The sequence below is a fragment of the Ruditapes philippinarum genome, unplaced genomic scaffold (assembly GCF_026571515.1).
Source record: "Ruditapes philippinarum isolate M1 unplaced genomic scaffold, ASM2657151v2 ctg2170_1_1_1_1, whole genome shotgun sequence".
In the NCBI taxonomy this organism is placed as follows: domain Eukaryota; kingdom Metazoa; phylum Mollusca; class Bivalvia; order Venerida; family Veneridae; genus Ruditapes; species Ruditapes philippinarum.
The window spans coordinates 112,181-184,269 of record NW_026855272.1 but is presented as its reverse complement, the minus strand read 5'-3'; the positions used below and the strand labels follow the sequence as shown (position 1 = coordinate 184,269).

The following is a 72,089-nucleotide window of genomic DNA, read 5'->3' as shown; positions in this document are numbered from 1 at the left end:
TTGTTTTTTGTTTTGATGTTGTTTTTTTGCGGGGGTGGAGATTGTTTTATTATTTTTATTTTTATTTTTATACCAAGGCTTTTAGCTAGGCAGCAGTTGTTGATTGGCATTACTAGTATTCGCTGACGAAATGTATTAGAAATGAAAAACCGTGATCACTTAATTTGTTCGCATTATTTCTTAATTCTAAAATCGGTCGTATTAAGAGAAAGAAAAACAACAAAAGAATGTCTAAATCAGATAAACTGAAAATGTTGCAGACTCGGTTTGATTGAAATTGTTCACGGACGGAACTGGAATGTGCGAGCTACTGTTCACAGACACTAGCACCGAATTAAACATCATTCAATAGTTAATCATGAAAATAGATAATATAATTTGAAATTTAGAAACATCCACAGTCTACAAACAAAACGTGTGTGTTGTGAATAGCACGAAGATCTTAATAATCGAACAAAGCGGTAATACTGTTACATATATTTTCGACCTCTGTCAGTCAAAGATAATTTCAAACGTTAAGTGTTCGAACGAATTTACTTACCGTCATCGAGATAACACGGTGTGTAAAAATCTATGAAGGTAAGTTCAATGCTTTGATGTTCCCCGGCTTTGATTGTAAACATTTCTTCTAAATTTTGATTAAGATTTAAATACGAAAGGGATGTAAGGAACATAACTGGTTCTTTGCAAAGTTCCTTTCTTCTTTTGAAATGTCTTTTCGATTGTTCAAGTAAATCGAGTTCAAAGCAGGCTGGAGTTTCTGGAAGGAAAGGAAAAAGCCTATGACAACCATGTTATTGACGACAGTCTGAAACAATATTAGTTTCAGGCCGTTTTGAAATAAAATATGGAATAAAACTGATGTAAGATGATTGCTAAATTCTAGAAAGAAATTGTTTTTTTGAAACAAAAATATTTTGAAAGGTTATTTTGGTTAAATACATTGTAGTATGTAATTACATGTAACCAAAACATATGATTAACAAGATCAACAAGGAAAGGCGGCGTTCAATGAACGCAACCAACACACGACCTAGCAACAACAACCAGTGGTAAGGAGCCCAGGCGGACCCCAAACAAAAACAGGACAGGGCACAAGACCGAGCACGGACAGGCTTATCACTGAAATGATAATTAATATGTAACTGACAGAGTACGGACAGGCTAATCACTAAAATGATAATTAATTTGTAACTGATAAGGAATTCAAAGAAAACAAACAAATGATTAAATAATAGGAAATAATTTGTAGCTGATAAGGAACTCAAAGAAAACAAATAAATAATTGAATAAAAGGCCCGCAAAGTCAAAGGGCACAGCGGAAGAGGACAGGAGACCCGGGGAAGGGAGGGGGGGGGGTAAATTAAAGAAATAAGACTAGGGGCGAAGGAGAAGTTACTAACCGTAGACGAGAATACAACGAGGGACACAAGCGAAAGTGTCACCAAAGCAGTTTGAAATAACATAGACATACATCTAAGGAACACAGAGGGGCGCCGCCTTGGAACGGTCAGCAGCACAAGTGCTGCTGGGGAGTTTAAACCGGTTAATGGTGCACAAAACCTCACTTTTAGCCCCACCATGTTCCTATAAACGGGACAGTGTAAATAAAATGAATCCCCGCCAAGTGAAATTCTAACATTTGTTATGGTTACTAAAGGTTAAATAAGTATAACACCAAAATGATTATGTAAAAACATATAAAAGTTAACCCAATGACCATAACAAAATGACACAAGTTCATTGAGTTTTTTAATCATTTTAAAGCAACGTGACTCTCCTTTTATTATATCCATTATATTTACAAAATATGGGACCAACAAAAAGCTTGAATTCAGACAATAATGTAAAGATCAAAGTATACTTGTGGGCCGCTTTCATGGTAATTCTGTTTTATCCGTCACAATAATATATTATATTATATCGATCAAATATCTTGCTTGTTGAAAAGAAGACTAGGTGTCTTTAACCACACTCGATTTATCTTTATAAAAATGCTTAAATACGATCTTTATATATAGAGGTTCAGTCAAGTGAAATAAAAATTAAATAAGGTTATATTCATAAAATGACATAAGTCTTTGTGAAAACCAAAGTTGCACCAAGTAATTGCGAAATGTGAAAGTCTTTTGACTGCACTGTTGAGAATAATTCTTACACTAAACGGACATATTCCTTCCTTTTGATCCGTTAAAAAACAAGAGACATAATTACAAAGATTCGATGAAAAGGCACTTCTATATAATATACCACGCAGTTACTTGATTTCAGTCAGAAAATGTTAAAATAATTTTTTAAAAGCCAGTCATATTTACAGCATAAATTAAAACAATTATAGAGTAAAAATAACAAAGCTTATATTTCAAATAATGACTGATGTATTTTAACTTGAATAAAATATATAATTATATTAAATGTACCTTCAGCGGTAACAATTGCCCGGAATTTGATTGTAGGTGACAATATCGTCTTGGAAATAGTTGATAAAAACAACAGATTTTTGTTTGTTTCTATTACAAATACTTCTTCGTTAAAAAGATCATCTATGGCGAATATGCTGTTGCTTTCTTGTGATGTTTTAACAATAAGTGCACACTGCTTGAATAAAAATATCATGTAGCAATCTCAAATATATATAACTACCTGCAAAAACAACATATGTGTAAATGTATCTAATAATTATATGAAGTGTTAGTTAAGTGTTGTAATGAGGAAGTGTCGAATTTAAATTTAATGGAATCGTTATAAGACAAATTAGAAAAGTCGGCCAAAATTAATTTCCGAAGTAGATTTCAAATCAATTAAATTTTTCTTACTCTTGCAGGTATCGTTCATTAAACTAAAATTGTATTCTTAAAAACATATAATTTAAAACTGTAGACACATTATTTAAAATGACCACTCCCTAAATTAATAGCGTAAAAATAGTAAAATATCGAATAAAAATGTTTTTTGCAAATTTAGTACAAAACACTATCACAGACATGGCTGTGTTTTTGTTTGTTTGCTTTTGTTTCTTGGATTTTTCTATTGTTTAAATGTTGTTGTACATACTTATTTAGATTCAATGTTATAAGTATAAGATAAATATAATGTCATGCATACCTCAGATAATGTTAGGTTAGTGAAAACTAGTTTAGCAAATTGACGTGGCTCAAAATTTACAATCCATTGTATATCTCTATCCAATATTGTTTTAAAGGGGTAACTTAATGAGGCTATTATGGAGTCTGTATGAACGTACTGTACGTTTCCAAAAAACGATCCATCCGGGTTGTTCGCTCTCGGAAATACCATCAGATGTACTGTGTTGACAAGAAAACATTACACGATGCTTCTTAATTTTCTGCTAAATTAAATATTATATAAATTGTCTAAACAAAGGCGTCTTATATAGTGGATTTCTCGTGACTTTTCACTTTATTTTAAAACGATTCTTGGAAAGTGTTCAAAATCGAGTTTAAAAATATATGGGACATGTGAATGTTTTTATTACTTGATAAAGAACAATGAATGTAAAAACTGTAACTTCGGAAACAAAATGCAAAGTCTTTGTGTGAAGATCTTTTTCAAATAATGACGTTTCCCATTACTTTGTTGATGTTGACCTAGTCACGACAAAAATGAATAAAAAAAAACAAATAAGAAAATATTTGCGTACCATAGTTGTGTAGTTTTGTAAACCATTGACTACCATTGGCTATCATAGAATGTTTCCATATTCCAAGTTGACTACACTTGTAGTGCTGACAAAGTCTATCTTCATTGATATTGGCAACGCTACAACTTTTGTCCGAACTACAAAGACTTTTACACTCCTCAACACTTATATTTCCAATAAGATATGAATCTCCAGATCGCAATTCTTGTTTTAGAGGCACCAGTTCAGATAAACTGCCACTGTTGATGTCAGTGATACCTGTTCAAATTGATCATTTCTCCGACATGAAATGTTATTACAAATATAGCATAGGGCGTGTGGTTACATGACTCGTTTAACATGGAGTGACCGGTAATGAAAATGCCTAAAATTTTGAAGTATTTGCTATTTTATATATTTCGATATGTCTGCTTATATTGGATACACCAGCGTTAAAGGTATTTCATAACCAAGTGCTGACGCAAAATAAGCGCAAATTTTACTTGATCACCAATGCAAGCAAAATCATGAAGGTGAAAGCAATTTATATCTTCATGATAAAACAAGTGTAATTTTTACAAGTATGTTACTAACCATCCTGTAAATCGTGCGTCATCTTCGCTTCATTACCTTCGAAATAATACAATTACAACTGTTTACAGAAAAACATGCACTTCACTTCATAATATTTTCTACTTACGTGTCAATTTACAGCCGAACAATTTGAAAGTAAGACATCTAGATTTGTTTGCTGGATTTTCAAGTACTTTATTGAATTTAACGTATGTTGTTTTGATTGGTCTCGGAAAAGTGAACATTTTCATAGGATGTCGTAATAAGTACGATGGGGACATTCTAAATTCCTGAAAAGAAATAATTAAGCAGTATTATGTTTGTTTTCTTGTTTTCTTGTAGTATGCTTTTAAACAGTGCATTTAAACTGATAAAAACCAAATGGCTGACTACTCTTATTTTCACCAACAAGCCGTGAAAACTGCGATAATAATATAATATAATAATACTTAATATAAACTTAATACACTGAATGAGATTATACCTTGTTCTATAATCTAAAGTATAAAGATGGTATATAAATTATTGTTCTGTCACTATTGGGTACCTAGGTACACCAAAACTGAATATGTATACATCTAATTCAACGTGTATATACTTTCTCCGGATTATCCTTATTGACAAAAATATCTGTAGCCTAATGTTTGTACATGTATTAAAATCTATAAAGATTTTGAGTTTGGACAAAATACCTTGTGATCTTAACGCTATTCCTGGAAATATATCGGACTAATAAAATTACCAAAGAAACAGACGAAATAAATCAACATAATTGTACGAGCTTGTATTTATAAATGAATTAGATGTGCATTTGAAAGACTTAACTCGATGTATTTGTGTCATAGATTGGCCCAGCTTTGAGCTTGGAACAGTTTTTTAAAGTTGTCCTGGTATTCAAATTAAAACACAAACAGCAAGTACCAAAGGCTTATCACTATTAGGTTCAGTAAGATAGAGGTTAGATCTGTGGATAAGTGTTGCACACAATCAGGGACTGGCGAACAGTATATACAGTTTATGGATTTCTTTATTTTCTGAACACTTGATTAAAGCTTTATTTTATGATTTTATAATTTAAGCATTTTATTGCATTATTTACACAGACGAATTTACCATGTCCTTGTAAAGCTGTAGTTCGTCCTTACTCGTGCCATAATAGAAACTAAATGCCGTCCACGTATCCCAATCTTTTGGAAAATAAATACCGATTCCTTCTATTGTTGTTAAAGTGAATAAATCCACCTAGTTGAATAATAAATGTTGATCAATATTATATGTAACTTTTAACTTTTTTAATAATACGGAACAATACGATTAGCCATGCTTTCACTCTCTATTAATACTAGACACTTCAAGTGTATATAGACTCCATCAAACCGAGCTTGTAACATTTTTTTTTTCAAATTTGCATTTGTAAGGGATTCTGTTTTCTGATTTTAGATTTATATCTTAAAGCTTTAAGAGTGTTAAAAGGATTGTCTTGCATATCAAAACAGGGTTTTCTACTGTTTACACAAGTGCTAGAAAACCTTGTCTTACAAACCCAGTGCAAGACAAGTAGCGTGCTTCAAATGACGTTATGCAAAATTAATAAGAAAACCCTTTTAAAACTAATAATGATGCACAAAATGACAATAATATATGAAATACATCATCCATTCTCATTCAAAAATCATTGGGTCAAAACGATAACGAGTTCAAAGATTATTTTGATATATCTCATTTCAAAGAAAGAATTGAGGCATAAAATAACAAGTCGACAAATATCCATGCAGTCTCCGTTTATGTATATAGTAAAATTTTGTTAGACACGTTCATTTACGAAATAGTTTAGGTCATACTACAAAACGTATAAAACAAACTGTATCAAATATATTTAAAAAGTTTCTTTATTTTTTTGCTTTATGATCAAATTTAAAACTGTGAACACTGTTAGAATTCTCAAAAAAATACATGCATCTCTTAATGTATGATGAAAGGACTTATTATATATATATATAAATTTAACAAACCAAAATCCAAGGTGTCATGTCTGTAAAGTCGTGAATCCAACTTGTTAAACTGTCGTTGAATCTTGACAGTATTTGTTTTGGATGCGCAGAGGAAACAGTAATCTGACTACCTGCGGTATGTTCGTCGTCTACATCAATACTTTCTAAACATGGCTCACCATTTTCTAGAAGAACGAGATAGAAAATATTTATAATATCCAACAGAATCATCACAAGAATGGCTTGTTTAACACAACCGAAAATATTACAAGGAATAAAAACAGTCACTGAAAAGATTAAAAAGATAAAAATGATGGATTTTTAATTGCCTGTATAATCAAAGAAAGCTTTGGAAATAAAGTCAAAGAATGATGATAATGTATTCTGATATTCTACTAGTAAATATAATTATATTTCACGATCGCCATCCAACTTATAACAATTGGCTTAGGAAAACGTATTGTCTAGAAGTTTTATGTTTCGGTAATTGAAAATTGTTATCCGACTTATAAAACAAGTACCTCAATATCATTTTGTTAATTCAAAGGTGACTATATGAAATTTTAAGTTCGGCTAAAAAAGGCAATTCATTATGTATATTTTATCAACTTATTCAATAAAACATATATACACTTTTTATATCAAATGAGTACTCGGTAAAATTATTATATCACCATACAAAGGGTTGTCCTAGTTTGTTAGGTTAATGCCCTTGAAATGTACTTACGTTCTTCTATACTCGCTGTGTAAACCTTAAATGACATATTGCCGATGTATGTACTCAATTCAAATAAGAAAAACCGGCCATGGGTTCTCCTGCAATTTCAAACATAAAAGATTATAAAACTTTCAGTATCATTTGTTAGATTACATTTTTCTACGATGCAACATACGCTTTCTGTTTTGATTTTATTTGTGTGTTTCAGAAATCTTATTATAAGATAAACCACCATCAAATTTATTCGTAGACCTGTATGAAACTTTAATCGTGACTTTTGTCAAAAAAGAGAATCTTCATTTGGAATTAGTAATATCCATACAATCCAGCAAATAAGCTGTAAAGAATAAGAAAAACTTGGGTTATTTAAAATTTTGGCAGCGCGGTTATTATAGCTAAAGTGATTAGATTTATTTATTTAAAGTAAATCTTGATACCTTATGATCGGCTGCCTTAAAGTTTGTTGGGATCTTAGAGCACTTGCTTGTGAGTCTGTGTAAGTATAAACTAATAAATATATTTAAATGATGCATTTGCGAGGGGTATAAGACTGCTGTTGGGATATAAATCAAACATAATTCATATATGTAAATTTTTACATGTTTTTGCAATAAATAAAACAAAATATCAGTAAATAAATGACAAAAACCGTTTTGATATATATGTGCTTTTCAAACAATATATCAAAACAAGCATTACATGTAGAATCAACTAATTTTATAATATACTTTATCAAATGCATCATTGAGTAAAGGTTGGTAAATCCTCTGTACATGTTTACGACTTCTACCGTTGACATACAATAAGATGCCGATTGAATAAATGTAAATGAATACTTGATTTACCTGAAATATATTTTCCCAGGAAGAGTGGTATTATCAGTCTTACATACAAAACCGTAACGCATAGGCACATCAGAGACATAGCACTTCATAGAGGTAGTAAGCTTCAAGAACAAAATATTCAGGTATGAAATTTGCCGAAAAGCAAGTCCAGCTCAATTTAAACTTGCCCCTCTAGTTATAGAATTTCTTGACACTGATTTTTTTCTTCATAATAATAATTCATGAAGTGGCAAGTGTGGTTCTTGTTAACAAGTATTTGAAGGATGTTATTTCAAAAGCAAAACATAGTAAGAAATAGAAAGAACAAATTAGTATTTCAAATTATCTAGAAATGCTATTTTTTATTTCTAGCTCTCGAGGTACCTAAAAAGGACCGGTCACATTAATTTCAACAAACCTGAAAATAAATCATCTAACAAAACTTCAAACAAACTTTGGTGATAATCCATGTATCAGTGCAGTAGAAGAAGATGTTTACAGATTTGTTTCTACGTTCAGCTCTTGCGGCTCCTAAAAGGGGCCAATCAGATTGATTTGAAAAAACCTGATAAAAAAGACTCTATGAATGCTACAGTTTGGTGATCATAATTCATCAATTAAATCATAAGATGTTAAAAGTTTTGTTTTTCTTAGCTTAAGTGGCCCTTAAAAGGGGCCATTGAAATTAATATGAGAAAATTTGATAAAAGACTTTCTCAGAATGCTATAGACAAAGTTTGGTGATCAGCCGTCAATTCGTTTAGTAGAAGAAAATGTTTAAAAGTGTTTTTATTTTTATCTCTAGAGGCCCCTAAAAGGACCGAATCAAATTAATTTGAACAAATTTGATAACAAACGAATTAAGAATGCTACAGACAAGTGATCATTTATCAATTAGTTCAGTAAAAAAATATTTGTATTACGGTTTTCTATTGTAGACCTGTAAAAATAGCCAATTGAAATGATATGAGCAAACTAAAACGTGACTCTTTAAAAGATGCGTCAGACCTAATTTGAAGTTAATTTACCCAGCAGTTTCAGAGAAGAAGATGAATGTTGACGCATGGCGACAAACAACCGAGCATACCCTTGCGATACAAATACCTCACCCTGTACCTACCGTTCTGGTGAGCTAAATAACGGTCACTTTTTAATGGCACGTGTCTCTAATGGTGTGTAAGAGTTAAAGCATAAATATCTACTTTGTGTAAAGTCAAAACATGCTAATTGTTTATATTTAAATTGAAGACTGTGTAGCAATTATTAATATTTCAAATATCAAGTTTGAGCATATTTAATCAAGTAACTTTAAACTCATATAATAAATACTATAAATTGATATACAGTCATGTAGTTTTTTATTGTGTTATTTTTAATGCTTTTATGCTGCTGAATGACTTGATTATTGTTTAATGTAACCCGTATTGGATCTCAAACAGCTCAGAGTATACAAGTATATGGTATTGAGTGGTTGATTACAGAGGCATAGACTGTCATGCTTAATATCTTTACATGATTTGTCCCGATCATGATATCATTGAATTGCAGAAGTTACAAGTTACCGTATGTCTACAGTAATATTTTTATCTGGTAAACATTATAAACATTAATAATTCCTCAAATATCAAATTGTATAAACTAAGAATTGTGTGCGTAAAAAAAGTAAAATGCTACGTAAATTATTGTTTTAAATGAAAAAGGTATAAATTTTCTCCTAAATCACGAGGTCGAATCATTTGAAATAAATGAATATGTTTCGGGTATATTGTAGTACAGTCCGTCATCAATATTAGGAATATTATGAATTCAGAAGTTGCCTAATCAGACAATACAAATGTCCAAAGAATGTGTAAATGCTCTGCAGATTTGGTTATAAGAATTGCTTATAAGGATTTATGAATTATATGATACCGACATACTTACTAAACTTGAAGACTTAATTTCAATCATTACGACCTCAAGTGAGCGCTGACAATCAATGAAATAAAACCAAAACTCTGTCATCTCTAAAATGGAACAAAACAATATCTAAAATGATAAAATTATATTCACTTTCGCATTCATTTTTCATAGCCTAGGCTCGTACAAATTTGAGTACGAAATAATGTCGTCTAAACAAGGAATCCATACTCTAAAAGCTTGTAATTATTTCGTTAAACATTGATTTTAAAACACATATTTGAATAAAAACGCAGGAAAGACATACATTTATATGCTATTACACATGCTGCATGATTATACGAGGGGTGTTCGGGAAGTTTAAGGACTTTTGCTGTATTTTTTTCCTTAATGGTGCCTTTTTATCCATATTTCACAAAATGTAATTTAAATATGTGCTAAATATGTAGTTTAACGCTCACTATCAAGAAAAGACAAATACCGCTCGAAACTTGTTTCTATAGGAACCGCATAACGCATATCCGGAGCACTCCGATTTTATCGTATTTAAGTTAATGGTTCCGATATATTTAATTGATAATGATTTTCTTAAATTACAATGGATAGCGTCACGAAAAAGCACGAGCGTTAAATACAACGTCAACGTCATTTCCTGAAAATTCTACTCGTAAATCGTTACAATTGTTTGAATAACAACAGTTTTAACATCACTGGTGCTTACACAAATCAAGAGAAAAATGACGTCAATAGGCGACGTTGAAGTCAGGGCAATCATCAAGTTTTGTGTAGGAAATTGAAAGGACACCAACGGATACGTATAAAATGATTCAAGCATCTAGTACAACAAAAAATGCTGTAGATCGCTAGTATTTAGATGGCACGAGATGTTCCGAAAAGGAATAGAGTCAATATAGGATGACAAGCGATGCGGTCAACTGATGGATTTTCGATTTTTTTCGGAAATCAAAGCACAGCTGCATGGTCGACGCTTTGATTCCGGTTGGAATTACAAAGTGAAACCCAGAGAATAGTTTCGTCATTCGACAACATCTGGTACAAGGACACGTATGACAAATGGGTCAAGAGGCATAGAAAATGTATCGCTGTGAATGGAGATTACGTCGAGAAGTGAGTCGATATGACGATCGGGGAAATTTGACGTTAACATATTTAGCACTGACGTGACGTTAGCGTGCTCCGGGTATGCTTCGGTGTATGTTTTGTTTTAAATGTTATTTACTTGTTGTTTAATGTATTTCATTGTAATTTTTACAGATGGCTGTTAAAGAATTAAATATTTTTACGGTGTTTTTCTTGCTTTTCAATTCCTATTATTTTTCAAACTACAGCAAAAGTCCTCAAACTTCCCGAACACCCCTCGTATAACGTTTGCAAATTCGTGTCATGTAGGCTTTAAAGACATGATGTTAAATAATCCTACCTTTTTCAAATATGAACGAGAGATATCGCTGATTTAGAGTTAACTCTGAAATTTATAAACAAAACACACTGAAAACTCAAAAGTATAACAGCTTAATAAGATAATTATTTCTTTCAGAATGGATACGATTCTTTATTACTTAAACTAGCATAACGAACATGATTTTTATACCCCCGCACAACAAAGTTGTAAGGGGGGTATACTGGAATCAGCTTGTCCGTCCGTCCGTCCGGCCGTCCGTCGTTTTTTTTGTCCGCCCAATAACTTTAGATTCCTTTGACCCTTAGTCTTCATATTTGGCATGGAGGTTAGTCATGATTAGTAGATGACCCCTATTGATTTTGAGGTCACTATGTCAAAGGTCAAGGTCACAGGGGCCTTGACTTCAAAAAGCTTGTCCGCCCAATAACTTAAGATTCCTTTGACCTACAGTCTTCATATTTGGCATGGAGGTTAGTCATGATTAGTAGATGACCCCTATTGATTTTGAGGTCACCAGGTAAAAGGTCAAGGTCACAGGGGCATTGACTTCAAAAAGCTTGTCCGCCCAATATCTTAAGATTCCTTTGACTTACAGTCGTCATATTTGGCATGGAGGTTAGTCATGATTAGTAGATGACCCCTATTGATTTTGAGGTAACCAGGTCAAAGGTCAAGGTCACAGGGGCCTTAACTTCAAAAAGCTTGTCCGCCCAATCACTTAAGATTCCTTTGACCCATAGTCTTCATATTTGGCATGGAGGTTAGTCATGATTAGTAGATGACCCCTATTGATTTTGAGGTCACCAGGTCAAAGGTCAAGGTCACAGGGACTTTGACTTCAAAAAGTTTGTCTGCCCAATAACTTAAGATTCCTTTGACCCACAGTCTTCATATTTGGTATGGATGTTGATCATGATTAGTAGATGACCCCTTTTGATTTTGAGGTCACTGGATCAAAGGTCAAGGTCATAGGGACTTTGACTTCAAAAAGTTTGTCCACCCATTAACTTAAGATTCCTTTGACCCACAGTCTTCATATTTGGTATGGATGTTGATCATGACTATCAGGTGACCCCTACTGATTTTGAAGTCACTGGGTCAAAGGTCAAGGTCACAGGGACCTTGACAAAAAAAAGCTTTTCTTCTCAATTGCTAAAGAATGTCCTGTCCGCAATGTATTGACATTTTCACATTTGAAGTTTGTTTGTTTGTTTCATTTTACGCCTTTTTCAACAGTATTTCAGTCATATAGGCGGGTAGTTTCCTAACCATCGTTCCTGGAGAGTTACACCAGTACTAGACAACCTTCCTCCGCGCTAAACTACCAAAGCATCTCCCGGGGATCGAACCCACGCCAGAGAGGTACCTGGATTAGAAGTCATCGACTCTAACCACTCGACCACGGAGGCGGTTTCACATTTGAAGCATGTAGAATACATAACTTAGCAATGCACTGGCTTAGTAACCTCAGATTTGGCAGGGAGGTTGTCCTTGAGCTCTAAATGGCCACTGTTGATTCTGACAAAGTGGTATGCGGGGGTATTCACGCCATGATAGTGGCAGTTCTAGTTTGTAATAGTTATAGTATATAAAACGAGTTAGTTACCAGGATATAACACTGACTGGGGCGACATTGTTGGTTTTTTCTGCTTAGGCTGAGCTGACTATTATTTTTACAGAAACATCCCGAAATGTCGCCACCCCAGCCAGTGTTATACCCAGTAACTTACGAGTTTAATGTTGTATAACTGTTTTATCGCAAATTCGTAATAGAAATCTGCAGAAAAACATGTGCACTTCCCTCTATTGTCCTCTTAAATTACGTTTGTTTCAAATGAAAACCCCATATAAAATGAAAAATACCATCTAATGCTGTCGTAAGCTAACTTAAAGCTATTTATGATAAGACAGTTGTTTTAAACTGTTTCCGCTGCCTCCAAAAAAAGAAAGAAAAGAGAATAAAACAAGATATACAACCCTTGAAAATTATAAGACGTCAAATGTTAGAGACTGATAGTTTACTAATACCTTGTGCAGAAAGTAATGTTGGTTCAAGATTAAAGTACTTTTCAAGTGGAATTAATTCATTCAGAGGATGAACCTTTTCATTTTAGCAGTTGTATTAATAAATTTCATTTCATTGATTATCTTCATTTACATTTTTCAGAATGTTGGTACCGATGCCTATTTGTGACAAAATACTGAAATAGACAAGGTGCGAAAAAAAACTCATTTGTTATATATTAGTTGAGTTTTTTTCCTGTATGAGTCAATGAAAAACATGCACATCTATATATCAATACAGTTTTCAAATGTTCATTGAAGTTTACTGAGTATAATGGGTTAGTAAGAACAAAGAAAAAGTTCCAAAACATGCGATAACTTGTAGTTAAAAGTTGTGCACATCATTTATTTTATATTCACGTTTATGCCGTATTTTGTAATGGCTGATACATTTAGATAGTGAAATAACAAGTACATTACAACCATATATAAATGAGATTGATTTTAATTAATAATTAACATGACTGCAGATGTTTAACCCCTCCAAATACATTAAAATAGACTTGTCCGTGTTACAATCTGGGCCAAATGAATTATTACTTTAGAGAAACTGTCAAATATACTGAATATACTGTCAAATAAACTGAAAATAAAGAGAGGCGACATGTTTACAAATTTATTATTAATTATTTTTTGATATCGGGATTAATTGAAAATGGAAAAGTGTACTGTCTGTAGGTACTTAAAAGAAGTTAATAGAATTTTAAGCAAGCCATACCTGTTGCCGATTCATAATCAATGTTCGTAACTGAAAAAAAATCAATTAAACAAAGAAAAACTCCATTAACATTGCACATTCATTGCAGAAACATATTATTTAGATAATGGCACATGAAGAAAATATTTTTCATCCGTTTTAAACATCATGGCAAAGTTTATAATTTTTCCTTATTATGCACAAAGCACACATTTTACACAACGTATATAGACATTCATAAATAGTTGTTTATATTTTGATATTATTATAGTTATATATTAGTTTTAGTTATGGTGGACCTTAACACATCAAAGACATAGAAATATTTTTTTTCGATTAAGGTAAACAAGTTTTATTTACTATCTGAGGGTGTAATTATCTAGAATAATATATGCTTTAAAAGACGTAATAGACGTAGTTGTAAACTGGAAAAAACAAAACATCTCGTCATCTAGTATTTAAGATATAACCAATAAAGCGAATGTAAAACATGAAAGTACTTGAAAAACTTTAAATGCATACATTTCTTTGTTCAAAATACCCCTAAAACATACCTGTTGGGTTATAAAAACAGTATGTAAATTTCTGCGACACTGTTGCCATGTCAAATTGGGGACAATTTGTATCTGGATCCTGTAATGATTAAGAAGCACTATAAACTAATACCGATGTTATTTTGTTATATGTACAATTAACCAATTAATTAAGGATGACAAAAAATACAGAATTCGTTGTTTAAATTCTTGGTCATTCTTCCCATCGAGTACTCGGTTATACAACTTAGCCTTTTCTGCCAACAAACTTTCGAGAAACGAGACGGTATTTCATTTATAAGAATGACACCAACAGCAATTCACTTTTGTGGCTTATCCTAGAAATATGACAAAAGTTCCTTAAAAATGAAATATATATATATATACGTATAAACACGTGCTAATCGCCAGTTGATGTTAAGTGTGAATAAATTACCTTTCGACATGTATTTATAAAACAGTATATTGTTATACCTAAATAACAATAAATATACCCAACATATTTATTTTTAAATACTTCGGATACAATAAATATAAGAAAACTCTTGCCTTTTCAAGAATGAAGTCAGTTTCCAACATTTTGAATGATACATTTGCATAAGAATCTCCGGTTTCCGTAAAATTCGTTTTTTTACACACCGATAACGTCAAAAACTCTTCTGAATGGCCTTCAATGGAACGTAATATTCTTTATTTTTTATGTATGTAATCTTTATATTAGTAATATGTACACACATACAACGAAAGCAAATGAAACGGGAAAAAAGCAAATGCTATGTAAACGATTGAATCGGTTGTACGATATTAATACTTGAAGACATCGACGTCATACCAGCCACATTCCTTATCATGTAAACATGTAATGGAAGTGATGTTATATAACAAGAATGAATAACAACAACAATAATATAGTTAATAAATTCACTCAGCCCACCGAACTCTTAATTGTCTGATTATGTGTGTAGAGAATCCGATAAATAAATAATTACACATTTATATGTTATACTTGTGAGTGGATTACTGATTTATCTTTGAAAATTATATTTGATAATTTAAAAGTGAAAATTATCGACCTATAATTTCAAACTTTCCAATAAAGAGACTACTTTTTAAAGATTTTCACCATATGGTACCTTACCTATAGTGACAAATATAATATCTTTTCCGTTATATAAGTGTATATAAAACCAGATTTAATTTGGAAGGATGAAACGGAATTTCGCCAGAAAATGAGGCATTGAGTGGGGAAAACCGATTTTATTATACAAGTTATTATTGAGTAAATTTCATATAAATTTTAATTAAAGCATAAAATAAAACGAAAATTTGATTCTTTGTTCTATTAGATGTATTTTGATTTCATCTCGTGAACTTTAAAAACATTATTCTCACGTGCGGTCACGCCACTTGTATCAATAGAGTTTTTTTTAAAAGCTTACACGATGAAATAGAATTTCATCTTAAAACACACAAACAAACATCCACTATATATTTATTATTTAATTTTAAATATACATACCTTCTTCAGACACTGTAATATTTGGAACAACACCATATGACATAAATTCAAATGTAGGAAGTTGTATACTAGATTCTTGAAATTCTAAAAATATAGTGATACAAAGATTAGTATGGTCTTTTTAGTATTTTTAAAAACATTTCCAAGTATCTTTCACATTAATGAATATAAAGGAAGTGATGTTTAGATAAATCGGCGAAAAGCAAAGTGACGAAAATTATAAAATGAAACTTGCAGACTCTATTTAAATAAGTTAGTAAGTGATATTGGAAAGTGAGAATCTGATAAGAAATTAGAAATTCGTCAAATATCAAAGAATTGAAATATACCTGAGGGGCATGATACGCCGATTTTATAAATGCTGTAATTTCCTGGAATCCATTGCCCTTTATCAAGCATGACCTCATTTCGGATTTTTACACAAAACTGAAGCGTCATCATTGATGTTTCCGCATGGTATGACGAGCTATAGTAATCACCAAAGAATTTGTCAAAAACCGACTTATCGAACCCAAACTCGATATCATAGAGTGTCATATCGGCAATCAAAGAGCTTTTCAGCCATCCTCGCGATTGTGACTCCGGGCAGCCATATATGGACATAGGTATTGCGTATGGCCCTGGTGGCCACATGCTCAGCTTTTCCTTTCTTTCTGTAAACAGGAATTGTAATGCAGGTTAATATTAATTTTAAAAGCTTTTTAAAGGCATTTCGTCACAAAGAATGTTTCCAAAACTTCAAATGTTTAAATAATATTTCGTTCCAAATTTGTTTGCGCGAACCATTTTCCTTTTCATTTAAGGCCCTTAAACTATTTCGTGTTAACACAAACCTTTTTTATACAAAGATCAATGCCTGAAACTATTTAGTGTTAACCTTTTGCAAATTACATACTAGTATTCCATATTTGGATAAGAAATCGTGATTTAAAAAAAAAATCTTTTCCAAATTCCAATGGGAAAAGTGTCAAAAAATGTCAGACCATGACCTAATTATCTTATTATAACCCCGAAACGAAGTTTTGGGGGGTATGTAGAAGTCATCCGGTGGTCGGTCGGTCAGTCGGTCGGTCGGTCAGTCCAGAGGTCTGTTGCATTTTCCTTGTCCGCAGCATAACTTGTAGATTAATAATTGGAATTCTATACAACTTCATACAATGGTCAAGCACATTGAGAGAAAGTGCAGTGCATAACTCAATCTTCCCTTACAGAGTTATTGCCCTTTGGTACTATTCTTTGTCCAGAGCATAACTTGGAAATTACTGGTTGGAATTCAAAACAACTTCATACAATGGTAAAGCACATTACGGGAAAATGCAGTGCACAAGAACCATAACTCTATCTAAAGTAATTACAGAGTTATTGCCTTTGTTACTTTCCCATTGCTTTTTTTTGTCCGAAGCATAACTTGAAGACTTATGGTTGGAATTCAATATAACTTCAAAAAAAGGTCTAAATCATTAAGAGAAAGTGCAGTGCATAACAACCATAACTCTATCATGACTTATTCCTTGTCTGGAGCATAACTTGAAAACTACTGGTTGGAATTCAAAACAACCTCATACAATGGTCAAGCACAATAAGATGAAGTGCAGTGCTCAAGAATCATATCTCTATCTGAAGTTATAACAGAGTTATTGCCCTTTGTTACGTTTCCATTGCTTTTTTGTACGAAGCATAACTTGAAGACTAATTTCTCGAATTCAAAACAACTTCATACAATGATCAAGCACATTTAGAGCACATTTAGAGGAAGTACAGTGAACCATAACTCCATCTCCACTCATTTAAGAGTTTTTGCCCTTTGTTACTTTTTCTTGTCCGGAGCATAACTTGAAAAGTACTGGTTAAAATTCAAAACGACTTCATACAATGGTCAAGCATCATTAGAAGAAGTGCAGTGCACAAGAACCATAACTCTGTCCAGAGTAATTAGAGTTATTGCCCTTTGTTACTTTTCCATTGCTTTTTTCTTGTCCAGGGCATAACTTGAAAACTACTATTTGGAATTCAATACAATTTCATACAATGGTCATGTATATTGTGAGGAAGCGCAGTGCATAGAAACCATAACTCTTTCTTGACTCATTTAAGAGTTTTTTTCCCTTTGTTACCTTTTATTGTCCAGTGCATAACTTGAAAAAAAATGGTAATAACCATAACTCTATCTTAATTTTACAAGATATTTTGTTACTAGTAACTTTCTCATTTCCGAAGAAGTCTTGCGGGGTTATTAATCACATTTAATGATAGTTCTAGTTGTTTTTAGTTCAAGACATATAATTCTGTCACAAATCATCGGGCAAATACCAAATTCGAACTTGGCTTGTATATTTTGGTTGAATACCTGTACATGCGAATTCAACCTTACACTAATACTTGTACTTAGATTAATTGTTTTGTGGCTAGTTATTATGTAATAAGTTTCATATTTCGTCTGTATAACTAGGGTTGAGTGACTTAAAGTACCATGCCAATGACATTTCGGTGACATTAAAACGTTGTGATAAAAAAGCAACAGTTGGTATTATTTTTATAAATGATTTGTTGGGGTATGACATAAGATAAATTATCTGTAAGAACTCAAATAAAACGTCATAATAATAAATAAATGTTAACCTTTTGACGCATTAATTATTTATTGTTGTAAATCCTCCGCAGTAATTTGGTTATTCATACACTACTTTCTAAGCTCACATTAATATGCATTATGTAGACCCTTGAAATGTTTGTACTTAATACAATTTACTCATCATAATTATGTTACGTGACTGACTCATAATTTATTCAGTCCTTACATTAAAATTTACGTAGTTAATTGTACAGAGTTTTTAAATTAGTTTTATTATACATTACACAAATAATGCATGTTTGTAAGTATGTAAATGAGCTACCCATTAAAGAAAATACATCACAGAAAAAAAACACTATTATTTTTAAATATAATAATTAACTTGGTCGAAAGAAACAGCAAACTATATAAGATAAACAAACAAAAATAAGGTTTATACTAATTCCTGCAGATTTGTTCTCATAACTTAGCATGCTTTGTGTTACATTTCTTTGAATAAGATAAGTTTGTTACAACATTTAACAGCTCTATGTCACATATGCATGCATATCACAAGGAACTTTCAAATAAATTCACAGCTCTATAGTATAAAAACACAAGGAAATTAATTTTACATTCAAGGTCCATAGGATATTAAACACAAGTAATCTTATCTCATATTTGGAGCTCTAACGTATATTAAAGACAATGACGTCATATGGGCAGCTTTAGGCACTCAAAAAGTACTTATTTCGCATTTAGAGCTCTACAGAATAAGACACACATTGACAATACCTTAGATTCACAGCTCTACAACATCATAATCACGAGGATATAGGCATCACATTCTCAGTTTTACAGAACTAGAAACACAAGATACCTTATCTGACATTCACTACTCGACATTTCATTAAAGCAGAAAAGGGGACGGCAAATAGGCCCTCCATACATGTTACTATAAAAGGTGATACACATGACTGTAAATATTATGAATTAATTCATCAGTTTGCATACTGTTTGCATCCGTAGCGCCGCGGAACAGTCAGTCACTTAATGTCATGAGCTGACCGGATTGCTTCAGCTTATAATTAAAGGGAAGAATGTATTGAATCAAAAATGGAAAGTCATACCGCACAGATCGTTAAGTTATGAAAATGACTTTAGCATATCAATTTTTATGTGAGTTTCAGTAATAAAGGACGATGTAGCCGTTGGAATTTTTGGAAGATGATACAAAAATCAGCAAAATGTCTAAAGAAGCCAAAGTCTGCCTCAAGTGCATTGTCATATCAATTGTCTTATAAATATTATAATGTATGTCATATACTTTTTTCTTTTTTTCCACCGGTTCAAAAGAAACGGACAGAACACGAAATTGCTAAAAGATGGACGGACGGGCATACTAATGTTATATTATTAAACCCCAAAGTTCCTTCAGGTTAAATTCAAAAGTTTATTGTATAAAGCATGTAAGTACATTAACAATAGCACAATACAATTAAATAATATTATTCTAATATGGATTACGGCGAGTAGATACATGTATAATGTTTTCAGAAGAGGCAATAATATTTCTAGCACACATTTGTTTGTTAACAATATTTCTATTTGTTAATATCATACACACAACATAAATCAAACACACTAAACGTTTGCTAGAAATGATGGCAAAATGGTTAATTATGCGTTCCTTTTTCTCATTTCAGAGTAAATTAATTTAAATGGATATGGTGGAGTTAGATTTTCAAATTTACAATGATTATTTTTATTCTCAATTTGCTTTAATGCGGACATACTAGTTAAAAATGATATTCACTTTCAACGTGGATCAAATTACAAAAAATACACAATATGTCTGCTTTTATTAAATTTTCTTATCTTACTGTTTCGATACGAAATATATGGGACGAAGTTCTAAATCTGTATAGTGCATTTCACTATTTATCTTCTTGAATAACAACCTTTTCTAATATACAAAAATAAAGTTTAAAAAGTGCATATAACTACAGTCTTCCACAGTTATTTATGTCAGAATACCACATATGTTTATAAGTATCATTTATCTTCGTTGTTGAAAGATTGGGATTCCAATAGCTCATTCATGTGAAAATCCATGATTGATAAAAAAAACTGATTTTTACGGTATGTCCGATTATTATTATTATTTTTTTTATTATAATTGTTATTATTATTTTCAATATTTATTATTATTATCATTTATTATTATTATTATTATTATAATTGTTATTATTATTTTCATTATTCATAATAATTTATTATTATCATTATTTATTATTATTTTTTTATTATTATTATTTTTATTATTTTACGGGAATCAGGTTTCCCCAATAAAATATAGACACATTTGTTTGTAGACTTTTTGTAGCGTACATTGCCTTATTATCTTAAACGAGTTTACAGCTAACATTTTTAGTAATGGTTTTCTGTCAGCGGAAAGCTTTGTACATGTCTATCTTGACAAAACATTGTTGGTAATAAATACAATATCACCTTTCGCCTGAGTTAAGCAGTTTATTATTCGAAATAACCTATACAGAATGAGGATTCTGAATAAAAACTTAGTCAACTATCGATTAACTTTTCTGGAAAAAAATATTAGATCTAGTTGATATTTTTTTCAAAATCAGTTGACCATTTTGAAAGCGTTTTTTTTGTTGTTATTGCTGTAAAATTTGCGTTTACATTTTAGCAAACACATTTATTAGTATTAAATGCTATGATATATTTAAACAAAATTATTAATGAGTTATGATACATTGCTATTTATACAATTTTTGACAAGTGAGCCTCTGAATTTAATGTGATATTCACCGGCAGATGACGTATATCCGATGTCAATATGATTTCCTACTGGTGAATATCATATCATATTCAATGTGGCACTAGTCAATAATTGTTTTATAATGTGTTAAAGCAAATATATATTATTCATAAATTATACACTATAAACACTTATTTCTAACTCCTCCTCCATCTTATAAACTTTCCTCAGAGTTTCAATTTTTTTTAAAAAATCAGAAACACACGATAAAAAGCATTTCCGTGTTTACATGTGTAAAAGCGAAAAAGAGACGTCATTTAAATCGCTGTAGTGCACATTTAAAAGTTTATAGTCATCATTGCAGTATGACTAGTAAAATAATAATATTTCTTAGAAATATGCCATAAAAAACATTTATAATATACGAGTACACGCGTAATAAACAATCTACGAAGTATGGTCATTTGTTATGAGTTTCATACTGGTCTACATTGGAACAATTCGTTTCAACTAGTGAATATGATAATTATGGGACCCATTAATATGACTTTTATGAATTGTTCTGTTCACTGTTGTTTGAAACCATTGAGATTGCAACTATATTAGGATCACAGAATAACACAAATCAATAAGTTATATGATATACATGTATTAAAACAAATTGAATTATGATGCATTAAGACAAAATGAATAATGAGACATTAAAAACAAAATAGTTAATGTTGTTTCTCAATTCCTATGCCTTGTAACTGAATGAGTAAAGATCTCGCGATGCGCGGATTTTTTTTTAATTCATGTTTCAAGTTAAAGACACTTAAATTTCGTATATACTTAATGCCAAATTTATACCACACTTACAACAATATTGTTATTGGTATTATAAAGTTAGCAACGTCTTTCAAGATCACACTCGCAAGTGATACAAGTTTTTGTTAGCTCATATCAGGCATGTGAAAAAATTGGGTTTCATGTACAAATAAATTTTATATCAAAAGAGTAATCTAACATAATGTAAAAAAAATCTGCAAAATTGTGCATAAAAAGTTTAACAATTAACTACGGGAACTATTTCAGGCCCGAGTGTACATTAATATAATTATTGACCTTCCGTGATTAAGCTTCTTGCTACCATATATTATTTCACAATATCTTTTACATACCTTTACTAATGTTAAGGTTTTCACAGGAAATTTGGTTTGTACCATTTTTGAAGCATCTCGAGTATGGAAACTCTGTTGGCTTATAAACAACCTCACGTTGAAGAGATACTGAAATAGAAAACAAAGGTTTTATGCTTTTAACTGTGTATTCAATACATAATTGGAAAGACAACTCAACACAACAGTATTCAAAAATAATCTGTCTCGGCTTTTTCTTATGAAGAATGTTTAAACTGTGAACAATATGAATACAAATGTAAATACTAGGTCGCGGCCATTTTGACGAGTCCTACTTTTGGAGACAGGGATGACAACGTATGCGATACATTGTAATGAAAATTGAGTTAAGAACTTTAACAAACAACAATGATTTAGCTGCAATATATTCGAAACAATCTTTACATTGAAGATGAGGCGATGAATTTATTTGTATTTTACATGTATATATTGTAATATATATCTCATACTGAAATTTTTTTTCAACCCAAATTCTTTTGTTTGGTCTGATTATTTCATATACTTTGATCCAGTCAGAGCCGTTTAATTCGATTAGAATTTGATATTAAACTGTTCTGATTCAAGTTCCTATTTTTATATTTTATTAATACATTTTAGTAACTAAAACTTTAGAGGATGTTTTGGGATGGTTGTGTTATCCCAGATATTTAGGACAAATCGTTTACCATGGCGCAAAACTTTTACGGACAAATACCAGCAGATAATTTGATTATCTTTTTGATTTCCAGAAGATGGAATCTTTTGAGCCTGTTTCTTTATATAGTTATGACGAAACATTTTTTTCTTCCAAAGACTGTCTATGGTAATTAGCAACAAAAGGAATAAAATCAGATAAGTTATCCAGGCTAAAGCTATATGCGGTTTGTGGAAATTTTTATTTGACAACTGATCTTAGACATTGTGTTTAAAATAAGTTTGTCTCTTACAGATGATTCCAAACTTTCTTATGTAAAATTTATTGTCGGTCCCTTGCATAGAAATTGTTATTACTGTTATGCTATTCAGAAAATCCGGCTAGGTTTGCCTGTTCCATTTTTTTCTTTTTGTTTGTTGTTGTTTGTTTTTTTAGAGGCGGAAAGCGGTTATGTAAACACACAAACTAACTAGTTCCACGAGGTGATTTTTTTGTGTTTCGCATGAACTGCTTTCGTTAATGTCGAATCCTTAATAATATATTCCAATACATTGGTTTTTCTCTATAAAAATGCTATAAATACTAAGTTCATGGCACTAGTGCATGTAGTGAGCTTCATTTAATAATTTGATCTTGAAGACAATGCCTTTAAAAGCCACATCACAAATTATTTTACATTTAGTTTTTATCATAAGTTATGTCAAGTCCAAGCATATAGAAACCTGTTAATCAATTTTAGCATAATTCATTTTTTTACTTTGATGGTAAATGTCAAGGTTACATTCAAATGGTGTTGTTTTGACTAAATACGAAAACAAGCCTGTCAGGTATCCGCCATTTAGTGCACATTTCTGCGTTACTTATTGCACGAATCGTGCGTTATTTTCACATTCCGGCGTTACTAGATATTCACGGTGAATATGGTGAATTTATGTTAGCAGCTGCCAAGAATAGCGCGGAATTGATTGATACATACTGCATACGTAATCAGGGACGAAACCTTAGTGTAGTGTAAAATGGTCCGTATGGGATATGACCAGGATATGCCCATAACCTTTCTGTTGAAAACTAGGAGGCAGTTACCGAGAATTAGCGCGGGAACGATTGTTTCTCTGCATGCATACTGCATACGTAATCAGAGACTATACCCTAGTGTTATATGGCCCTAGTGGGACATTCCGAGGATATGCAAATGACCTTTAGGTATTGATTGTTCAAATATAGTTATGTTGAAAGCAAGTAGGCAGTTGCCGAGAAATAGCTCGGAAACGAATGTTACTCGATATACATACTGAATTATTAATGAGGGACCATGGGTCTGTCTGGAACATGCAAATGATTTGCGAATTAAATGCTCCCAAAGTGTTCGTTAAAATCCAGTCAGTAGTTGACTAGAAATAACGCGGAAATAGGCGATTTCAATTTTTCCTCAAAGCTTTTGATATATTTCCATAATTGTCATTTTACAAATTTACTACATGTATTTTATTTTTTTATAGAAATGTTTGTCAATTTTATGTAATATATAATCGTTCGGATAGGCGTTACAGAGGTTTACTATTTGAACGATGTTCTTCTCCCATTTTAAAAGTTACTTTCATTTTTATTTTAATTATTAGATATAGATATACAAATAAATTCTTACAATTAGAATCGAGTTGCTTAGGACATTATTTATATATTTTTTTATTTGGGAAGAAGCGCGTTACACAATTGCAAGCGGCAACAAACTACTCATTCATTGTCTGGAAATGCACATCAAGAAACCCTTTCGTTCCTTCTAGTCCAGGGTTTACAGATGTCAATTCGTACAAAACATTTAGGAATATGCGCAGGAATTGGATAGGGTGAGGCGGGGGTGGGGGCATGGGGGTTGAATTACTTTCACTTTATGACAGAGGCCGTTCTAAAGATATTTAGGAATTCCAGTCCGGACAATTCAAATTGTAGCATCCTTAAACTTAAAACCCTCACTTGCATATGTGAAAAATACGTACCGATATGTCTCATATTTTCTGTGAAATTTTCGTTATACTAAGAGGTGGTTGAAAAATAGGGCTTCAGAATTTCAAAGCACCTTTTTGTGCCAAATTCGTACGAACTTGTCACACAAGTGTGAGGAATTCGAGTGAATTGTTCACATGTGTGACGAATTCGTTTTTGTGAATATTGAGGTTCAACATACGCAATTTATTTAAGCCTATTTGTAACAAAATGCAAATTATTTGACGTGCGCCGGGAACTGAAACCAATGTCGTTAAACAAATTAAGTAACTAGAGTAGATATTTTGTAAATGATTTGTTGTAATGTAAAAAAAAATAAACTTATAAAAGTTATAGGTTGTATGTGTGATTAATTATCTATTGGCGTTAAAAATGAATCGCCTATAAGATTTGTCACGGACTTTTGGTACAACCCTAGTATCAGTATTTTAACAGACAAAATCGGAAATGTAAACGTCTTCGTGATTATTATATTTTAAAGGAAGAACTCTACTGAGGTCTAAAGGCCTAAAAACATAAAATTTGAAAATCTTAAAAATATGTGAAACACTTAAAATGGTAAACCCTGCAAAGGATTATAAAGTAATTTACTAAAAGCTGATCTGATTATCTATTTTCTGATGCGATTCTTCGCTGGATTTGAGTGTAAAGCGTTTGAACGCTTTTCATTTTCTGGTCATTTAGAGCAATAAAAATGATAATCCTGGAAAAACTGGATGAGGGTGTGACCTGAAAATGTGCACACAAGTTATTAGCCCAGAACTTCATCAAATTGTACACCAATCTCGGGAAATTGTTTCCAGTCCCGGCACGTCAAAAAACGTCAGTGGAGTCCCTTTAAATAAATACCATACATTTCTCAACTAGCAGGTATAGCAGTTATATACAATTTAATTAGGTACATATTGATGCACAAATGAGCAGACGAATTATATCCTAAAACAATATATTTTATTTCTCATTATTTATAGCCTTAATTGTAATATAGTCGTAGAGTTTTTATGTATTTATAAGATTTTTGTTTGTTCATTCATGCTTTGATAATATTTTTGTTGGGTTTACCTGCACACAAACACAGCAGGAGTCACATCAGGACAACTGTCCGGCATATTTGTTGGAGGAAGACCTCAGGTGCCCCTCCGAGCATACGACGAGCATCTGAGTAGAACCACCGATGTTACGTAAGCTAGCTTGATAGCTTCCTCACATGAAAGAATTCAAAGTCTCTGGCGGGATTTAAAGTCATAGTCATTAGCCACTTGGCTATGTAACATGTTTAAAGTGACATTATGCCCATCTAAGAGTATATAGGGAGTGAACAGGTGAAGATCAAAATAAGTTTTCATTTTGCCATATTTCCTTAAGGTCGCATAAACAATAAATAACGCACAGATCCAAACAAAATTTCTGTTTTTTGTTTGTTTGGATTTTTACGGCACGTCAACACATAACTGGCCATATCGTGCCGAATGCTATTAAAGGCTTAAAATGTTATGTAAAACTTTGTTAATGACAATAGAAATGAACCAATTAGATCCTAGAATACAAGTTTATCTCTTTCAAATAATCAATTATGTTTTTGATGGAATTGTATTAAAAAGTTCTTTGAGTGAATTTACAGAATAAAATCTATTTCGGGCCTTTGAAAAATCATGACATTCAAGAAGAAAATGCTTGACAGTAAAATTTTCATTACAACCTACACAGAAAGGGGCATTGTCATTTGTAAGGAGATAAGAGTGGGTAATTTTAGTGTGTCCAATTCGGCATCGAAGAAGAACTGTTTGATCACGGCGGTTCGACAGAGATAGAGATGGTGATACATCAAGAGACGGGTTTATATCGTGAAGTTTATTAAAAACGGCTTTGTCCCAGTTTGCTTTCCATTCAGATGATACGAGTGTATTTATAGCCGGTCTTAAATCACAAGCAGGTAACAATAAGTCAGTTTTTTGAAAATTTAATGATTGTTTAGCTAAAGCATCAACTTTTTCATTTCCTCGTATTCCTACATGACTTGGAATCCAATATAATTTAACATATTTTGTTTTTAGTATATCATGAAATCGTAAAAGAAGTTTCTTTACTATGATATTGTCAGATTTTTTATTTGTAATGGATATTAAAACAGAAAGGGTGTCAGAAAATATCACAAATTTATCGTGGGTATGCTGTGCTATGTATGATAATGCTAAATCGATAGCTTTTGCTTCAGCAGTAAAAATTGATGCATTATCTGGTAACCTCATACAAGATGTAAAATTATTTTCAAACACAGCACCTACTTTGCAACCTTCTTTTGAACCATCCGTATAAATATGTATAAAATCTTCATGTTCTTTCTTATTTGCTAGAAACTTCTTTTTGAAGTATTCAGGTGAATTTGATGACTTTTTTTTATATTTGAAAGGTTAATATTTATTTTCGGGGAATTATAAGTCCAAGGTGGAACATCCTCATCGTCATTTTGAAGGATACTGTCTGAATTAATTTTAAGTTTATCTAAATCATCTTTTAAACGAAGGCCTAATGGTTTAATTTCCTTTGGTTTGTTAACAAATTTTTCAGTATAACTTGGTTTGAAAATAATATTTTTAGCTGGATTTTTGCTATTAGATGAAATTCTAGTTGCGTATTGAAGTGATAGCTTTTTTCGACGAAGATGAAGCGATGGTTTCCCAGCTTCCGCATATAAACTTTCTACAGGTGAAGTGCGAAAAGCACCTCAAGCTAAACGTAAACCCTGGTGATGTATGGTATCTAGCATTTGAAGAAATGATTTTCTTGCAGACCCATATACTACAGAACCATAATCTAATTTTGATCGGATAAGACTTCTGTATAATTTCAATAATGTGGAAGAGTTTGATCCCCAATTTGTACTTGATAAAACCTTAAGTAAATTTAAAGCTTTTAGGCATTTAGTTTTCAAATGTTTAATATGTGGTATTAAAGAAAGTTTTTTATCAAATATAATTCCTAAAAACTTAGCTTCATCAACTACTGGAATTTTAGAACCAGATATGTAAAGTTCAGGGTCATTATGTTGTTTCCGCAATCGACAGAAATGAACACATTGAGTTTTTGACTTTGAAAATTTAAAACCATTTTCTATTGCCCACTTTTGAATTTTATATAAATTTTGTTGAAGTTGCCGTTCAATTGTTCTCATACTTTTCGATCGATAGCAGATAAGAAAATCGTCAAAATCTCTGTAAATATCCATTAGAATTTACTTAAAACACTTAGATAATAGAAAGAGTGGGGCAGCCTTTTAAAATTTTAGGCAGATTTATGATTTTATCCTGAACATTTTCAAATATCAACAGTAGGTCAAACACCATTTTGACAGTCAATCTTTTGAAATTTAAAGTCAATTCAACTCAACTTGACTGAAAATATAAGCATAAAGTCACTTTAACTTTGCAAGTAATAAAAGGTAAAATTTACCTGTATTTAAATAGCTGACAATAATAAAGATGATGAGCCCCTTCCAATCCATTTCAGTTGAAGATAAATATGAAATTTCACAACAATCATTGAACGTCTAAAATTTGTGGTTAGCAATAAATCAAACGTTTCGTTACCTACATAACGAATAAATGTTTGGGCTGTTGTTTTATTGCGCTATGTCCCTGCACATATAAACTAGATGAAATTTATTTGAGAGGTAATCGTGAAATGTCAAATTCTGGCATTTGGCGACAATTAACTAATTAACTATTTTATGTCAAATTTGTAATTGCATATGCAATTATGTGGCAAATTGCTTCCAGAATTCTACAGTATTGCAATCGCTTAATTCCATGTTATGTCTCGTCAACTACTGACTGTCTACAGTTACCACAAATTTGTTTTGCTTTTTACATGTCTGGAATGTTAATAGCAAAATTAACGCCACTATTATTCATTTGCAACTGGAACAATATAATAAAATGTTTGTAATAATATAACGAAGTGGCAATCATGTCAAAAACAAGCAATTATCCATAGTGCCAATAAAATGTTTCAATGTTTCATTTGTTCCTCAAAAGTTTTCTCAGTACGAAAAAAACTAAATGTTTACAAGTCAAAGTATTTATTAGCATAAACATATATAAATGTTTTTCGCCACACATAATTGGCGGTTAGATTAAATAATCTAATCTAGAAGATAAGTCTCATTCAGATAACCATTGTTGTAAATATTGATCATGGATTCTTTGAATAATTAATTTAATATTCATTTCAGAGATTCTATCACAATTCCACAGGCAAGAAAAACCAAGGTCATGTAATAACTTTTTTTACATTACATGACCAACTATTTAACAATGTATTATTTCGTCCAATTTATACATAGTTAAGTCAGACATATATTATACCAAAACTTAATTATTCTTATTTTACGTACAATATAGAAAGGAAATACACCAAATTCCCCATAAACTGCAGTACTGCGTGTTTGTTGTTTAACACCAAGTATTTGTTTTAGAAATTTTAAGTATATACACGTTCTATGTCCGGAGATTTATGGAAACCCCATATTTCAGATCCGTAACATAAAATTGGTTATACCATTGTATTAAAGAGTTTTAATTTATCTTCAGTACCTAAATTAACATTATCAACAAGCAATTATCATAGTATTGCAAGCAATCCATAAGTCCCCTACCGGTTAGAACCCCATCAACATTCTGAAGGGCCATTGGCCATTCACTAATGTTTCAATTTTTCTCTATTTTAAGTAAATGTGTAGGAAAAGTTCTTAAGTTCTAAAGTTAATATTTGAAACATCCTTGTTACCAAAATATAACATTTTTAAAAGCAAAATTCTTAAAGAGGAGATAACTCTTGCATTAAAGATGCAATTTTATAAGAAAAAATCAGCTCTTTTTTACTAATCACAAATATTGTTATATTTGCCATGTTTTAAGCCTGTTTGTTGCCAAGGCAACCGATATTTTTTCAAAATAGGAAAAACAGATAAGACATGCATAATCTCAAGACTGCCATCTACCCATATGTCAAGTTTCATAAAAATATTTCGAGTACTTTTTGAGTTATCACTGGATTCAGTTTATGTGTAAAATTTGCCATATTTTCAGTCTATGTGTTGCCATAGCAACCAGAATTTTCAACATAGGAAGAAAAGAAAATGACGTGCATAATCTCCAGACAGACATCTAGCCATATTACAAGTTTCATAAAAATATTTCTATTACTTTTTGCGTTAACACTGGATCCAGTTTATGTGTAAAATTTGCCATATTTTCAGTCTATTTGTTGCCATAGCAACCAGAATTTTCAACATAGGAAAAAAAGAAAAAGACGTGCATATTTTCCAAACTGCCATCTACCCATATTTTAAGTTTCATAAACATATTTCCAGGACTTTTTGTGTTATCACTGGATCCAGTTTATGTGTAAAATTTGCCATATTTTCAGCCTATTTGTTGCCATAGCAACCAGAATTTTCAACATAGGAAGAAAAGAAAAAGACGTGCATATCTTCAGACTGCCATCTACCCATATTACAAGTTTCATAAAAATATTTTCAGTACTTTTAAAGTTATTGCGGGATCCAGTTTTGTGGACGGACGGACTGACAGACAGACAAACAGACGGACGGATGGTAAACCGAAAGTCCCCTCCGGTAAACCGGTAGGAGACTAAAAAGGGAGTTCAAAGAATAAAGAGCCTTTAAACATTGGGCAGACAATGATTTTTGAGCTTGATAAAAACTTCAATTAGATGATAGTGTTTCTCCTAAATAAGTTAATGTTTTAAATTGTTTTAAAATTTTATTGTCATTCTTAACTGATATATTTGAAGGTCTTTTACCTTTTCTAAAAACCATTACAACTGTTTTATCTTAATTAACTTTAATACCCCATTCCCTACAATAATTATACAATTTATTAAGAAGAATTCAGTTAAACTTCTTGAAAAAATAATTGCCATGGACACGTTAAACTTTTATACCTTTCTTCTGTTATAGTAAACCAATAGAATTATTGAAATATTGATTTTGACTAAAAGCTGCTTGGATTCTTGTAGACAAGTGCAGCAATAATCAATCCATTTGCATTAGTTATTAGCATTTTAGAATAAATTTTAGATTAAATATTATTCATTGTGATTCCTCGAAAGTTCCGCCTTTGAAAATAGAAACTATTATGCCTTGTTGCCAAGTTTCAGGGAAGATACCTTCGGTGAATAATTTGTTATATAATTGAAGTAAGAAAGGGGAAATAATATCAAAAGAGTGTTTAAATACTTCGGCTATCAAGTGATCTTCACCCGGACTTTTTGAATTATTTTGACTGTAAACAGCATATTTCAATTCCGAGATAGTGAATAACGCATCTAAACAATCATTTTGGACAATCTGTTCTTGTTGATCATCCAAGTTATAATCTGACACAGGTTGTGTTCCATATAAATTATTGAAATGCATATAAAAATCGTCAATAGATATATTATTTGGACCCCCGTTATTTTGTTTATATTGCGATTTAACGTCCTTCCAAAAAGCATTTTTTTTATTTTCTGTTGTTTTATGTCTTAAATAGTAATTTCTCGCTACATTGAATTCATGGCGGGCATTGTAACACTCTTGATTAAACCATTTCTTTTTTTCTTTTGAAAATTTACATAAACTCGGCTTATTTGTTTTTCTGTTTTTACCAAAAACACTGAAAGCTTGTTCTTGCATATAAACTGTGAATTGTTCGACCGATTGATCAACGCTTGTCAAATGTAAGTTTTGCACGATTTGATCTATATTCGTTTTGGTATCTATTAAAGCATTCCTACATAATTCAACACGCGTGTTATCCCATGCAATATACGACTCGCTATTTGGTACTACGTCATCACGATTCGGACGAAGGCGTGGTTTACATCGCAAATGTATATGTATAGCGTTATGGTCTGAAAACTCGGTCGGTGTCATAATATCAAAGAGGGATATCATATCAAAGTTTACCCGATGTGTTAATAAATAATCAACTGTTGACAATCCATTATTACCGATAAAAGAAAAGTCACCTATATTCTTGTCGCTGTGAAGTCGGCCGTTACATATTAATAAATTTGTTGTCTTACACATTTGTATTAATCGCTTCCATGATTATCTAATATTGTGTCTTTGTTTGCTCGAATTAAGATATTGTACTCATTATCTATAAGATCAGTATTATCATCTATAAATCTATCATATACTATAAAATCAGATTCCTTAGATGTTCTAGAGTTAAAGTCGCCAGTGACAAAGACTTGAATGCAATATTTTTCAATACCTATTTCAATCAATTCAAAAAAATCTTCTTGATTGCGATTAATGACTTTTGAACCAAAAGGAGGAATATATGTACAGCAAATAAATACATCCGTATTAGAGTTAAATATAGATTTACATAGTTTAAACCACATAATACCACACTGATGTTCTTCTATAAAGTTAATCTTGTCACACAATTCAGATTTATAATATATAATTGTAATTCCACCAGAGTAGCGTCCTTTACGCGTGGTTACAGATTTGTTTCCGTACAAATGATGTGCGTTATATCCTTGAATATTCAGGTTGTAATGTGTTTTTTGTGATAACCAAGTTTCAGTTAAGATGTTTATGTCATGTTTTTTTATCAAATCCACAAAATCTGGATCAGCGATTTTCCGTACTAACCCGTTGACATTCCATGATAATAAATCAAGTGGGTTCTCTTCACGACTTCCCTATGATGTGTTGTTGGTATACTGTGATTTAAATTCAATGCCATTGATGAAAAGCTTTTAATTTTTTATTCTCCTATGAATTTAACATTATTTCCCTTCCGTTTCTCAGCGTTAAAGATAGGATATAATTTTTGTCGAGCTTCGCGCCATTCTTTTGGAAGCTGCACCCCAACTCCAACATTATTTGCTTTCATGTCGTCTTTACGTCCTAAAGATGCCTTGCGTATCCGTTCCCGGTCATTATAATAGTGAAATTTCACAATTATGGGTCGAGGTTTCTTGGATTTGCGATCATTGCCTAGCCTGTGTGCTCGGTCGAACACTATATTATCAGCTTTAACTTTCAATACGTCCTTAATGAATTGTTTGACAAGAATCTCGCACGCTTGCGTTTCAAGGTCTGTACTTGCTGCCATATGTGATATTTCTTGTTCGTCAGGTTCCATGCCGATGTTGTCATCACTTGTAGCTCCGTTGAAAGTATCCGTGTTACTTTGTGTAGACAAGACTGGGATTGGTGCAGTTTCTGATATGCCATAAAATATGAGATTATCCCTCATACTACGGAATTCATTCTCGGCCACATTGGCTTGGATTTGAGCGTTGGTGCATTCAAGGCTTTTAATAGTATGTTTCATAGAGTTACATTTTTCTTTAAGAGAGTTAACATCTGTTTTTGTTGTACTCAACTCTAATGTTTGCCTTTCGTATTCTGAATTAATAAACGAGTTGAACTGGTCCGTATCAGTGACCCGATTGTCTATTTCATTGACTTTTATCGATAAATCACTGAGTTGAGCGGTCATCAAATAAACTGATTTTTCTGTTCCATCGATTTTAGAAACACTTGTTTTTATGTTTTTTATGTCATCTGACATGATTTTAATGTCTTCCATCATATCAATTGCCCACTGAGGTGGAGTGGCAGCTGGTGTTATCCCGAACTGAGTTGGTGACGGTTGCATGTATTGTCCTGGAAAAGCTGGTGAATATCCAATATTGGTCATGTTACTCATATTATTCATGTTAGTTAATGGAGAACCATAAACAAAGTACTCTGGTTGTGTATTGATTTTGTTTTTTACACGTTTGTGTGTATTGTCGTCCGCACTATTGTTCAAATCTGATATCTACGCACTAGTTAGACCGGTTTTAGAATGGTCAGTATGTTCATCCGTGCGTTCAACACATATATCAAATAATGGTGAAATTTGTTTTCGCTTTTTCTTATTTTGCTTTTTATTTTGATTTTTCGTTTCCACAGACATGAAGAAAATGTGTTAATATACCTTTTTATCCAAAAGTTATTCCAAAATTTATTTTAATGTACACTTAATTCCATCTATTTGTAAGCTCGTAAAACCAATGCTTTCTCCATTGATCACGTACACGTACAATATGTACACAAATACACACAATGATGAAAAGCTATGAATTTCAACATGGAAAATGAAAAGTCCAATTAGTCAATATCTAAACATAATAAAATATATCCCTTATTCTATTGGTTACAGGGCAATTTGAGTTATGATGATTAAATAAAAAGATAAAATATGCAGTTGATATCAATTTATTTTCATTTTATAAAAGATTTATTTTCTCATTGGAGGTTTGCAACTTCAGTTTTTGAACAGAATTTATCAAATTACACATATTCAATGACACATATTTGGCGGACAATATATATAATGCCTTACATAGCAGTCTAGTGTTTTTTCTTCCATAGCACAGGCTTTTTACAGGCGTCTTTTCCGACAGAAACAATTTAAACACTTAAGTGAAAGGGCCGGTTCCTATACCTGACTCGAAAAATAGGCATGCATTATGTTGTTTTAAATGACTTATGTGGAAGATTACAACAACATGGTATTTGTACTGTATCTAAGTACACATGAACGTAGACAAACCCCAATCCAACTATAATAGACATTTAGATACCTGAATCTGTTATAAACCATTATTTTAGCCTATTTATTAAAGTTATATATACATTGTACATTTTAATGCATATTTATTTAGTTATTATTTTTTTATCAGTTTTAACCTTGATTTAAATTACAAAAAATTACTGCCTCCGTGGTCAAGGGGTTAGAGTCGATGACTTCTAATCCAGTTACCTCTCTGGCGTGGGTTTGATCCCTGGGAGATGCGAACGAATGTAGTCTAGTACTGGTGTTACTCTCCAGGAACGATGGTTAGGAAACTACCCGCCTATATGACTGAAATACTGTTGGGAAAAGGCGTAAAATGAAACAAACAAACAAAAGCAAACAAATCAAATACAAACTGACTAGATTTCTAAGATAAGTTAAGGAATGTACTTTTATTACATAATTTACATAACATTTTCCAGGCAATTTAACAGCTGTTTTACAAGGAGGCAAGTGCTGTTGAAAATGGGTCTCTACATCAACTTAGAAATCTAATCAATCGTAGGGATGTTTCAGGACCTAAGAGTTTAGGTACATTCTTTTTATAAATTTATCATATTTTACTGACCAGTTTTAGTTAAAACAAAATGGCGTAAATACATCAGAAAGAGTTCCCCCATGATTGGGATTCGAACTTTGAACAATCCACTTTCAATCAAATAAGAACATAGCTCTTAAGCACATAGCCAAAGATTCTGTCCCCTAACAGTCTTATTATATTTGTTTTGTAGACTACGTTCAGTGTTTATCGATTGTGAGACAGATGCCTATTTTCTAACCTTATGCACGATGGACATGAAAGATATTACCAGCATACCAAAGAACATGCCAGTTTTTTCTCTCATGTCAAAATAACAGACAATTCAGTGGTTGAATAGTATGTCAGAATTTATTTTTGACAGTTTCAATTCTTAAGACAAAAAGGTATCTTGGAAAAGTGCGTCTGTCTCAGTTTCCTGAATGAAGAAGATCTTGGGGTAGAAGCAATTAAAATCAATGGATTATATTCCTGTCCATTGTGTACAAAAACTTACACTACACTAAACTGGTGCAAGAAACAAATGGAAAAAGGTGCTTAACTCAAAATTCCACCAAGTGAACACTAATACGCACGGCAAAAATCCAGTTGCCAATTTCCTTTTATGTTTCTTCTTTTCAAGGTATAAACTTGGTGATAGTGACCGAATAGTGCGAAACGCTTACTTCGAATTGTTGTTTGATGCGGAACTTGGAAATTTAAAATATAAAATCTGGTTATGGCAAATGATAAGTTATTGTATTATCTATTTTAGGGGTTAAGGGGAGTTTTAAATATAAATTGAATATGTATTCAGAACATCAAATGGGCATCAAAACTCTCAAATATGTGATGACATATACTCGTACAATATATTTATAACAAATGCAATTTATTTAAGAGTTCTGAATTGTTTGTGTCACTTTTAACATCGTATTTTTCAACAGGGTAATGTAAGTATATTATATATATGAAAAATCTTAAAGGAACCATATAAGGAAACGAGCGAGCCGGCCGTGATTTTTTTAAACTTAAGTAACAGACCCTAGAGTTATCTACATGCTCTGTAAAGGATGGCGGTAATAAGTACAGCTTATGAAAGCTTGTTTCGTTTGCTTCTTTGTTATTTGTAATATAGATTACACATTGGTCCGATATGAACCTCATCAGTGACGAAATAAGTTACTTAACGAATAGGAATATGCATGTAAAACATGTTTGTATTTGCGACAAAACTATTGTTGAACATTAAATGGGAGAAAGAAGGAGCGGTATCCTACAAGTTAAGGTATCTGTCTTTCAATCTAAGAATAATTACTTTGGAGTCTCATTTGGGGTCAAATCATGTTTTCTTTGGTTGTTAATTCTAAGTAGCGGACACGAGCTTGGTTTCAGTTAGCTTAAAATTTTCATTATATTCGAGCTTAAATACATGTTAATATTTTAAGTCTAATAAAGGGGTAAAAGTCGTTCGTACGCAATTCTGATATTTTTCCGGGTTAGAGATTTTTCAAGTTAATTTATTATAAATTCGTTTAAAGATTTTGTTTAATCTATATATCGAGCCATATGAGTCGAAATTGTATTAGTGAAGTTTTAGTTTAAGCATCTTATAATATTCTTCAAAAACATTTTGACTGAATTTCTTTATCATGTAGATAAATACATAAATTGCAACTTTAAAATAGATAAATACGGAATCCCTAAAGAAAGCCCAACACGGCAAAATTGAAAATGTTGCAGGCTCGGTTTGATTGAGCCTGTTCATGGACGGTACTGGAAAGTGCAAGTTACCGTCCACGCCCCCTAGCACCGGCTTAAGCAGAATTCAACATTCAAACATGAAATAGTAAAATTTTGAATTTAGAAACATCCGCAGATGTGTTCATATGGCGGTTATCATGGAACCTTCAATGTGACACTTCCGTGCCATTCCATGAAAAGCGGCGTATGGTCCCCAATTAAAAAAATACGTGTGCCCTAAACGAGAAAACAATGGGCGGAACTAAATAAAATAGAATTTTGAAAGGGGATCAGAGGTTATGAAGCCTGCGTATCACAGATAAGACGTCAAAAGACAAATTTAAAAAGCAGGCAACATATCCTAAGGGTGATTCAACATTATTCAAGTAGGAATATTGGAACCACCCACTAGAAAATGCCGAAAAGTTGAAACTAAAAATACCACAAGCACAACAATATTGTCGTGCTGAACTTTTCAAGGATCGAAAATATAACATCATTGATTAAATGTACGGGGAGACTTTTGACAGCCGCCACACGGCACAAATAACACGGATGTGATCATAAAATAGATAAATACGGAATCCCTAAAGAAAGCCCAACACGGCAAAATTGAAAATGTTGCAGGCTCGGTTTGATTGAGCCTGTTCATGGACGGTACTGGAAAGTGCAAGTTACCGTCCACGCCCCCTAGCACCGGCTTAAGCAGAAACATGAAATAGTAAAATTTTGAATTTAGAAACATCCGCAGCACAACAATATTGTCGTGCTGAACGATCTTCAAGGATCGAAAATATAACATCATTGATTAAATGTATGGGGAGACTTTTTACAGCCGCCACACGGCACAAATAACATTTAAGTTCATATTTTTCAAGGATTTTACACTGGCAATCTGTAAAGGCGGGAATTTTTGTTCCGATGATAACTTTTGGAGATACAATATGGTAAACAAGATGGAACAAGGAATGAAATAAAATAGGGTAAACAAGATACACAAGGAAAGCGTTCATTGAACGCAACCACCACACGACCCCGCAACAGGGACCAGAAGCCAGTAGGACTCTAAACAAAACGGGACAGGGTACGAGGCAGAGCATGAAAACTTTAATTAAAATAATTTTACAAAACATTAGTACGCATCAATATGAAATTAAACGTTATAAAGGTTCGCAATCATTACTTATCCGTTTCGGTAGCCGATGTAAAAACGATATTTCGCTCACCAAAATCATATCTGGTAAACTATAATAACCGTAACCTAAACGGGTAACATTTTGAATAACAATGATGTATGGAATGATATTGAGGTAAAAATTACACACTGTCTGATTACTGTTACAATTTACTCATTGACACTGCTATTGTTTTTCTTCGAAATGGAGGACTTGCGGTCTGAACTTCCACAAATTAAACTGGCTGTTAAGGACAGAATTCTACAAATTGCCAATAATGTGTCAAACTGCCGTATTGAACATGTAGAATATGAACTTGAGTCAGTGATGGCTGTTTTGACTCAATTATGCTATCATACAGATGTTTCTTCAATTCTTGATAAAGTAAAACAGTGTTATGACATTATTTTGAATGAGAAAAGGTCTAGCTCGATCTGGCTCACATGGACCTCCTGATTTGATATACACATCTAGAAAAGGAAGACCATACTAAAACATACCTGATTTGTTTGTTTGTTTGTGTCATTTTACGCCTTTTTCCAACAGTATTTCAGTCATACAGGCGGGTAGTTTCCTAACCATCGTTCCTGGAGAGTTACACCAGTACTTGACGACCTTCCTCCGCGCTAAACTACCAAAGCATCTCCCGGGGATCGAACCCACGCCAGAGAGGTAACTGGATTAGAAGTCATCGACTCTAACCACTCGACCACGGAGGCGGTCAACTCTTTTGTACTTCAAAGAGAATGGATTCACTTTAAAAAATATGGTTGTAATGTTGTCAGTCAGTAAGAAAACAATTGTTAATAGAATGTCAGATTATGGTCTTAACATACGAGATTCTTATTGTTCATTAAGTTATGAAGAACCAGCACTATTAAGTGTTGAGAATTGAGTATCGTTCAGGCCGGTGCTAGGGGGCGTAAGGGATGTTGCACTTATTCATTATCCCTCATGTACAGACGCAATCAAACCGAGGCTGCAATTCTTATGTTATTTTGTTGTGATTAATGCTTCCGAGGGATCACTTTGTTTCCAGATTTTTATACTTCACAACAGCAGGTGTCAAGTGCTGTGTTGCAGCCGTAAAAGTTGCCCAGTACTTCACTTCAGTGTTGTTATATTTTTCTGGTCCTTCGGGATCATTGATACCAGCACTATTAAGTGTTGAGAATTGAGTACCGCTCAAGCTGGTGCTAGGGGGCGTGAGGGATGTTGCACTTATTTATTATCCCTCATGTACAGACTCAATCAAACCGAGTCTGCAATTCTTATGTAATTTTGTTGTGATTAATGCTTCCGAGGGATCACTTTGTTTCCAGATTTTGAGACAATTGTTAGCGCCAAAGTAGCAGAGTTTCCTACAATCGGTTATAAATCTATGCTTGGCCACTTAAAATCAGATGGTATTAGGGTTACTAATGCCAGATTGAGAAGAATCATGACAACTGTAGATCCACTTGGAGTGTTACTGCGGAATGTTTTTTTGCCAGACATACAGAATACGGAGAAGGTCATACTCTGTGAGAGCACCTATGGCATTGTGGCACATTGATACTAATCACAAGCTTATCAGGTTTGCATGAAATTGAAGAAAATATGATAAACAAGCAATTATCATAGTATTGCAAGCAATCCATAAGTCCCCTACCGGTTAGAAACCCACCAACATTCTGATGGGCCATTGGCCATTCAATTTTACCAGTGAATGAATGACATGAATGAACGCCGCCTTTCCTTGTTGATCTTGTTTATCATATTTTAAATCTTTTGAGTTCTAAGTTTGTCTATATCACAGTAATGTGTTAAGTTTCCCTGCCTAGTAAGGAAATTAAATAGAGGTGCAACGATACCTTTCGATGCATCGAAAACCGGTTTTATGAGCGCCGATTCGATTCCCGATACCAACTGTAACATTTTCGATTCGATTCCCCACCCAAAAATAAACATGGAAAAAGTGAGAGTTTTAGTCTTTCCCTTCGCGCTTTATCACGTTACATACGATTGGCCAGTTAAAACTCGGTCATCCAATCAGTGGGCGCGTAATGTTTTATTTTCGGCAAACAAGTCAAAATGGCTACCAACATCAATGTTGATAAAATAAAATTAAAAAATCCTCCTAAAAAATTAAAATCAAAGGTTTGGGAACACTTTGGGTTTCGGGAAGGCCAGGACACGGATAAAGCTACTTGCAAAATATGCTTTACGGACGTGTCATATCCAAAGTCCGGCAGTACGTCTAATTTAATGCAACATATGAAACGAAAACACGATGTGGACTTGTTTGGTAAGCTTTATCCGTGTCCTGGCCTTCCCGAAATAAGTTTGATTAGTACTACAGTAAGTAGGCATATTTGACATTGGGATTGATTATTATTTCTTTAGTCAAGTGTGAAAAAAGTGATAATTTCATGAATTTCATTTTTTCTGTATTGTTTACTAGACTAAGAAGTATTGTGTGACAACACTGACATTAGGATTGATTATTCATTTTACATATTATGGGAATTATAAACAGAATATCTGAATATCAGTTCTGACAACCTTGTGAAACTTTGTTCATTATTATTTACTTTACAATTTACATACTTTGTTAAATTCATAGTCAGCAGAAGGTATCTGTGATAGTCATGTAACTGAGATGAATGATTATTTGCCTGATTAAAATTATTTCTAAATAGACAAGAGCTTTTTATTCTCATTAACACAATTATTAAATGAAATAAGTTTATATAATAGTTATATTACAACAGAAAAGCAAAGCACTAGGTTGAAGGCCACTCACTTTTTGAGCAGACAAGCAGAATTATATACCAAAGATAAATTGGTAATCAGAAATGTATCGAATCGAAAAAAATCGAATCGGAGTGTCTAAAATCGAAATCGAATCGAATCGAACATTGGGTGTATCGTTGCAGCCCTAGAAATTATGTTTATACAACCTTGTCATATTATTACGATGTGGGATTTTAAAGTAAATCTTATAAGGAATGAAGAAGTTGGAGTGAAAAATACCAATTTCTCGAAAGAATTCTAAGTTCAAGGGGGACATAATTCTGGAAATAGTCTTGCTAGGGTATTTAACCTTCTCAAAAATGTTGAATGATAATAAGAAACATATATATGAAGTTTGAAGTAGATACATTAGGAAATAAAGAAGTTATTTAAAAAAGACAACATTTATTTTTCATAAAAATTCTAAGTTCAAGGGAGGTCATACTGATAATTTTTGTGCTAGAGTTGTAAACCTTGTCACATATGATGTGGTTGATGACCAGAAACTTATATTTAAAGTTTAAAGTAAACACCTTAAGAAATAAAGAACTTATAGTGAAAAAGCTGAAAAATTTAAATCAGAAATCTTGAAATTCAGGCTATTTGTTGCCAACCAAAATTTTCAACATAGAAAGAAAAGAAAAAGATGTGCATAATCTCCATACTGCCATCTATCCATATATCAAGTTTCATAAAAATATTTTCAGTACTTTTTGCGTTATCGCGGGATCCATTTTTGTGGACTGACAGACAGACAGACAGACGGACGGAGGGTAAACCTAAAGTCCCATCCGGTTAAACCGGTAGGGGACTAAAAAGATCAACAAGGAAAGGCGGCGTTCAATGAACGCAACCCCCATATGACCCAGCAACAAGAACCAATGGCAAGGAGCCCAGGCGGACCCCCAACAAAAAACAGGACAGGACGGACAGGTTAATCATTAAATGATAAATAATTGTTACTGATTAGGAATTCAAAGAAAAGAATAATAGGCCAACAAAGGGATAGGAGACCGGGGGAAAGGGGGGGGGGGTTAATCAAAGAAATAAAAACTAGAGGCAATGGGGAAGATACTTACCGTAGACGAGAAAACAACAAGGGAAAGAAGCAAAAGTGTCACCAAAACAGTATGAAACAACAGACATACATCTAAGGAACACAGTGGGGCGCCGCCTCGGAACGGTCAGCAGCATAATAATGACTGCTGGGGAGTTTAAACCGGTTAATGGTGCACCAAACCTCGCTCTTAGCCCCACCATGTTCCTATAAACGAGACAGTATATATAAAATGAATCCCCGCCAAGTGAAATTCTAACAGTTGTCAAGGTTACAAAAGGTTAAATAAGTAAAACACTAATATGATCATGTAGAAAGATATAAAAGAAAACCAAATGACCATAACAAAAGTACTCAATGTCCTAAAGGAAGACAGAGCAACAAGAAAATCACCTACAAGGGCTTGACGAAGCAAGGCAGAAGACGAACATTAAGACAATTCAGTCCAAAAGGGCTTTACGAACTATCCATCATATAGTCTACATCATAAGACTACATCAAAATTAAATTCAAAAGTGTATTTAAAATTATAAAATCTTTGTACAATGTCATGCAACTAATGAGATTATTTTGCTACTTATACTTGCAAATATCTAAATTAAAGGTTGTGAGATTTTTTAATTGATATAAACATGCTTCAATCTTATCTTTTCATGCTGCCATCATTCCAAGATTATAGTTATAAACAAATATTGTTAGTGTCATATAATATCTCAAATGCAAATAAATAGTCAAGCTAAAAATGCAATAAAACCAATTTATGCATGTTGACCAATTTCGTGAGCAATACAACCATTTAATATGCATTTCAAGGCGAGATGGGATAGTGGTTAAGGTGTTAACCTCTCAACCCAGTGATCGTGGGTTTTGCTGTGTCATCAAATGACACCAGTACTGGTTAGCTTCAGGAAGCAGACTTGAGAGTTGTTCATATAAGCTTCAGGCTTTCGTCACAATCGAGCTAAAGTGAATAAATTGTTTAAAGAAAATATAATTATGCATTTCATCTACTTTTACAACCATACGGAAAAAATGTGTGCAATATTCATTTAAAATACAGTTGTAAAATTGTTGTTCTGACATCATTGTATGTTTGAATAATTAATCCAAGAATTGAAAGATTTTGGACAGAGCTATGGCAAGGATGTACATGCACCTATTATAACCTGTTTAGACAAACGGAACTGGATGGCATTCTGGATGTGGACAATGATATCCATACGCTTGTTCTTCACCTTGTGCTTCTAAACAGATTGCAGAACTCTGTTGATCGTTTTGTTCATGCAATTTCTCGAAGGCCACTGCGGGCTGAAAACATTATGGGCCAGATGTCTGATCCCAAAGCCCAGCTTACAGATGAGGTAAATAAAACGCTCAATTATCATCCATTACCATTTTCATGAACTCACTTCATACTCTATTTTATATAACTTTTTTCATAAAAACCTTCATAGAATTATTTGAGGAGACTATGGTATTTACCTTTCGTAACATGAAGACCAATACCTGGAAAGCACTCTTTATGGCTAGCGTATCCCTGTCTTCAATTTGCTCATCCTTTAACACGGCTTTCATTTCAAACCACACTAGATTTTGCTGAAATGTTTAGTTCATCAAAGCTTTTTTGGTGACTGGATTATGTCAATTTTGAAAGTTGTTTCTTTGGCTGTTCAAGGACAGAAAATATATAGTGGTTTCTCATGTTTGTTATCCCCCGCCGATGGAATCGGGAGGGGGATATAGTTTTGGCGTTGTCCGTCCGTCCGTCCTTCCGTCCGTCCGCACTCACAGGAGAGTATTTATGTGGCTAGAGGGACAATAGGTAAATGTTCTTTCTCTTTGATGTCACTCATTCCGTAATGCTTTTATGTTGCTATTTTCTTTTGTGTGGCTAAAAAGAACAATAGAGAGAACAATAGAGTAGCCACATAATTACTGTCCTGTGAGAACGTCCGTCCGTCCTTCCGTCCATCCGAATTTCGTTTCCTGAGTAGTTCTCTGCAACTACTGGCTGGAATTCAACGAAACTTTATGGGAATCATCAATATCAAGAGGAGATGCGCATATCGTCGGCTTGTTCCGGTCAGACACTTTAACTCAGAGTAATTTCCCTTGATTACTTATGCAATATGCATATAGAGTAAAAATCGTTTCCGCACTACTTCTCTGCAACTACTGGCTGGAATTCAACGAAACTTTATGGGAATCATCAATGTCAAGAGGAGATGCGCATATCGTCAGCTTGTTCCGGTCAGACACTTTAACTCAGAGTTATGGCCCTTGATTAGTTATGTAGTATGCATATGGAGTAAAAATCGTTTCCGCACTACTTCTCTGCAACTACTGGCTGGAATTCAACGAAACTTTATGGGAACCTTCAATACCAAGAGGAGATGCGCATATCGTCGGCTTGTTCCGGTCAGACACTTTAACTCAGAGTTATGACCCTTGATAAGTTATGCAGTATCCATATAGAAAATATTTGTTTCCTCGCTACTTCTCTGCTACTACTGGCTGGAATTCAATGAAACTTTATGGGATACTAAGAGTAGATGTGCATATAGTCGCCTTGTTCCAGTCAGATACTTATAACTCAGATTTATGGTCCTTGATTAGTTATGTAGTATGCATACATCTCATTGGCATTTCCAGATTTTACTATTTAACACAAAGTTATGGCTCTGTTATTGCCCTGAATATCTATCAAGTTCAAAGAATATTACTGTTTATGCCATGCTTAATATATAAATAAAACCTTATGTCTTCAGTTGTTGTGTTAATAATAACCAGTACTCGGCGGGGGATATAAATTCAACGAATTTGCTTGTTTATTCATCATTTCTTCCAGGAAGAAGAGACCTATGGGATAGACTACTGTACACCTGATTTGGTATTCAATGATGATGAAGAGAGCTTGGCTGTACGAGAACTTGTGCAAATTACGGGTAATAATATTGGAGAGGTAAATGCAAAACTTCAACAGCCTGTTGACAGTCCATATGAAGTGCAACAGTACCTAGATAGTTGCCATCTCATTCAAGCTTATAATGAATTACAGTAAATAATGCCACAAATTTATGAAAATATTAGTTGTTTGTCCCTGTATAATACTAGTAAGAAGAAAAAAATGGTGTTTTTTTTAACTTATGCAGTTCAAGAGTGTCAGCTTCTCATATCTGAAAATTTTGATGTTTTACTTTGTTTGAGGAATGTCTTCCTAATTTATATTTCTTAAAAAAATATGAACTTAAAATGAACTGACTAACAGTTTGGTCTAGTTTGTACGAGTCGACCAATATTAAACTTGGGCTTGACGTCTCTTCTACCCATACAACAAGGGAATTACTCCGTGAAACCATGTCTTTTACCTTTCAGGACTGGTAGGGTAGCATTTATATGTCAGCAATTTTAATGATTAAGTGGCTAAATAGTGTGAGATATCAACTAACATATAAGTAAATTCAGCTATTTAGAAAAATGGCTTTTAGATTCTTCTCGAGTAACTTTAGTTGAATTCATTTATAACAAAAGAAAAAGGAAGCCTTGTCAATTTCCTTCCGGTCAAAGCTTGTAATGGCATGATCATATTGCCAATTTGTAGCCAGATGGATCTGTGTCATCACGTTTTACACATTCTGTTTAATAACTTTAATAACTATATTTGGGCAGTTGAAGGATGGATAAACATGATAATTTTGAAACGGTTTTTGTTATAACTCTTAGACACATATTTGCTATGAGAAGAATTAGCAAGTCAAATTAAATATTTGTTTATTCTCTAAGTACATGGACAAAGCAAATAAACAGATAGGAAGCATGGGGATGTAAATGACATAGAACACACAAAAAGATATCTTACAACAACTGAACAACTAATGTAAATGTCTGTAGCTATGTAACTTTTGACTGGGAGCAATCTTTTAAATTGGAGATAACAATAAAAATATTTGAACTGGTATTTTAGTTTCATTTCTTCAAAATAGCTGTCTGATATTATGCTGGCTAAAACAAACTGATAATACACTTATTCTGAATGGAAATATAATAAGCTGTAAACAATCTGGAATAAGAATTATAACAAGGTGAACACCACCCCCCCCCCCCATTTCCCTTGAAGAATGAGAATAAAGTAGACAAAAAAATACCATATAAACCTAGTAGAATATATCAAAAGACAAAAATGAAGGATAATAACAAGGGGTGATAACTCTTAAACCATTTAATCAAGAGTTACTGTTGGTGTGCAGTGCACTTCTCAATGAGATATGTATGTCTATGAAGTTTGGTGTTCATATCTCTAAACCGTCTGAAGATATAGCCATAACAAAAAGAAATGAAGGAAAAGTGGCATTGGATTACACTGAAATTAGATTTTCATGAGAGCAACTTCTCTTCTCATAAGAGCAGGTGCTCCAACAATTATGTACAGCATGTGCATTCTACTTCTTAATAATCTTCTAGATCTTTAGTTTTTGAACATTTAATGGATGGTGCACAGGTGTTAACATTACTGAGCTTACCGTCCGGGAGCGGCGTCCTGTGAACGTTGCCTTTGCCTTGTTGATCTTTATTCTTGTTATTTTGTGTGATGTATGGTCAAATTTAATTATGCCACAAGGAATATTGCGTGGAAGGTTCATGCTTCCAGTAAAAGCCTTGCAGACATGGCCCATGTGTACAAGAATGGTCTGTTCATTTCCATTTTCCTCACTTATCCACTGGGTGGTTATACTATCTCCTCTAATATAAATTGTGAATAGTCTTAACACAATATTGAGCTGAGAGTAGGTGCTATGTACAACCCAACATTAAATATAATCAACAAAAGTTTTATGGTTTTCTTTAAATGCAAGTTTATGCACCTTCTGTCATTCATTTTAATGCAAAACACACACCAAAAGGCATACAGAGTACACTGATTAACAAAGTTTATGATTTTCTACAAATTAATTTGGATTTATATATTTTGCATACTATCAAGTAAATATGTAATAAATAATGGACCGCTCCTTATGTTTTAAAAAATACAGCAGTGAATGTTGTTGTCCATCTATGAGTGAATTACTGTACACAAATGCTGAGTAGTAAAATAAAATTATCTTGTTCGGGCCCTAAATGAACTCGACCAAGCCGATCATCTCGGCCACAATCTTACTGTATCCGTTTAAATAACCCTTATGATCTGTATAGAAATTATCAACAGAAGTTTATTAACAAATGATAACACCAGTGGGTATTAATTAATTTCACATAGGGTAATACTTGAACCCTCACCTTTCTTATAAAAAGGCTGGTGCTTTAAACCTATAGATACCTTTTACCACAGACACTTGGGGTGCGGAGCTCAAAACGCCTTTAAAATCCAAATAAAATGTATATTTGTCCATCCAAGCACATGTATTGATCATATATGTAAAAAAACTTAATATAAGCCGTTTTGAAAATAAATCATATTTCAACGTCTATTATAATACGTGTGTAATAATAATACATACACACGAGCTCCACATCCCAAGTGTCTGTGCCTTTTACCTGCACTGTGCTGTCCTTTAAACTTACATGCTAGAAGATCTTTGATTTAGCAGAGGAGACTGAACATTTGATGTAAGTCAATAGACAGGGTCTTTCAAGCAACACTGGTTGCAGAATACACTATTGCAGGAGTGGATACCAAATTTATTTTAAGCACCAAACTATAATCTTACAGCAATACTACACCAATAAATCAAAGTTCCTGGCAAAATTAGATTCTTTCAAGCAACACTGGTTGCAGAATACACTATTGCAGGAGTGGGTACCAAATTTATTTTAAGCACCAAACTATAATCTTACAGCAATACTACACCAATAAATCAAAGTTCCTGGCAAAATTAAAACACAACCATAGTTAGGTCAAGTAAATTAGCTGCTTAACCTTGTATATTTTAAAATAATGTAAAACCCAACAAAAACATGTTTCAATCATACATAATCTATAGGATTTAGAAACATCCGCAGATGTGTTCATACGGCGGTTATCATGGAACCTTCAATGTGACACTTCCGTGCCATTCCATGAAAAGACTATGAAGAATAAAAGAATAAAGAATATGAAAGACTTAACCTTAGCCACATATATACATACATCTATGTAAGCTCTATGACTTGGCTGAATATAGCAGAAAGTAGTCACACAAGACACCGGTGAAAATACTGAAAACATGTTTCACTGTAGTGAAAAATTATTTTTTTTGCAGTGAAAATAAAGAAAATGAAAATAAGCAGATAATTTCATCAATATTTCTCATCATTTCATTTATAAGTATATAATAAAGAAACATAACATCTACTGAGACCTGGAAATACCATATTTCCAGCTTGGAAAGGGGTTTCAGTGTGACCTTGCCCATCTTCTCTTCGAAATGTTCTTTTATATTTGTACCTGCGGGGTACTTATATACCATTCGAATACCAAATATTGAAAAAAAATACCCAGATTCTTTCATATATATCGAAACACAAATCAGCAAAACAGTACAAAATTAATTTTATCAGTTATTAATTTTATTAATTATAAGTAAGTAATTTTACTGTTTACTATCTTTATTATGGGGGATATAGTGGGTTTATAATGAAACTGACACTGGAGAAGTCATATGACAAGTTTCAACCTGATCTGGAGTGAATAAGGAAGATACACTTAGATATTTTTTCTGGCTTGTACCAGAATAAAACTTACAAGCAAATTCGTTGAATTTATATCCCCCGCCGAGTTCTGGTTATTACTAACACAACAACTGAAGACATAAGGCTTTATTTATATATTTATCATGGCATAAACAGTAATATTTTTTGTACATGATAAAAATTCAGGACAATAACAGAGCCATAACTCTGTGTTAAATAGAAATATCTGGAACTGCCAATGAGATGTATGCATACTGTATAACTAATCAAGGGCCATAAATCTGAGTTATAAGTGTCTGACCGGAACAAGGCAACTATATGCACATCTCCTCTTCGTATCCAATAAAGTTTCATTGAATTCCAGCCAGTAGTTACAGAGAAGTAGCACGGAAACGATTATTGCTCTGGTTGTATACTGCATAAGGTATCAAGGGCCATAACTCAAAGTTAAAATGTCTGATCCGAACAAGGCGACGATATGCGCATCTCCTCTTGGTACTGAAGGTTCCAATAAAGTTTCATTGAATTCCAGCCAGTAGTTGCAGAGAAGTAGCGCAGAAACAAATATTTTTCTATATGCATACTGCATAACTAATCAAGGGCCATAACTCTGAGTTAAAATGTCTGACCCAAATAAAGACGATATGCGCATCTCCTCTTGGTATTGAAGGTTCCCATAAAGTTTCGTTGAATTCCAGCCAGTAGGTGTAGAGAAGTAGCGCGGAAACGGTTTTTACTCTATATGCATACTGCATAACTAATCAAGGGCCATAACTCTAAGTTTAAGTGTCGGACCGGAACAAGCCGACGATTTGCGCATCCGCTCTTGATATTGAAGGTTCCCATAAAGTTTCGTTGAATTCCAGCCAGTAGTTGCAGAGAGGTAGCGCGGAAACGATTTTTACTCTATATGCATACTGCATAACTAATCAAGGGCCATAACTCTAGAGTTAAAGTGTCGGACCTGAACAAGCCGACGATATGCGCATCCGCTCTTGATATTGAAGGTTCCCATAAAGTTTCGTTGAATTCCAGCCAGTAGTTGCAGAGAAGTAGCGAGGAAACGATTTTTACTCTATATGCATACTGCATAACTAATCAAGGGCCATAACTCTAAGTTAAAGTGTCAGACCGAAACAAGCCAACGATATGCGTATCCCCATTTGATATTGAAGGTTCCAATAAAGTTTCGTTGAATTCCAGCCACTTGTTGCAGAAAAGTAGCACGGAAACAATTTTACTCTATATGCATACTGCATAACTAATCAAGGGCCATAACCCTGAGTTAAAGTGTCGGACCGGAACAAGCCGATGATATGCGCATCTCCTCTTGATATTGATGATTCCCATAAAGTTTCGTTGAATTCCAGCCAGTAGTTGCAGAGAACTACTCCGGAAACGAAATTCGGACGGAAGGACGGACGGACAACGCCAAAACTATATCCCCCTCCCGATTCCATCGGCAGGGGTTAATAAGTATACTTTCAGTGGTTTGTGGTGGAAAATCAAATAAAACAGAAATTTGCACATTTCACTTAGAGAAAAATCCTTTTTAAGCTTTCAAGCACTTTGAATATTTAAATAATAATATTAAATTTATAGGTTAGTTATATGCACCTTTTTGTAGTTTAACTGGTCTGTCTAGTCGCACGTGTTTTGTCTGTTTTGTCCTATGAATCATTTCCATGAATAAATGACTAAGTTAAGAAAATGTATGCGAAATTCAATCATCTGACCTGGCTGGTCAAGGTCATTTAAAGTTATAGCCGGTTACATGTATTTCATTAATTTGACCTTGAAGGTCAAGGCAATAACTTACCTTCTAGTTCACGATCATTATGAGTGAAGGTTAAGTTGTGTTTGGTTAGCTTGAAGGTTTATCCTAAAAGATAGTTGTTTTCAAGTTTGAAGACAATCCATTCAAAATTATCAAAGTTATAGCCACTAATAGCAAAATCACTCAAAATTTGGACATTTGACCTTGAAGGTCAGGGTAATTTATGAATGAAGATCAAGTTTTGTCGAGTTTACTTCAAGGTCCTGTCCAAAGATATTTTGTGGCAAAGTATGAAGGCAATACAGCAGGATCTTGGTCTTGTTATGATTAAGGTTTAAAATTCCGGATAACAACGGGAACGCTGTCATGACTGCAACAACAGTGAAAACCTCTACTTCTTTTTTCCCAAAAACAATTCTAGCTAAAAAATTTAAACAAGATAAAGTAGTGATTATCGGGCACTGTAATTCTTCCAAATTGTCTCTATCAATGTGTGAGGTTTTAATTAGGGGACATCTCTGGCAGAGAGGTTAAGGTTGTTGACTTCAAACCACTAGCCCCTTACCACTGTGATTACAAATCCTGACAGGGATTCTTTCATGTGATGAAGCTATATTAGCTAACTTACCGAATGTCGGTGACTCTACTCAGGTTCCGTCTGGACCAGAAATAATGCTAGTCGTAGTGCTTATGATTATGCTTCAAATAACAAATGATACATATGTACTTCAATTGAGTCAAACAAAGTGTGTCCGAACCATAGACATAGGTGTTAAGGGTAAAACATGAATTTATGGTTTGTCGAAAATGTTTAGGCAGTTTGATGACAGCTACAATTGCTTCAATTAGTTATCTTTACATATTGTCAAATATGTTTTACCTGGTATACTACTATAATTATTTCTTATGTAAAACTGAATGAAACATAAAATAAAATAAGAAGTTGACAATGCAGCAAATAAGGTCCTATAATTACTTTTTATTGTTGTATTTCAATTTTATGGAATAGATATTTACAAAAAAGGAAATTAAATAATGAAGCTATAGTCTATCACTGAATTATCTGCCAATCCCCTCTCATGATAAATCATGAAGATTAAGGACTGAAGGTTGTATAAATTGATCTAGTATTCCCAGGTTAACCAAATTAAACAGAAGATTACCTACTCAAATCTGCAGGGTTAGGTGTTACATGTCAATACCTGACTTTTTCTAACCCCGTTATAAAGTACAATTGATAATATGAATGTAAATGTCAAATACACTTTTTCCCATGATGGGTGTTTCTCAGCTTTCTTCCAGTTAACATGTTATAATCTTATGATACTAATTAAGTTCCGACTATAATCCATTCACAAAGTCTATGAAATAATAAAGATGTAATTTATTGTTACATTCATTTACACTTTTGGTATCTCCTTGTTAACTCCATAATGTCTTCTTTATCACATTCAGTTCACTTTAATTGGTCTGTTTATTATCAAAGCTCACTTAATTTACTTTTACTAGCAGTGTTACTGTCATTTCATCCAAAGTATCATACGATCGTTAAATTTAATATTGACAAAATAAGGAAAAGATACATTTTGCTGTCATTTTGGCACTCTTAAACATTAATGGCCCGAATAAACTATATTTTCTATACTTTTTGATAACTCAATTTTATAGCTTTAGTCTTAATTAAATCCAACATAATTTAAGTGGAAAAAGTGAAATGTGCCTCTTTTATTTGCACTTGTGTCTTCTGGAAGAATACTTTTTAAGATTGACCACTGACTAAAGATGAGGACTGATTCGGTGGGATACAGTTCATTTTCATTTTAAATGAAAATCTGGTATTTTTACTTATAATGAATTCTTGCATCTGTATTTTGCATTTGGAAAGTTCTTCTTCAAAATCTGTTTTCATATTACACATTTCGTATCACCAGCAATATGCAGATATCCCAACAGATCTACACCACTTCCTTTTTGTCAGGTTGATGTTTCTTGCAGAATATTTGTACATCATGTAATTTGCGAAAAATCCAGAAACAGCTTTTACTTTGACTTTGAACTGCTGTCATCTGTAAAGGGCATCACTATCAATAACAAGCTTTTATGAAACACTTTTATAAGGTGCATAACTTTTAAAAGTATATTATATATTGTTTTTAGGATAATAGCATTCATTGCGTTATAACTAAGCCTTGGCAAGATAATCAATAATTCAAGTTGATAGCTTTAATAGTTTTAAAATCATCCTTCAAATAATAAACAATGTTGACAAAATGCCTGCATCATACAAACAAGTATTTCAAGATTCATTTCGAATGATATCTTTTATACCTTTGAAAAGACAATTTTGAAGAAGAAAAATTTAAACATAACTCTAATGATTGACAGTAGATTGTATTTGAAACAAAACAATCACAACCAATCTTATCAAAAAATAAAAAAATTAGTTATGTACATTTATGAACATATTCATTTTATCAAGAAAAGTGTAAAATATGCATTTTATTGCCTACATGTTAACATAGCCTAGTATTGCACTAGAAAAGCCATTTTTTCCTGAATATCTAGTGTGCAAAACTATTCTATCTTGAGTGAGTTAGAATACTTTAACACTATGAAATATGTCCTTTGATTCCCAAATCTTTTGCAAAACTATTCTATCTTAAGATAGATTACTCTTGCAATAATTTAAAAGTTAAGAATGTCTATTATCTGTAAAGTATTCTATATATGTTTACTTTTGAAAGTAAATTTGATATCTTAAATAATGTTTTTTGAAGGGATATCAATTAGGGTTTACGGCCGTTCTAAGACAATATTATATAGTATAATTTGATATTGTTACATATTTGCATAATTATCGGTAATTTATACTCTACTAAAATATATAGTAGGTATAAGTGATGGCAACCTTGACTTATTATCTTGCTGAATTCACCATACAAACACAAAAATAGAGTAATGATTTTCATTCTAGTCAAATCTTTTGTGTTTATATACAAATTTTCAAAACATGAAATCTGCAGATTCTTAATATTAAACCTCACGTTGAGGCAAAAGCCCTTGTTTCAAGTTTTTATATGCATGACTCGGTGCACATGATGTAAAAATAACTGACTGCAATACAGTGCAATGACACAAATAATGAAATGATGAACATATGGTACTTTGTGCTAGAAAGCATTGCATGCGTGCTTGGGCTGTGAATGCATCCTTGTTGATGCACATAATTAAGGGACTGCTTTAAAGTAGTACCCTCCATTATAAACAATTTACAATTCTTTAAGTCTATTATTTATAATTTTTAATTAAAATAGGTACTGGTAAAAAGATACATGACGTTATTGATAATTTATATTTACTAACACATTAAACATTTCACAAATTTACAAGATATATTTTAATATCACAATTTCAATTTATAGAAAAAAATTTCTATGACTAAATTTACAAATATAATAAATTATGATCTTGCATACAAAAAACAACAAATTTTCTATTTATTTCATACTTTTTATGGGTTTTAATCATTTTTCCTGACTTTTTCCAAATAACGACATGCACTCTTAATTATGATGTCATGATGTCAAATTGTTTTTGTTGAAAAAAAATCCTGTAAACTTTTGCGAAATAATGTTACATTTTTGAAATAATATGACAGTGCAGATAATCCTGTGCTTCTCGTATTCAAGCACATTTTACTAAAATATAACGGTGTGTACGATATTTCTACTTATTTAAGTTATATTATTTTCATCCGCATTCAGGTTATAGTCCGGCTACTGTGATAGTTATATTTTATTTTATAATTTCACTGTCCACTGAAAAACATGTAATAAACAGAAATATTGTGAGAAATTCACTTAGACATAAGTAATATGTGATATATGTGTGATATATCATGAGAAGCACTTAAATATTTGCAAATATGTTAAAAGTCAAACAGAATGCATTAAATACTACAGAATTATTTTTTGAATATAAACATAATGTGATAAAGTAATATTATGTATGATGTTACGCAGAAAAAAAACACAATCAACTGCCTTGAAACCATTAAAAACATATGAAATAAATAGTAAATTTGTTTTTTTTTTTTTTTTTTGCATAAGATCAAATAATATTTTATTTGTAAACACCAGCAGTGTTATATTTTCACTTTGAAAATATTGCATCGGGTGTTCATTTTATGAAATAAATTCCTACTTTATATATAAAATAACTATGAAATATTTTGTCTAAGGAAACATTTTATTCTTTTAACATATGTACCAATAACTTATGTAAATATGTTCAATAAAAGATAGACACTATTGAAACATAATAAAATTGACCATTATGCACCAGGAAAAACACTTTTTGAATTTTACAAAGTTTGCCAATCAAAATTTACAATTTCTTAGAAACTGATATTTTAAAAGTGTATTTAAATACAAAACACAAAAATTTATGAAACTATTTAGAACTTAAGAAGATACATTTTAGTATCAATTAATTGTCATGATATTATAGTATTAATTAATTGTCATAATGTAAAAGAATGTGCTGCCTTGCCTTTGGTAAAACAATCCTAATTTTAAGAAATAAATCCTCAAAAACAAAATAATGTTTTACTGTAAGTAATAAAGGTTGCTGAAGATACATAAATTCAGTGAAAGTTCTAAAAGTTTTCAAAATTAAAAATTTCAAAAAATCAACATTCACAAGCACATAACTCTGATCAAATTATATTTCTATATTATCTAGTATTTATACTTTTGTAAAAACAAAGAAAGAAAACAATTATGTACTGGCTTGAAAACTTAAATCACCCAACTTCCAAACAAAGTATAAATTCCTTTTACAAATAGGCGGAAATACATGTATAGTTTCACTATAAGAAACGAAAATGATGCGCATAAACTGCATGCAACTGTAAGAATGGACTTCAATCTGATTAAAATCAGCTCCTAATTACCACTACGCATCAGGATCTGACGACCACCATTAGGTTGTCACCTTCTCGTGACCTTCAAACAGCAAATCATGGGCGAACTTTCACAATTTTGAAAGCAATATGGTTTCTCATATTCACAATTTTGAGAACAAACATGGTGTTGTCCATATAGCGGGCAGGTAAATTGGCAAAACAACAATGCTCATTGGCAATTTAGTCTTTAATTTCCGAGTTTATTTCACATTACTCCAAACGTTATTTTTTCTGTAAAAAATCAATAATATGTTTACTTTCACAGAAAACGATATTTTGATACTTCGTCTAATTTCTATCTGTTAAGGAAGATAGGTTTGATTTCATTGCTAAAATAGTCTTCCGGGGAAATCCAAATCACAATGAAAATGAAAGAAATATGGTGGTCAATGAGATCTACATGTAAGAAATAAGTAAAACTAAACTTTTGTCAGATTGAAAAGGACTTTTCTATAAATACTGCATGCTTTCATAAACACTGATTGTGAGAAAATATATCGAAAGAGAAATTAGAAAAAAAACATACTGGATAACACATAAATCATATTTTGGAAAGAAATGACAAACCTAACTAATAATTTTATTTAGTACTTCATTTAGCTCTTTTTTATAGTAGGTATGACTTACTACTTTATTCATAACGGCGGAATAGCGTCATTTTATACTATCAATCATTCACAAATGGAGGGCCGGAATGACTTATTGGAAGAACACAACTTATCTTACACGGGGGTGTAAGAATAACTACATATTATTATCTCTCATGTTTAATGTGCTTATTGGAGTTGATTGTTTTAATGTACATAATCAGTAACTTTTAAATGTGTAGTTTAGCTTCAATGATAGAAGTTATGTTAACAATTCCCTCTCTATAACTTACCTTGAACTAAAACTTTGGATTTGTTTTGGTATATCATTGCTCAATAGTTGAATTATTCATAGCAATGTGAATGATGATGAAGGCTATTCCGAAATAATTCTTGAAAATGATTCTAACTTTGAGAATCTTTTAAAAATCTTAATCCTTCTCTATGCAGATGGCACTGTTAGTCAGATAATGCAAATCAACCCGACTGTATAAATGACTTTCTTGCATATTGTGAACATTGGTAATTAAATATAAATATTGAAAAAAACAAAAGTAATAGTATTTGGAAAGCCGAGCAACTCTCAAATGATTTTAAGTAGCATTAGAGGAATTGTAAGTTCACGGATATATCGCATAGTTCTCGTATGCATTAGAACATTTTGAAGAATGAAAAACAATTTCCTTTGCTTATAATTGTTGGTTACAACTTTTTATATTTGATTCATCTTAATCAATTTTTTTGTTTTTCCTTCTTTGTTTCTTTGTAAAAATCATTCTTGAGCACCATAGATATTCCCTAATAAATGAGAATGGACGAAAAAAATGTATATTTCCCTGTTAGTGAACAATGTGACATATTGTTTAAAAATGTTAACAGTTTATATACATGGATACCAAATAGCTGACATGTACTTGGCTGTTAAATGAAGTTGTACTTCTGTATTTTAGACACTTTTAAAACACTTTAACTTGGCTGTAGAATATGTCTACATTTTAACCCTTCGGCTGCGACAAAAAAGTAGAGAGGCCTTTCACATCATTTTTGCCAATAGAAATAACAAAAGACACTAAGTGTTAAAATTGCCTAAATAAAAGGCAGTATAGCCTAAATTATAAGTAAATCTTTTATCGCTGTATAACAAAGTTAGTACCAAAGAAAAGTGATTCAATATTCTAGTTATATGTGTGTTATAGCTCTATGATAAATAATAACACGTTTGAAGTGTCGATTTCCACTGCATAATCGTGATGAATATATAATCTATATACACGGAACCTCTTAATTTATAGAATAGCGAAAAAAGACAACCTAACACGACAAAACTGAATATGGTGCAGATTCTTTTTGATTTAGGCTGTTCATGGACAGAAGTGGTAATTGCAAGCTACCGTCCATGCCCCGCCCCCTCCCTCTCCCATCATCGACTTTTGCTTTAATAAAGCTTTATAAGCTTACAATGGTTTATTTTTGGACATACAGTTTATTATCATCCGTTTATTTAGTTGACCATTCTTCCATTGTAGTGTCTGATAGTAACTTTATAATTACAAATATTGTTATTTCGCAAAAAGACGTGACAAATAAATAAATAAATTAATAATTCAGAACAATTACAGAAAAACTACAGACACTATTAACGAAATTAATCTAGCAAAGTCTTTACAAATAAAGTAATCGTATATCTGTGTTTCTTTTATGGCATGGTTATTCCCTGTGAATGACAAGAAACCAATGAAAACGTGATAATAAAGATACATTTTAAATAAATTCATTTCCCTATAGGTCTGTTGTATCTGTTTTTCATCTGCGTGTTATTAGTTGTTTAAATAGTTGAGTTTACATATGGGTCGCTAGCCAAGACGTGTATAAAAAACGAAAAACTAGGAACTCCCTTTGGCAGCAATGTTATTTGTACATTGATAGTAGGAAGATGATAATAAAAAGAAAATGAGACGAAAAACCAAGAAGATGGATCAAAGTGCTTGAGAATACTTTTGCAAGGTTTAAAAGAGAATATATATTTAGCTTTGTAATAGAGCATTGAAAACATCAAAATATAAAAAAAGATCTCTTTAAATTATCAAATGTTTCATTACTAGAATATTTCACAAAACACAAATTCAAGATCTGGTTAATTATCCTAATAATTCGTAGGGGGCATGGAATTATTGAACATACATGTTTGAGTTGAAATTAAACTATTTCTGTGGATTATTTTAAGCTCTGTCATTGTAGGTATATAACTATGTCAGAAAACTTACGGAAAGTGGCTGGCCTTGAAAGTGGGTTTCCTATTACTTACCCACACCTTCACACTGCAGCAATGGAGTACGGATAAGGGAAACTTAATATGTTTATGTATGAAATGATGAGTTAAAACGTTTTTATTAGCTAGATGACTTGAATTATAATATTTATTTATGAGAAATGGTATTTTAAGGTAGATCTCTGTAAAAGCTTATCATTATGCTCACACTATATGTGTTTGCTATGTAAATATACGAATTGCAGAGAACACTTCATGAACATAAATTTATAAATGTGATTTCTTTCTTACATCGATAACATTTTTTTATGAAATCCATAATTTATTACCGTTTATGCATAGCGAATATTATACATATCATTATTATGAATACTTTTAAACTTTACATTACTTATAAACAACTTCAAGAAATCCTTTTTCAGTTTTTCGAGAAAAGTACAAAAATCTTTTTCAAATGTTAAGTGTCACAAGTATTTGTTTTATGCAAGTGTACATGTATGACTAGCGAATATAAAGCTGTATTTCTTGGGCATGACTTATCGCCATAAATATGTTTAAGAGGTCTATATGAAAGTCTATATTGCAGGATAATTACATAATAAGAAAACCGTGAAATGTTTTGCAATTTTCTTTTCACATTTTGAAAGTAGTTTATCCTTTACGCTTATTAACCATGGTACTTATGTAAATGTAGACCTAGTCACTAAAGCATTATTTTCATAATGAATATGTCTAGACTGATGTCTATAATTATCAATTATAAATGTTTAAGTCCACTTTTTAATCGAGAGATTTGCACTCATTTTGTACAATTACCATATATTCGGCTTTTTAGTGGTGTCTTCACCCTCAATCATAGGTTTTATTTAAATAAAAGTATCTTTTTCGTTGAAAAAAAAATCAGTCTGGAAAAGTATACAAATTTATATTGTATGAAGTGTATAATAACAACACATATGATCTGATTACAGCTCCAGACAAACTTCAGTTCATCATCATACTTTACCTTCCTACTTATTTATCAATTATTAAAAGTTTTTGGATGATATATAATGCAATTAAATTATGAAATGTTAAGTAATGATAATATAGTTTTAACATTTCAGTATGTGCAAAAAAAAATATTCCTAAAATTACATGATTAAGAGTTACATTTGAACAGGAATATCTTTTTTATACATGTAGAATCAATATATTTTGTACCAAAACAATGGTGCACATCAATATTAAAGATAAAGAAATTAGTCCATAATGGCCTCTCTGTTTGTTAATGGCACACAGAATCGATCATGATTGGAAAGCCCATTGACGGTATATAATATTTACTTGAGTATTTGCGCTATAACACTCAGTTGCTTTAATAATATATAAACGACTGTTGTCAAAATTGTTCTCTCTTGCTGTTTATGACAAATGAAAAAAGGTTGTGTTGACGAATTCAACAAAATCAAGAATGTAAATTTTAAACATTAAGCACTTAATGTAATTAAAAGTGATAAACCCCATATTGTACTCGATTTAGCCTTTTTTTATTTTCCGAGTCCTACAAATATAGGTTTGTTTTTATATACTAGGTCCAAAAACCCGATAACAACTCCAAGTTTGAAAGTACTGACAAAACAAAACACATGAAAATTGTAGTAAAAAATAAAATTGTTACATTTTTGTTACTGTTTTAGTTTTTTTTTTTTTTTTTTCATAGAAATAAATGTGCCACAACATTACTTGTAGAACAGAACAATATTTACCAAAGGCTTTTATTAAATCATAAATTATTATTAAATTAAGTCATGCTGTTTTATGTGTTCGATAAGCAAGTAATTAAACCCTTAATACAGGTTTAATTAAATTCAATCAGAAAATTCCAATGTGTGGCATAAATGTGTAATATTTATATAAGTGGAACAGAGTGTGTTTAGGTATATTTTAGTGGCCATGATATTTTTGTAACTTACGATGAATAAAATATGGTTACATGGAAAAAGATGATTAATTACGGTTGAAAACAATAAATCATTAATAGTCTTCGTGTGTTTTTAAAGTTGTTTTACTTAAGTAACAAATTAGGGAGAAGAGTATCAACTGATATTTCCTTTCTTCATATTTCTTGTTTTATTTTAATAATAAATACATGTATCAAACATATTGTGTGATTATTTATTGCTACTAACAAAGAAGAGTTTCCTAGTAAAGGAAGTGTCAATGGTGATATTTGATATCGAACAATCAAAGCAACTTGTAAAATTTGAAAGCAATTGTTATTTATTGTCAACTGTTCGATTATAATGTAAATCGCAATACTGTATAAATAAAATAAACGTGTCGATACTATATTGCTATATTGCTTGGTTAAACCTAAAAGTAAATGCAAATATGATAATCTTTGTCTGGAAAGTACTACGGGATGAATACCTTAGGAACAGGTTGTACATGGCTATTACCAATCAAAAGCTCTACTGAACTAATTGAATAACAACTTAAGTCATATTTTTGTATCCGTTTTGGGTGTTGCTGAGTTTGTTTATGGTTGGTTTGTTTCCAATCTGATTCACACAAGCTTTACAGCAGATATGTAGAATTTGCTTTTTTAGTGTGACAAATGCGATCATAAATGTCACAGGTGTGATCGGTTTTGTAGAAATAAATGGTATAGTTATTCTGAAAACATCTCACTTAAATAGAAATTTATATCTATGAATGTATAACTTTATCTACAATAGGTTCACATATTATCATTTTCTAACAGAAGAAACAATTCTTTAAAATTAACAATGCACAAAACATCAAACATCAATTATTTGTGGGTCTTTTCATACAAAATATCACTAGAAGTTTGTTTCAATGAAACAGGAAAATGAAAGGCATTTGTATAGAAAATTGAATAACTATGTACTAAATACAAATGTAATTGATACATATTATTTCATTTAAACATAAACGAAAAGATAACACTCGGGTTTAAATATTTTACATTACATTTAGATTTGAAATTCAATAAACAAATGAAAAAAACATAGATTTTATTCATAGTTTTCTGTAAAAAGAGTTGATATTAGGTGGCAAAATAATTTTATATATGTGTTGAATAATTTAAACATATTTATCTAAACTTGAGATTTCTTTTCTTTACAATTAAAAACACACTCATTGAGGTACTTTGAACATGTTAATTAAGTTAAAACTTTCTTGGCGAGTGGTGTTTGGTGACGTAATTGTTAGTTACAAGTGGTGAAAAATTTAAACATGACATAATTTTAAATTTGAGATCTAGTTAAATTTTGAATAACGAACAACTAAATAAACTGAACATGTGCAATCGAGGTTTCTTTTTATTTCTTATCCTAATTACTTAATACATATAACTTTAGGTGATTTGATGAGTTATTTTGGTTTTTATATTTAAGTTAACTTTTAACACATACTTTCCTAACAAAACTCTAGGCAAATACATAAAGGTATAATTCTAAAGGTTTAGATATACAAGACATTAAGGATGACAGACAAGACAGTATTCAAACAATTCTCAATTAGAATTTTACTGTTGGTGTTTTAAGTAGGAAATTAATCACTTTCAAATCAAAAACATGCGTAAATCAATTCAGTCTAGCTTTGACAATAGCTCGATTAATGCTATCTTCTCTTGTATGTGGCTTAATATATGGGAAGTGTTCCATATAAGACGATGTTCCCGATAGATCTGTGTTGTCTAGACTCTATCCTTAAAATCAGTTCTTCTGTTTTGATTTTGAGAAAATGCTTACTTACAGTTTAGAGCAAACTTGCATGAGTGGTGTTTATTTGGAGGGAAATCCGTTGGAGCCGCTGATCAAAAATGGCAGTTTGATAAATGATGAATATATCTTAGTGAAAAATAAGCACGATACAAAAGTAATTTAAATATTCGACAAACATCTTATACATTTTATTGGTATATATTAAATACACCCAAAGCATTCTAAATCTTAATTATTTCAAATAGTAATAAACTTTCAAGTCTTATTGCTGTTATATTAATTTACTTTTCAAGAGTTTTGAATTTTGTTTGAATGTTTCAAGAAAGTTTAAGAGATTATTTTGTTATGTTGAATAATGGGATATTATCTCTTTTCTTGTCTGGATGATTATATTTTATATACATAAAAACTGTTAACTTCATAAATGTGGACATTAACTATTATATGGTACTGGAAAGTGCAAGTTAAAACTCATCAGATAGCCCAATACTTAAATTTAAAGCAAGACTTGCAAAAAATACCTCACTGTTTGAAAAGGGTTAAACCTAAAGGTTACGTAATAATTCTTTTTTAATTTTTATTCTTTTAACCTTTTTATGCATGTTTATGTATATGACCTTATCTTGACAAGCCTCGCGTAAAATCATATTCACTCAATCACCCATTAAGTTATGATAATACGGTGTCAATCTTTCAAATAACATTTTATCATTTTCCTCTTTAAAAGGACATATTTCATCCGTCTTGCCTTCATTTTGAATGATTATATTCCTGTGCGAAATACAAAATTAAAAAAAAATAATCTTAAAACAATATATGAGATGAAACAAGCTATAATATATAAGATAACGTTCTATGCTAACACATTTAATAAAAAAAACTGAATTTATGAACATTAAGTAATTGCCAAACATTTTCCTATATGAACTAATTAAAGTTCGTCTCGGTGGTGAATTTAATGTCAAGGTCCCGTAAGAAAATTATTTCGAATATTACATGTATTAGTCATAAGCAATGTCTGTTTATTGAAAGACAAAATTACTGGCAGATTGTTTTACAAAAGGATTTGTCAATTACTGTAAAAGACACTGCAAACGATAATGATGGTATGTACTCGCTAATAAAAGTTGTTGAATATTTGAATAATCTAATTTAACATCAGATAGTTCAAATGTTTTTTTTTGTTTTATCATTTCCTGGAACTGGATTGCTTAAGGGCAGGCAGTCCTCGATTGTATAACAATTGTTTCGAATGGCTGATGATAATGACACCACAAGATTTCAGCTTATCATTATTTTAATTAATTTTGATAATGAAACAGATAAAGCGCTTTTGTATTCTAGAGTTTATAGAGATTATAAACACGCTATGAAAGTACAAACAAAAATACAGAAAAGTTTTTGTCAATATTGATAAATCTATCAAGAAAATTGTTTGTGAGGCATCTCGGTTCCAAAACAATTATATTGCACGCCGAGTAATAACTTTTATTTGCTGTAGCTAATTGATCTCTCAGCTGTAGAAAATAATTATTATTTTATGGTTGGGGAATTAGATAAAATAATACAAAACCTATTAATTGTTAATAAGTTTTCAAAATTCACCCACCCCTTAAAGTTAGTTCATTTAAAGTAATGCCCTTTCAAATAGTGTTCTTTATTTTTGTACGTTGCACGGAAAATACCGAGGTCGAAGCCTAAATACTGCTTACTATTAAACCATAGCCAATACTTAACATATTATGTTTCAAATCCAATGAAGCATATCAGAACGTTTTCTTTAGGAATGTTATTTTTATAGCATAATTTTGCCCAATTTACCAATTGCTATGATTATGTTAAGGCGTGACGCTCACTTACAAAGAAACATGAACCAACAGAAATGGTCGTCGCTACAAATTGAACATTACCTAGCTGATATAATTTAAAAGAAGACTGGTTACAAATGTACAGATAGTTTTTATACTTGTGCATGTGCCATATCTTGATTAGTAAAAGATTTAAAGAATATTTTTAAAAAATACTTGTTTTCTATGTAACGAATGATATACCGGGCAGTTTTTAATTATATTTTATGATACAAAGTATCATTGTAATAAATAAAGTCAATGGTAACTGTTTTTCTGTTGTCAAATTATGTTAGCATGCTGTTGGTATTTTTTACATTTTTGATTATAGTTAAGTTTATAGATTTCTTCATTCTTAGTTTGAATTTATTGAACAAAAGGTGTTCATAAAACAGTTTTAAAAGTTAATGAATGCACGATTCCCTGTTACGTTTTTCTTCTTCTTCTTCTTCTTTTTTTTCTTTTCTTTTTGTTAACATGTTTTGATTTTCGTATCAGATAAGTTTTAAAAGACGGGATAAACATATCAGAGTTATGAAATAAGAGCATGATTTCAGGTCTGCTAGAGATAAAAGAGACTCTTGGCCAATATGCTCCTATTATACAGTACTTGGTCATTGTCTGTTCAGCGTACATTTCTATCTTCAATCATAAATAAACTTATCCTCAGTATTACCAGTTTTCATATAACTTATATTATTAACTGATTAGTTATATGTATGTAAATTTAGTTTCGGGAAAATTTTGTAGTAAATTTGGCTTTCTATAATTCGAATGACAGCATGTGACTTCCAAGAGAATTAATAAAGAAATAGAAATTGTAAAAGAATAGTATGATGTTTGTTTAAATCATATAACTGGACTTTTACATTCCTAAAATATAAGAAAATATAAAATGGAAACCGATATTATATGCAGTAGCTTTTTAATCTTATACTCCTGCACATTTGAAATTAAATAGGCATGATGTCCTTTAATCAGCAGAAGAAAAACAATAAAAAATAGGTTTCTATATGTTAGATTACTTGAAGACAAAGTTGCTGACTTTATTAAAATAAAACATTTCTGACTGAACTTAATTGGTACACTTCATGCTATATTACGTGTACCTTGTGAAATATTTATGAACTTGATTTCCAAGAAGCCAGCAATTACATCAGATTTTATTTTGTTTATGAAACTGTAATAAACAAAATAAAAAGATACTACGAGATATAGAATATAATAACATCAGAGATACTTTTTTGTAACAAAATACCTTTAATTCTGAGATAGTGTTTTTATTTCGGTAATCCATTACATGTAAAATAACATATTTCATGATTGCCATTATTGTTCTAAAATGAAATGGAATGTCTGATTGTGAATAATTAGAAAATAAAACACTTTAATCAGGATAATACTTCTACCTGTAATGAAATATGAATAAAATATCTAGTCAACTATTTTGACAGTAGTTAAAACATATTAATATTTTGTTCAATATAACCAGCATAACTTCTTTCCTTAGGTAAACAATACAATACGTTCTTGTTAACTGAACTAAAGTTACTTTTTTTAAAACTGCTTATTATTAAAGAATAGTAGGAACATTTTCTAAAGTGTAGTATATGATATCATCTCGCAATAGACAAGCTTTGTCTTCTTAATCATATCAAGTATTTTGAGCTATTTAGATTGTTTGTTTACATTTCAGGGTACTAGCAAAAACGTGTCTTGTCTACAATTATTTTCAACGACTATCGATCAAAACGAATTGACAATAGAATGATGAAGGAATATTAAGAAGAATTTAAGACAATTTATTAGCAGAAACAGTTAAGAATTTACGATATAAGTGTACTATTTTCGGGGTTTAACTGATAAACCTGCCGAACCATCCCGTCATGATGAATGAATCATAATTATTACCTGATACCTTATATAAATGTAATTCGGCATTTTTTACTGTTTTCTAAAATTCTAAACCCGTCCGCGTTCGCGAACTGTTGACCGGTCGATAGTTTCGACTGTTTCCCTCGCGTGCTCTGACGTCATTGACGTCATAGAGTGTTCCCATCGATCTTGATCATAAACCAGATGTTACGTGACATAGTTAAAGTAGATCTATTACGTTTAATTATTAACATATTATTAACATAATTATGTGCAAAATTATTTTCTTGTTCCTTTTTCTTTTGCAAGTACTATTAAAACAGTTGTTGATCAGGTAATAAAACAGTTATTTCATACGTGATTTTAGAACAGTCAAACAGTTGTCCCTCGGTGTCGGGGATAGTGTTTTGAACTGTTGCCCTCGGCCTACGGCCTTGGGCAACAGTTCAAAACACTACCCCCTTCACCTCGGGCCAACAGTTATTCCCAAATCACAAGGAAAGAGACTTCTGATTTAATTAATTAAATGATTTAAAGTATTTTCGATACGTATTTCTTTTACATTTGAGTTCATTTTCCATTTTTGCCTCCCTCCCCTTTCTTCACATCCCATCCTTGTCCCTGTGTGTCCGTAGTAGCCCTGTAATTTTTCAATCATTTTCCAATGTAACATTTATTGTTCTATCTTCCCCTCATTTCCACGCCTTTGTGTCCTCTCCAGTGTTTTGCTTCGGTGCTTTCGAAGTGCCCTACTCATGTTGTGTTGAGTTATTATATTCCCGGAAAAAAATGCAAAATTTAAAAACATGAAATGTATAATTATGTACATGTAAGAAATCATTTAGTTTTTCTAACAAAACGAAATTTGTTTATATGTTTTGCTTTGTTCTGTTTTATAATGTTAGACTTTGAAATACTTGTTTTGTAGTAGTTAATGTCAAATTCATATTTTTTTTTTGGTTTCTGTCAAAGCATAAAAAGTCACAAATAACAGTCCTTCGCAAAATTAGTTTACTACAAGACAAAATTGCAGACTTAATTGATATGAAGATGTTTCGAGTTGAATGTTATGGGAACAAAGCATGATAGAATACCATTAAACTGTGCAATGTGAATTGAATCGATTTCCCAAAAGCCTATAATAACTTTTTATTCAAATGGGATTGTAAGGAAAATAGAAATAGAAATACCCACATTTTTATGACGAAATGATAACAGTGTGTACAACGTAATAGCTGGCAGAATTTTAAATGTGATTCTTTTATCTGTATTGTTGACAAAACTGACATAAAATATGAATTTCTAGCATTACTGTTAAAATTCTTTCAATATTAAGACAAGCCTTAGAGTTAATAGCAATATAAATAGATAGGAGAAAATAGAAAGCATACTGGATTATTTTCGTCACATATATTTTTATGCCACCGCAATCTGCGATGCGGTGGCATATAGCGATTCACCTGTGTGTGTGTGTGTGTGTGTGTGTGTGTGTGTGTGTGTGCGTGCGTGCGTGCGTGCGTGCGTGTTATATAGATTATAAAGTGAACTTAAAAAATCTTCTTGTGAAAAACTACTAGTCCAATTTCAACCAAACTTGGCGGGATTGTTCCTTGGGTGAAGGGCTTCCAAAGTTGTTCAAAGAATTTCATTCCATGCAGAAATCAGGTTGCCATGGCAACCAAAAGGAATTATAAGAATAAATTTAAAAAATCTTCTTGTAAAGATCCAAAAGGCCTAGAGCTTAGATATTTTGCATAAGGCATTGTCTGGTAGACCTCTAACAAGATTGTTCAAATTATAGCCCTGGGGTCAAAATTGGCCCCGCCCCGGGGATCATTGATTTTCACTATGTACATATGGTAAAAACTTCAAATACCTTCTTGTAAAAACCCAAAAGGCCTAGAGCTTAGATATTTTGCATAAGGCATCATCTGGTAGACCCTTACCAAGATTGTTCAAATTATAGCCCTTGGGTCAAAATTGGCCCCGCCCCGGGGTCATTGATTTTCGCTATATGTACATATAGTAAAAACTTAAAACACCTTCTTGTAAAGACCCAAAAGGCCTAGAGCTTAGATATTTTGCATAAGGCATTGTCTGGTAGACCTCTACCCAGATTGTTCAAATTATAGCCCTGGGGCCACAATCGGCCCCGCCCCAGGGGTCATTGGTTTTCCTTATATATTTATAGTAAAAACTAAAAAAATTCTTCTAGCAATTGGCAAATGCTAGAGGTTAGATATTTTGCATGAAACATTGTGTTGTAAATCTCTAGCAAGATTGTTTAAATTATAGCTATGGGGTCAAAATTGCCCCCGCCCTGGGGGTCATTGATTTCAATATATACATATAGTAAAAAATAAAAAAATCTTATTGTCTGAAGGTACAAGGCTTAGAGCTTTAATATTTGTTAAATAATATCATCTAAAGGTACTCTACCAAAGTTGTTCAAATTTTGCTTCTTGTGTCAGAATTAGCCCCGCCCCTGGGAGCCATAGGTTTATCTTATATGTATATAGTTAAAACTTAAAAAATCATCTTCTCTAAATTTACAAAGGATAGAGTTAAGATATTTTGCATGAAACATTGTGTAGTGAACCTCTAGCAAGATTGTTCAAATTATAGCCCTGGGGTCAAAATTGGTTCCGCCCGGGGGTCATTGATTTTCATTATGTACATATAGTGAAAAAAAAGTATATTTTTTTCTGAAGGTTCAAGGCATAGAGCTTTGATGTTTGATATATAATATCATCTATAGGTCCTCTACCAAAGTTGTTCAAATGTCAAAAATTGGCCCTGCCCGGGGGGCAGTGATTCTCATTATGTACACGTATTAAAAACAGAAAATAAAACAAATGTTTTCTGAATGGGAGAAAGCTATAGCTTAGATATTTGACTTGAAATGTTGTTTGATGGACCTGTATCAAGATTGTTATTAAACCCTTGGGTCAAAATTATGCCTTGTCCAAGGAGACAGTGACCTACTTTCTTGTCCTTTGATGTACAGCAATGACATTTTGACCATGTGCACAGTTTTAGTTGTAAAATTGAACTTTGACCTAGATTTTGATGATGTGACCTACTTTCTTGTCCTTTGATGTACAGCTATGAAATTTGAACCATGCGGTGGCATAGCATTTTTCTCAAATGCAATTTTGTTTTGTCGTTTTCTTCAGAAGTTTCTTTTTTTGTAAAATGAAAACATCAGGTTTGCATTAACATCAATATATGCAATTTTCAAGCAGTTGAAACAGTCGATATTAGAAAATGTTTAGGATAAATATAACTGCCTTAAATATAAAACGACTGCCTCACTCTTTTTATAAATTAAAAGTTTCAGGTAAATTCCGCCATGTCAGCTTTTTATCGTTCATGCGAAGTAAATTATTATATTGAAAGGAATAACGACAAATTGTAAAGTTATTTTGACGATTACCTGTTTACTAACTATGTACTCGTAGATGTGTATAATTTCACTTTAACCAACTTTATACTTTATAGATAGGGATCTAAGCAATTAAATAAAAATAAAAAAGTTTCATATTCAGATCTGCATAAAACCATGTTTTGATACATTTATGGTTAAAACAATTACCAAATTGAATTACATTTGCTTGTTATTATTTGATGCGAAATTTTCTATTTGTTATTCTAAAACAACCAGATGTTCTGCATTATCCTCTTTCCCTTTTTCATCTTTTTCTTCTTCTTCTTTGTGTGGACATCAATCTTGACAGTAATAATTTCCCTAATAAACAATACAATAAGAATGGACGAAAATGTAAATGTACTTTTTAACTTCATATAAGAGTATGTTACAGGAGAGTTAAAACTTTTAACAGAATGTCAGTGGCTGACATGTACTTGGTTGTTAAATGAACTTCTACTCTGTACTTTACATACATTTAAAAAATACTTAAAATTGGCTGAAGAATATGTCTACAATTTTCCCTTCGGCTGTGACAAGGAGACAGAGAGAGTTTTAACATCATTTTCTCCCATAGAAATAGCAACACGCACTTAGTGTTAAAATGTCCTATATAGAAGGAACTATAACTTTAATTATACGTAAAACCGTTATCACTTTAAAACTATACTTGTACCAAATATAATTCCGACCGAACGCCGATCTGTTGTCAGTTTGACTTCCTGTAAAATTTACAGAAAAGAGCTAAATATAAGAACAGTTTTCGTTTAAAATTACAAAATGAATGTTGGGTATCTCATTGGCCATTCTAAACTCAAATGTAAAGGATAATTCTTCCATTTTGAAATAAAATGTAAACTTAAGGATAGTTCTAAAATAAAATATACAGGATGGTCTTTTAACTTTCAAGTTAAATTGCTCAGATATGCAAGTTCTGTTTCACAATACTGTTTGCATTCAGATCTCACAAAATTTTCTAGTGAACATTTATTTTACACCGAGTGTATTTTACACAAGATCTGAGTTTTAAATTTTATACAGAATAACGAGAATAATATCAAAACTTATCAGGTACGCTTAGATTATGGTGTTCAATAAGTGTCTAATATATAATACGGTTATTGATGTGTTCGATTGATAGAATGTTTATAATTATTATATATTTTTGCATGTTAATCAAGTATTTAATGTTAATATTATTGCCTACCCGACTGCGTAGATGTTGGTGTTGCTCGAAACACGTCAGGTTTGTTTAAAACACTATATCTTAAAACGTTTAATTTTTAAAGATTTATAACGTTACAAGAAATTATTATGTCTTTGTAATGCAAGTTATGCTAACATTTCTATATGACTGCATTGAAATCTAAAAATTAACATATGCAAATTAACCAGTTTTTCTCCGGCCGAGTATCTTTTTTTAATATACTTCTTGTTATTTGATAATATCTTATAATATCTTTATACTATCTTATGAAACGATTGTAATTATAATTTTAGGTGAATATATAGTTTGTTTATATAAACGGCTCCTGTCAACTTATAAAGTATTTCCCGTTTTCCCTCAAATAAAGAGTCTTATGTTATAATATATTATACGTTTCAAACCGTTGATATTAGGTCCTATGACTCGTAAAGAAACTTGAAATTTCAAGTTATTATGACAGTGATCCCTTACTGTCAGGTTTTTTTTGTATTTGAACATGAAGTTATAAAAGAATATATAGCTGTTAAAACAGACTTTGTTTTTCTTTGAAATGAGAGATAAAGGCTTTTAGGTTCCATGTATTAAATTATATAACTAAAACGTAATCTTTTATGAATTTCTTGTTTCAGCAAGAAGAATACAAAAGGTAAACAAAATATATATTTAGTAACAATGTATAGAATAAAGCATTTGGTCAGCTCATGGACCCATACAAAGAGCTCTTTAGTTTAATAATATTTAAAATAAAATTTTTATATCTTTTTCCTGCGATTGTACGAAAATTACTACACAAAAACAGTGATAAACCAGTAAATGAATGTTCCAGACAAACTACAGACAATATCAACGAAATTAATCTAGTAAAGTCTTTACAAATAAAGTAATAGCATGTCTGTGTTTCTTTTATGGCATAATTATTTCTGTGAATGACAAGAAACCAATGAAAACGCGATAATAAAGATACGGTTTATCTAAATTCATTTCCCAAAAGGTCTGTTGTAACTGCCCTTCATCTGGGTGATAGAAGTTGGTAAAATAGTTAAGCTTACATAAAGGTTGCTACCCAAAACCTGTATAAAAATGATAAAATAGAAACTCCCATTGGCAGCTGAGTTCGTTTGATAATAATTGTCGTGAGAAAAACTTTAGACAAAAGAAAACAGCAAGCCAAATTTGAATCAAAGTACTTGAGAAAACGTTGACATTTTTAAAAAAAAAAGTATATATTATTACTGTTTGTGATAAAATCTTTGGGGCTTTGAAAATATAAAAACAAGTGCGATGATTTCTTTACTAGAATATTGTTCAAAAACGAATATTCAAGATTAGATTAATCATCCCAGCTACTAAAAACATTGTTTATACCTTTTGAACAGAAAACTTACAGAAGGTTGATGGCTTTGAGATTTGGTTTCTACTACTTACCCACATAACCCTCTCAAGATAGATAAGGAAGACTATGAGCATCACTGTGTGGTTTGTAAATTTAAGTATTAAATGATGAGTCGAAACGTTAAGTATTTTCTAGATAATTTTGCATAATATCAAAACATTAGGACGTTCGATTATTTTTGAGAAATGGTATTATAAGGAAGATGTCTGTATATAATTATTATAATAATTGTGCTTGCAGCAACTATGTTTGCTAAGAAATTACTTAAGAAATTATACGAATCTTAGTTTTAATCGAATGTAAAGTGATACTTGCAACACTAGTGTGTGACAAGCAAATATAAAGCTGTACGTTATTCTTGGACATGACATATTGCCATGATAATGTTTAC

At 31.9% G+C, this 72,089-nt stretch overlaps 2 protein-coding genes across 2 annotated transcripts in view; both read right to left on the bottom strand.

Moving 5' to 3' along the window:
- Positions 1 to 11,238, bottom strand: part of LOC132742717 (uncharacterized) — a gene marked incomplete at its 3' end in the record, with an annotated part of 20,270 nt that extends 9,032 nt beyond the window's left edge. The window contains exons 1-10 of the mRNA XM_060731183.1: positions 11,087 to 11,238; positions 9,670 to 9,752; positions 7,768 to 7,868; positions 6,932 to 7,020; positions 6,226 to 6,389; positions 5,327 to 5,455; positions 4,341 to 4,503; positions 3,662 to 3,919; positions 3,106 to 3,305; positions 2,421 to 2,595 (exon numbers count right to left, since the gene is read on the bottom strand). Coding sequence (XP_060587166.1) covers positions 2,421 to 2,595; positions 3,106 to 3,305; positions 3,662 to 3,919; positions 4,341 to 4,503; positions 5,327 to 5,455; positions 6,226 to 6,389; positions 6,932 to 7,020; positions 7,768 to 7,868; positions 9,670 to 9,750 — 1,360 coding nt within the window. The remainder of the gene's footprint in view (positions 1 to 2,420; positions 2,596 to 3,105; positions 3,306 to 3,661; positions 3,920 to 4,340; positions 4,504 to 5,326; positions 5,456 to 6,225; positions 6,390 to 6,931; positions 7,021 to 7,767; positions 7,869 to 9,669; positions 9,753 to 11,086) is intronic.
- Positions 11,239 to 13,311: 2,073 nt separating this feature from the next.
- Positions 13,312 to 28,645, bottom strand: LOC132742716 (uncharacterized). The gene is made up of 8 exons (XM_060731182.1): positions 28,481 to 28,645; positions 22,375 to 22,482; positions 16,211 to 16,534; positions 15,882 to 15,965; positions 14,912 to 15,030; positions 14,384 to 14,462; positions 13,851 to 13,880; positions 13,312 to 13,328 (listed from the first exon to the last, which is right to left on the bottom strand). Exons 1-8 carry the CDS (start codon positions 28,530 to 28,532, stop codon positions 13,312 to 13,314), a joined length of 813 nt encoding a protein of 270 aa, XP_060587165.1. The 5' UTR covers positions 28,533 to 28,645.
- Positions 28,646 to 72,089: the final 43,444 nt, after the last annotated feature.

Bases quoted from the DNA above. Each gene is read 5' to 3' on its own strand.
- LOC132742716 (XM_060731182.1), bottom strand. From the start codon at position 28,532: ATGGATTGGAAGGGGCTCATCATCTTTATTATTGTCAGCTATTTAAAT. The intron at 15,966-16,210 runs GTATATTTCAAT...CTATATTTTTAG, and splicing joins CGGCGTATCATGCCCCTCAG to AATTTCAAGAATCTAGTATA. The intron at 14,463-14,911 runs GCAAGAGTTTTC...TAATCATTACAG, and splicing joins CTGACTTCATTCTTGAAAAG to GATCCAGATACAAATTGTCC.